At 43.7% G+C, this 72,089-nt stretch overlaps 1 long non-coding RNA gene across 1 annotated transcript; it reads right to left on the bottom strand.

The window, feature by feature from the left end:
• Window positions 1–53,334: 53,334 nt before the first annotated feature.
• LOC148481903 (uncharacterized) lies at window positions 53,335–67,316 on the bottom strand. Its single transcript, XR_015871816.1, has 4 exons — window positions 67,003–67,316; window positions 63,520–63,648; window positions 63,342–63,427; window positions 53,335–53,413 (listed from the first exon to the last, which is right to left on the bottom strand). It is a non-coding gene; the product is annotated as an uncharacterized LOC148481903 (long non-coding RNA).
• Between the last annotated feature and the right edge of the window lie 4,773 nt (window positions 67,317–72,089).

Genomic DNA, 72,089 nt, shown 5'->3' with positions numbered 1-72,089 from the left:
ATTTGACTGACTCACATATCCAGGCTCATGGATTGGGCACTCATATAAAGTCAATTTTCACATTAAAAATAATAGCAGAAAACCGATACATATACCTACAAGCCAGAAACAAGAATATCATTCAAACCCTCGCAGGCCGCTTGGCAGGAGAATCACAATCTATTATCTGCCCATTATCATTTCCTTCATGCCATACTGCCTATGATTCCTATAATCCTGTACCAGGGTTTTCTGATAACATAACATTTTGTTGCATTGATACTTTAGGGAGAGAGGATTCTAACAATCTACAATATATTTGTATTATTAAACACCTTTCCATACTAATTTAGAAAGTACTGTGCAGTATAACCAGACAGGTGACACAAATTATCAGGGATATTCTGGAAACATTGGCAAAGCCAGCTTTATTTACCGATAAACATATTTTTAAAATTTAATCCCATATACAGAATAACACAGTTGATTAAAACGCAACGAGCGGAGCCTTACAGGCTATAGTGTGCTGCACAGCCGCTAGCAGCAAAATAATAGCCTTTATAGAACAAAGACCCTCACATCGCTGAGAGCTTAACCGTGTTTCAATGTGCTCCCTGGCATGTGATGTCTTCATCAGGCAGTGAAAGGGATGTCACGGGAAGGATCAGGTCCCTGAGTGCCTGTCACATACCGTTTCTATGGTTGCTCCAGGCATCACTGTGAGAAGTGAGGGAAGACTTAGCCTTGCAACCCGTTTTGAGCAGAGCCTCTGACATGTGGCCCCAGAGCTGCATCAAACTAAGAACTTGCAAATGGGAAAACAACTACAAACAACACCCTTCTGCTTAAAGAAACATTTGAGATGATAGCGATGCGAAGGATTTGTACATTTCTATCTTCTATTGTTTGTTTATTCTTTAAACTGTGTCTCGTGCCCACATTACAAATAGCTATGCCAATGTGTTAAATGCCAAGGTATGGGCCTATAAAAAACAAGCGTGCACAGCACAAAACAAAAAGAAATTTGTCTGATGTAAGGATCTTTAAAATGTGTTACAGTTGGTTCCTTTTGCCACCGTTTCATAACTGCCAAGATTTAAATACCCGGGGAGATTGCTGCAGGGCAGGCGCATCTGTGGCACCGCTAACACGGCATTGTAGATGTGCATTATGTCCTCCGTTCCACATGGTTGCTCAAAAACAAAAGCCATGGTCGTCAGATATCATTTACATCTCAACTACTTTTGGCGCTAAAGGGTGGCGTGAATGACATCGAACACCTCTTTCAATACATGTCTCAGCCTACCACACTGATGTAGAGTTGAGTCAGCCATAATTACACATGCATAGCATACACAGAGAAATGCATTTATCTGCCCGTTTGCTGAGTAGTACCCATCTATGTGACCGTTCCGCTCCTATCTATCCGCTTGGGTCCATACCCATCATCATTATCAGTGTTGCTTACACTAGCTCTATCCTTGATGCAAGAGGTACATCAGAAAACAGATGGATCTGTGCGTACACACAGCTTTGCATAGTCCCCATATCCGTCGACACTACTTGCTAAACCTTGCCTATGTGTGAACCCTCATTACCACCCACTTACTGTACTCTCTTTAAACCCCAAATGGACTGGCAACTGGGCTACATTTTACAGTACTTGGCTCTGGAACATGCGCAGTGCGAAATCTTTGCCTTCCATTCTGCGTCGGCCCCATAATGTGGATGGGACAAGGGTACAACTATACAGCATGTCCACTTTGATAAGATCTATTGTTCTGGGAATCAGGCAGATTTGGTAACTGTTGCTAGTAATAGTGATATTAACTAAAAAAAAGTAATTGAAAGAAGTATGCAGAAAGCAGATTTTCTTTGTTTGCAAATACGACAGTACTGACAGTCAGGATCCCGACAAACTGCGAAGGTAAGTATTAGGGTCATGGGGAGACTTAGGGTTAGGTACTAATAAGAGGGTTAGATTGCGGGAGGTGAGGATTATGGTTAGGCTGCGGGACAGGAGGGTCAGGGTTAGGGTAAGAGTTACAATACTTACACAAATCTTTCGGGATTCCGACTGTCTCACCCCGTACTCAACCCGATCTACTGTACGTTCTATAGTTTGAAGAACTCAAGCTGAAAATATTTTTATCCGGTAACTACTCTTAAGTCAGCTAGGTGGACATCAAGGGACCTTCCTGTCTTCCAAGACATTTATGTGATATACCTCCACCTATATTCTGACTCATGCATTAGTGCTGTCATTATTTCCCTAATTCAGTCCACAAAATGTCTGTCTCCACTTTGTGTAAGTGATAAGTCACTTAGGGGTCTATTCATAAAGAATATGGAGTGGCTCACGATAAACATCACTATATATCGCATCACATTGATGCGATATATAGTGATGTTTAGTAGCCATTAATGTACACTTACCTGTCCGGGGTCTATGGGTGCTGTCTGGCCCATCCGCAATCCCTGGATGCAGTGAGAATACAGACATATCGGGAGCCTGATATGCCTGTATTCTTACTGCGCATGCACCGGCGTCCCAGAGCAGCACGTCACGTCCGATCTGCTGCAATGGATGCTTGGAAAAGGGGGTGGAGCCAGCGCTGGGTGCCAGGCAGCCAGCAGGGAAGTATGCAGCTGTACGAATCTGTACCGCAGGAGAGGAACGGAAAGCTGAGCTTTCTGTTCCTTTATGAATTGCACTCACCATACAATAGTGTGGTGATGTGACTCATATACGAAGCGGGCGTGCCGCTGGAGAAGGAATACCCTTCTCCACGATAGCCCCCTCTACTTTTTTTCAGCTTTTTCAGCTAAACAGGACTTTTCACTGCTTTAGGTATAGACCCCTTAAATGGAAACAATAAACATTACAGCAATACATTGTATTTTACTTAACTTTTCTAATTATAGAATTCAAATAATATCCTTCATTTTTATTAATGTTCTTGCAGCAGATTTTTTCTTTTTCCTGTTGTAGACATTGTCTCAAGAGTCAGGTTAATTTGTAAAATAACTAATATTTTTAATGCATGCTGTATTCAAGCAAACATTAAATTGAAGCAGAAGAAAACATCTAGGCTGTTGTTCCCACCTAAATGACAAGTTTCACACATGCATATTTCATGTTGCTTATTAAATTGCCAATCTCGTATTATCTAGTGAGATGATAATTCCCTAATGGAGTACCTTTAATTTTCAGGTATTGTTCTAGCTGACCTTCATCTCCACTTGATATCCACTGGGAAATTATAATGCCTAAAATGTTTCCGTGCACAAAGTGTTGCTGTACTGTAGCTCTCTGGCGCTCACTTTTAACCCATGCTGCTGGGATCCCTGACACAGAGAGAACAATAAAATTGTTTCTGAAGGGGGCCCATAGAGTTTTGCATGGTAGAATAGCTACTGGTGTTATCCCTATTATTAAGTATATTATTGTGGGAGCATTTTCCATTTATGATGCAGTTTGCAATTTTTATTATTATTATTATTATTATTATATTATTATTAGCATTTTACAAAGAATGTTCAATCTTGCACCTCGGTCCCTGTCTAATGTTTCTACTATATAATCTCATCAGGAGATGGCTATTTTCTTCTTGGTGGAATGATGATTGCAGCTTAATTTCTTTAAAGTGCAATCCCATCAGAAGACATATAAATTACAAGTATATTTTTGCACTATGAAAGGAAACCCACACCAACATGGGGAGAAGATACAAACTCCACAAAGGTACGACTCACATTCCAAACCCCAACCATGTGAGGTAACAATTTCTTGGAATAGGCGTACGGCACTACCTGTGTGGAGTCTGCTCTTTTTCCTGCAACTGAAAGTAGCACAGTGTCTGACAGACAGAGAGGAGTGTGATATATTCTCACAGCCAGAGCTAGATTTAAAGTGTACTGGATGGAGCTACAACTCCATGTCTCTACATAAAATAGGCCCATCGTCATAATTACTAAATATATATTTCTACTTTTCTCACCAAATTCTGCACTGGTCACAGCTCCTCTCCTTTTCAGTATAGGCCCTTGAATTATCTCTGCCCCAGGCCCATGTGTACCTTAATCCGGCCCTGCTCATACTCATGCCTTACTCCACTCAACTTTTCAGTCGCTACTCGCTACACATGTGGGAAGGTAAGTAAAAGTACATACTTGGATACTTAAGTTGGCATCATGAGACAGTATATGCAATAACCAGGGGCAGAACTACTGGCGGTGCAGCAGGTGCACTGCATGGGGCTCCTGGAAACCAAGGTGCCCGCTGGTGTCACTGCTCAGACCAGAAATTTGTTTCCCCTGGCCCGAGACGCCTGCAGACTGACCATTCCCACGGGCTCAGGGTTTAACTGACGGCCAGTGGGGAACCGCCGTGGCTGGTGTGACCCTGTTATTTTAGGGGAGGAGCCATGGGTGTAGTCAAGGTAGGCAGTGGGAATCCGAATAATGACAGGAGAGAACAGTACTACAGCAGAATAATGCTGTGTGTGCTTCCGGCGTCTGTACTCTATTGCTAGCGGGAGGAGGCTGTGGGACTCCAGGAGAGATGCAAGTACCACCTGGTCATTCCATGCCTGGCGGGGCTGTCTCAGTGGGCGCAGGGGACACATACATCACTAAGGTAAGGGCTGGACAGAACACCTCTCCCCCTGTCACCCTCTTGCTTTCTCTGTAACCCTCTGCCTCCTCCAATCACCATCTACATCTTCCTGCCATTCTCTATTACCCCTGTAACCCCTGCCTGAAATTGTCACCATTTGCCTGAAAGTGTCACCTCCTGTCTCACCCTCTCACCCTCTGCCTCATGTCACCCTTTGCCTCCCCTGTAATCAACTGCCTCCTGCAGCCACCCTCTGCCTCCCCATCATCCTTTGCCTCCCCCTGTCATCCTCTGCACGATGTCACTCAATGCCTCCCCGTTACCCTATGCCTCTCCCTGTCACCCACTGCATGACATCAATGGAAGTCTCCCACTGTTACCCTATGCCTCCCTTTGCCGCCCTCTGACTCACCACTGCCTGCCACAGCAGTCTCCTATTCCTGTGGGTGGGAGCGATCACACTGATCGCGCCCTCCCTGGCTTTGTGCCGGGCTGAGGGGGCTCAGAGCGCCCCTCTCGCCTTTCGGCGCTGAAAATCTTTTTTTCCCCAAACGGGGCATGGCCACGCCTCCCGCGATTAAGCCACGCCCCCTGTTACCCGAGCCCGGCGGGCCTGCCTACCCAAGGGTGGTTTAACAGAGGAGGGGGCCCATGTACAGCCTCTGTGCAGGCCCCCTCCATCCTTGCAATGCTTTAGACTCTGGCTTTGTGCCAACGCTATATTCTATATTCATGGAGACTTCTCTACTCTGCATGCGCAATTCACCAGGAATATTACCGCTGCGCCATTTTCCCATTAATTTCAGTCTCTAGCACTGGCCAAAGTAGGACTCCTGAGAGGTAAGTATCATTATAAGGGTGCAGGGTGTGCAGTGTGGCCCCAAGAGCATGTGCGCACCATACACCCTGCGCCCATTATAGATACGCCAATATCTCTGCCTCTCCCCGTCACCTAGTGTCTCCCCTTGTCACCATCTACCTCCCCTGTCACTTTCTACCTCCCTCTATCACCTACTGTATAGCCTCTCTTTGTCGCCCACTGCCTCTCTTTGTCGCCCACTGCCTCATCCTGTCGCCCACTACCTCTCCCTGTCACCTTCTGCCTCCCTGTCACCTTCTGCCTCCCTCTGTCACCCATTGCCTCTCCCTGTCACCCAAATGCCTTGCCCAGTCGTCCACGGTCTCTCCTTGTCACCCTCTGCCTTTCCTCTCCATTGCAACAACATGGTGCACTGCAGGCATATTATGAACTCGGGGTATGGCAAAGGTGGGGGAAGGGCAAGACATATTTTTGCACCTGGACCAATGGCGTATATATAATGGGCGCAGGGTTGCGGTGCACATGGAATCCTGGGTCCTGTGGGGCCCACACCACACACCCTGCACCCATATATAGTTATACTTACCTATCCGTAGTCACCAGAGTTCCACCACTAGCATTAGCGATTCTAACCGGTCCTCTGATATCACTGGCTACTGTATCTTGAACATAGACACTTTAAATTAGAGCAACCATATCAATGACATTAAGTTTACAATATAATTACATGTAACCAGCTGCTACGCTGCAGACAATTTATGTCTGAAAAAGGCATGGTCGCAATTGTGGACCAATCGCAGACTTAAAAGCTGTTACATAAAAAACACAGTTGCGTGCTTCTGCAAAATTGCAGCTATTGCAAGATATGTAGAGGTTTCTCTGTACCAAAAGCAAACATACAAGGTTTACACCATATTTCCAACTTTGTTATAAATCATTTGTTTTGCTTGTGGACTATCCATTCGCTGTTAGGCTTCAATAAAACTTAAAGCGTCTCAAACACATCAGATAAAAAAAGAAAGTACATATCAGCATCAGTGGTTCATTTGCAAATAGCCAATCAGAAGCATCCAGAAGTGATAGTGACCGCCATCATCATTTGAGTCTGTCTGCTGGTCTGCATTTGTTTGCAATTGTGTGAACACTTGGCCTACATTAGAAAACCTCCTTTCTGCCCTCACCCTCACCCTGCCTTTCATGTTGCTAGCAGGGTTAAGTGCTTGAATCACGCAAATCTGCATATGTGCGCGGCCGTATCTTTGGGCATGCAAAAAGCAATTTTACATACAGTAAGTTACTCTGAGCAATTTGGCATAGTGTGTATTTTATACACAGTTTCAAATGGCAGATCTGGTGCACCTACCCTAACTAATGGTGTGACATGACTGCAATGTCCATTGTCTACTCTATCGTATCTGTAGCAAGATAAATGTAGTCAATAATGAGAATAAAATGAATGTAAAATGATGCAGGCTTCTAAAAAGGTCTTTCCCTGGCTGATATGGTAAAAACAATGACATATACGAAGAATTACAGATTCATAGCCGCTTGAGGATATTGCTCTCATATTACTGCAGCAATTATAATGCCATAAATCTCATTAAATCAATTATTGCCACCAGCTCCTCACCCTTTCTCTACCTTTTACACCAGTGCCAACTCTATACATTGCAGATCTTTAGTATTAATGTATGTTGCCTGGAGCCACAGACTAACAAAGATTCTAAGTGTATCGCAGTTGTGTTACTCCCAGGTGTGACTTTATTAATTTGAGTGGTTTCTGTTAAAGCGCTCGTATGTATAATTTATACATTCAGTAGGGCTGACTACGATGCATGTTAAGGGTTTTTCTTTTATTGATTATAGTATTTTATTTATACTTGCAATCCTGAGTTGGAATTTGGAGGGTGAGATTCTCAGCCCTGGTCATTTTCATCCTGATGCAGAGTTGTCCATAAATGCCCCCCAAATCTTTTACAGTAACACGTTCTAACTTTACTTGCTTTACATTAGAACACCCACATTCTGCCTATCCAGGCTCTAGCAGGTATCAGTGTCAGAATCTTGCAAATCTGCATTGGAGCATATGCCTGCACCCACGGTTCTGCACAGGTGTCTTTGTGTAAATTCCCTGTTGACACCCAGAGACGCCCATGAAGCCACAACTGGAGATGAAACTGAGGGCTTAATTCAGAGGCGGCTGTACGGTCTATGTTTGGCCAGTGCGCATGCGCACGAGGGAGCCGGCTCCCTCGTGCGCATGCGTGAGACCCGCTACGACCGATAGCGCCGGTCGTAGCGGGTCTCTTTCCAAAGGGGGCGAGCTGTCGATGTTGATTGACAGCTCGCCCCGTTTGGAAGGCGGGCAGGGGGGGGTGGCAGGCCAAATGGAGGCGTTCCCATGGGAGCGCCTACCGTTTGGGGGAGGCCCCATTGACATCACTAGTGATGTCAGTGGAGAGCTTCCGGCTCTGACAGAGCCAGAAGCTCTCCGGGGCTTACGACAAGTGAGACCCTACCCTAGGGTCTCGTCGTAAGCCCCGATGGTCGCGATGGTCTCTGACCATCGCGACCATCACCCGAGCGGTCGTTAGAGCTGTGGGTGTAAACCCACAGCCTAACGACCGAAACAGAGGCGGGCGGTCAGGATGCAAACGGCCGCCCAGTTTCTGAGCAACCGCTTGCATCCTCCGACTGCCTCTGAATGAGGCCCTGAGATTCGTACAACTCGGAATATTGTGTGTGCTCAGCTAAAAAATGCAAGATCCTTCCACAAAACGAACTTGTGATCAACTCTGCTTCACCCCCCCCCCCCCCATGAGTGTGACACAATCCTGACAACAGTGTAGGCATAACATTATACACTAATGCTATGGCCTTTAAAAATGAAGGTGAGTAATGCTGGGTATACACTGGCAGATATATTGGCCGATCGGTAGTGTGCGTCGGCCAGTGTGTACCAGCAATATGTCTGTGAATGACGTGGTTCACAGACATATTGCGTCGGCTGTGCTGCACAGCCAATGGACAGATATATCTGCACATATATTGGGACATCTTGCTGTTTGTACACTTGCAGCGGAGGCCAAGGGGAGGGGGGCGATACATGCCCTCCCCGGCCAGAACACCGATGATGGTTGTTCAGTGTGTATGATGAACAACCATCATCTGCAGATATATCTGTAAGGTGTGTACCCAGCTTAACTCACCTGCTTTACCCATTAATCCGCCCTCTGGAGTGTTTTGAAATCTTTTATTTTGTCATTTTATTTTTCTTATTCTATATCTTGCAATCTGTCTAGAAGGATAAGGGCTTTACTACAACTTATTATTATTATAGATGTAAAGGATCTAGGATAACACTTATGAGGGGACATTAGAGAAATACTGTAGCTTTGTATTCATGAGGCTCTGAGACAGCTTATACTGTGAAAATCATGCTGGACCTTGTACAGCACCCGCCTTAGAGACAGTTTGATAAACAGGCAAAGTTTTAATTTCCCTAGTGGTTACTAGAACAAGGTGGGCACTATTAAACTTAAGATGCATACGCACTATGGGGCATATTTACCATAATCCACATTTTAATGGTTAACATTACTGCCTCACAGCACTTAGGTTGTGGGTTTGATTCCCACAACCCTAGCTGTGTGGAGTTTGTATATTCTCCCTGTGCTTGCTTGGGTTTCCTCTGGGTACTCCGGTTTTCTCCCACAATCCAAAAATATACTACAGTATTAAGTTAATTTTGCTCCTGACAAAAAGTAAATCCAAGTGTGTGCATGTACTGTATATGTGGTAGAGAATATAGATGGTAAGCTCCACTAAGGCAGGGGCTGATGTGAATTGGCACATATTCTCTGTAAAGCACTATATAATCTGATAATAAATAAATGCAGTTGCGGTGTGATAGTTTCGCCTAAATTCCCATTGTGTGCTGTAAACTGAGATGCCGGTTTACAGCACACCTCAGAGCAGGAGCCTGACGATCAGCGGATCGGAGTCACAGAAGAGCTCACCGGATCAGTGATAATCGGTCTTTGGGTGCAGGTAAATGGTCTTTTTATTTGACTATTTTTTACTGTGATTAGCTTGTGATCTATTTAGACACACAAGACTGATCACAGGCACCGGCTCCCGACTCTGCTCCCCTCGTGTCAATGCAGAGCTGGAGTAGGTGAAACGGGGATAGCCCTAATAACGCCATCTCCAGCATTATTATCGCAAGGCTTCCCCCATTATTTTTTCATAATTATATTTTAGTAAATTTGAGCACATCACATTTCCCATTACAAGTATGGGAAATGGAATCTGAATTACTAAAAACATGGCCTTGGAGGAGAAATTAGCGATTTCTCCTCCAATTGCCCATTGATACATTTGGGTAATACTAAAATGATGTAAAAATGCAAGTTTTCAGACCCTTTTTACATTTTGTTAGTAGAAAAAAATGTTGATAACTATACCCCTATACAGGGCCGCCATCAGGGCGGGGACTGCCGGGACTGGAATTCCCTCAAACTCTGCCCTCTACCCCTATGTGCCTGCATTGTGTCCCTATCCCTCACTTTCCTGCATTTGCCACTGGGAAACCCCCCTCTAGAATTCCTGATTCTAGAGGGGGGTTTCCCAATGGCAAATGCAGGAAAGTGAGGCATAGGGACACAATGCAGGCACATAGGGGTAGAGGGCAGAGTGTAAGGGATGCATATGGGGGAAGAGGGCAGAGAGAGGAATGCATATGGGGGGGAGGGCAGAGAGTGAGTGAGGAATATGGGGAGAGGGCAGAGAGTGAGTGATGAATATGGGGAGAGGGCGGAGAGAGAGTGATGCATATGGGGGAAGAGGGCAGAGAGTGAGTGATGAATATGGGGAGAGGGCGGAGAGAGAGTGATGCATATGGGGAGAGGGCAGAGAGTGAGGGATGCATATGGGGGAAGAGGGCAGAGAGTGAGGGATGCATATGGGGGAAGAGGGCAGAGAGTGACGGATGCATAAGGAGTAGAGGGGGACTGCAGCAAACAACATGGGGGAAAGTTGCCCAAGCTCTTTGGCTGAGAGGCCACCATGCCTACCTTGTACTTGGCGTCAATTTCCCGCATAAAATAAATCTGTAAGTCAAACAGGAGAGACTTGATAGAGTCCAAGTAATCCCCCACATAGGTCACCAGTTGCTAGGGTTCAGCATCTTGTGCTACTCCAGTCTCCAGCACAGCCCCCAGCAGGCTCCTGCCAGCTCCAGGGTCTGTCCCTCCAGGGGCCTCCCACCTACAGCCAGATGGAGAGATGAATGTGGTCTTCCTGACTCCCGACTGGGCATGCAAGACAGGTAGGAGACAGGCAACTTCTACCAGCCAGCGGATGCCGTGCAGCAGAGAGAACGGCTGGGAGCGGAGAAAGTCCGGCAATGTGAGCAGCTGATTGAATGGCTGTCTTCTGGGCAACTTGGGAAGGAGGCAGACAGTGTGAGGCTGTCTCCGTCTCTGAAGAAAAAAAGTGTCAGCCCATCGAGGGGGGGTTTCTGGGTGCGCTACTGGGGGGGCCTGCCTATTTTGTCAATCTCGGGCCCCACAATTTCTGATGGCAACCCTGCCACTATGCTATGTGTGTACCCAGCGATGGTGCAATTCAAATGCCCGAAAATGCAGTTTTCGGGGGTTTAACCGCATTTCTCATATCCACCAAGCGATGCACTCCGGGGCTTGAATGTGGTGGGTAACGCCATCTTCTGATGGTGTTACCCTATAGAAGCCTATGGGCTTCTCTCCACAGAGTGCTGTGATAGGGATCCAAATGGATCCCTCCCGGCACCCCCCATGGTGCGTGTGTCATTCTACGCATGTGCAGAATGACACCAGAGGAACTTCTGGGTCACCCTTACCCTAACCCAACCCTCCTGTAGCCTAACCCTAACCCTCCCCCTAGTGCTTAACCCTAAACCTAACCCTAGTACTTACCGTTGGGATCTGACCGCTGTCAGCATTTTGTACCACATCAGTGTGGTGTTGTGCTTGCGTTTAGTTCTTTCTCCTGCCACAAAATATACCAAACATTGGTTTACTGCCTAAGAAAAACATTGTTACTGTGTTACAAACAAGCACCTCCAGTACACAAATAACTACAGGCTGCTTTGTATCTACAGTAGGAGAGGTGCCCAATCCTACCACGGAGGTCTTTGTTCTATTATAAATAAGCTCAGATCTCGGGGAACTTTTATACAACTTCTTGCATAGACATCCTTGTTCAGTAAACACTTGTGCAATTTTCTGGGCTTAAACTTTTAGTAGGGGCACTTTAACCTCACCCTAACTCCATGTCTTTTCTATCAATTTAAACATCTTGAAATCTTACTTAAAAGCTAGCCATTATATTAATGCACAATCCTAATTCTCACATAGCACCTGGATGATGGAACAGGTAAAGGTCAGTTTGGCAAATGTGACTACTGTTTGGCTGAGGAACTTAAAATTCCAACATAAAATATTCATGAATACAAAATAAGTTATCCTTGTGCATCTAATTGATTTCTTCTATTACTTTTCCCCGAGAACTTACTTATACACAATTCTTTAGCTATTTGGAGAATAAGCGCTAATATCTCTTATAGTGAGAACAAGTGCTTTTCTAAATATGTAATGTACATACCCCGCTGAGGTAAAGAAATGAAACACTGCTTAAGAAGGGAAAAAAATATCACATTGTTACAATAAATGCCTACCACTCCATTATAGTTCAAATTGGCCAAAATGGGTTTCTTCAGAATTGGAGATGCTCTTCGAAAATATCTGACATTTATCATTTTGGCTGAAAGACTTTTTTTTTCCTGCCCGTGCAATTGGGAAATATTCAATTTAACCCCTTTTCATCTGTATAAATATTTGTAAATATAAAGTCAAGTATAATATTTATTAAAAAAAACAAAAGGAAAAAAAGAAATCATGCACTGAACATATTACATATGATTAAAATGTATCTGCCAACAACCTATAAAAATTATAAATTAAATTATATTGGGGTATGTGCACATGAGGGTTGGGGGTCATTGATGATACACAGTAATATTAAAATGCAAATCTATTTGTGGCTTCAATGGTGATCACTACCTCCCTCCTAAAATGGCTAAGATGGTAATAACTGTGTGTGTGTGTGTGTGTGTGTGTGTGTGTGTGTGTGTGTGTGTGTGTGTGTGTGTGTGTGTGTAGCAGATAGTATTCTATTCTCTGCCGTTGACTGAAGTGCACATTCTCTAATTTTATACATACAGTACAATAGTGATATTGTCTAATGACTTACTTCAAAGAGCCACTATGTGACATATACAATGATGTTGTACTTTCTATAGCCATAGGTTACATGGGGAAGGATTAAAGAGATGTAAAGGATGTCGTTATGACAATACCAGCATATAGGCTTCCTTTAAACCTGTTAAATTATTATTTTTCTAGTCCACAATCTACTGTACTGTTTGTGACTGGTGTGAAGTTAAGTTTGATTCTTAAGCTGGGTACACAGCGGAGCAATATTGGCCCGAATTGGCCAAATCGGGCATTTCGTTCAGTATGTATTCCCAATTTGTGCGCCCCTGCGGTCGCATGCGATATCGTGTGGTTGGCCGTGCTGTACTTCCAATCACACGATATCACATAAGACGCCATACATATTTATGAAGGATGGAACGCGTGATTGTTCGTCGTTCATTAAATCGGGTAGCGTGTACCGGCAATCACGCGTTGTCCAGGGTGAAGGCAAATCGCCCTGAACATTGTACCGATTGCCGGTCGCTCCAGTGTGTACCCAGCTATAGCTGCGCAATATTTCTGATGGAAGATTTTAAAACTGTAGCAGGATCTCTATGAAGTCCTCACAGTATAATCTACAGTACTCATGTTCTTGAACAATGGCATAATACATATTATGTGACATGTAGTACAGCTAAAATGTATTAATAACCTTAGATAACATGAACTTGTTGTAGCTTGTTACAACCAGACTAGATATATGTATGCCATTCTGTTACAGTATGTGCAATAAATATGTTTTTTTCTTACACCTCCCCCAACGCATTCCAATATATATATCATGATTTTGTGCACCCTTTACCTTTACTTATATTAATTTAATGATTCCCCCCTTCCCTTATATAAATATAATGATTCTTTGATGATTTAGGTATCAGGGTATTTAATAAGATACTAACACAAGGAAATATCAGAGATAGTTCTTGCATTTCTATGGGGACTGCGGTCTGGCCCCCAGTGGCAGTGGATGGCTTTAAATTGGAAGCACTCTGTTGATCGTAGTTGCGACAGTTAGTCCAAGGGAGAGGTGTTTTCTACCCTTGGGACTGCCAGTTCGGACTGCGATTAGCAGAAAGCGCTTCCAATGTGAAGCCATTTACCTTCTTACCTGGCTTCTAGAGGCTGGAGCCTTTGTAGTCTCTAGTCATATCTGGATTAAGGCTTGTGGGGGCCCCTACTTATAAAATTGCCAATATGATATGCTGCCGATGTTATTAAAAAGTATAATGTGTAAATACACCCAGCACCACATATGTGTTATACACACTGTAGTGCCTCCAGTTCACTATATGTCATGTCACACAAAAGCCATTTTTCACATATACCACAATGCCTCCATGTGCCCTGTGTGTAGTGGCCCCTGTGTGACCACCTCATCTGCTCTATTGTTAATCCAGCAAAGGCTCTGGTAGCCAGTTGTTTTTTGTGTGCATGTGCAATTCACACATTCCCACACTTGCAGACCCACTCTCCCCAAATGAAAAAGTAGGAAGCACTGTTGCTGGCCTTATATTATCAAGCTCCAATAAGCTTATTGTTCCCTTTGGCTAATGCCATCTTCAGATGGTATTAGCCGCTTCGTGACTATGGAGGCTTTCAGATCCCTCTCCGGCAGCCTCCTTCCTCGTCGTGGCCATTTTTAAAATCTTATTCTGCCTGGCAACTCTATTTATCGCTGTCCATCCCCCAAAAATTTACATTTCTTATAACCATATTTCATGGGAGTAAGGAATCTTGCTTTGGGGTATTTATGAAAGATCTCATGGCAGGACAGCAGCTCCGATAACAGGTAGTTCCAGCGAATAGGTGTTTTATTCCACAATTATTCCCACTGTTGTGTAGATGGACATGTTTCATTTTCATAGCCATGCACTAATTAGCTCTAATATATTTTAAATGTCACTTTTTTAGTTGTCTGTTGTTTGGAACTATAGCTTGTGAATTGCTAAAGAGAACCTGTCAAAGTCTCTCTAAGCCCCCTATACCCATGGGAGAGCATAGCGAAACATGCCCAGTATGCTAATAGCTGTGAACTGCTTTCAAGTCAAACAGTCTACACTCTCTACTCTTCCTTCATGTGTGTGCATGTTCGTATCCATAGATCTGTACACCCTATAGCTCTGAAAAAACCCAATACCATATGAAATACCAAGAAGTAACACTATTCACAAACAGAACACTCAGACAATGACTAATCTAACATCCCTTCCTCTGTACAGGAAAGCGCTCTGTGCTAAGACTGACTTAGTGTTACAGCATATTAGGATATTAACTCCATGTTTATGCTGCTTGAATGCAAGACTATTGTTTTGTAAGGTTACATTCCCCATAAATGATGGCAGACATAAGATCTCCATTGGCTTATTGCTAATTAAATACCTTAAACATCCTTACCTAACCTAGCACTTAACTTATCTATTAAATAAAGAAACGGACACCATAACAGCTTGGATAAAAGGTCACAGCTTTTATTTCCGAATTAATTAATTCACCTAACCAAGGTAGCCAGGAGACGCTGCGTACTCAGTTCTAGCTTTCAAGCTGACACACATGGGGAAGACTGAAACGCTCCCCCTAAGACGCACTTACGCTGCAAAGGTCTCGCCTCCCTCCTGGGCCAGTCTACTCCGAGCACTTCCATACAAAAGCGCTCGGGTCCCCTCGTACGAGAAGGACAAACTCGCCATGTTACATCGAGGTCCAGCGCCCTCACAATGATCTCTTGCGCCACAATAAAGCCACTGAGATGCAGCATTCTCCCGCCATGCTGCGTCTTCCCTGAATAAGGAGAAAATAAACACAACAAAATACAAACAGCAAAGCTTTGGGCGGAATGATGAGCTCCAGAATCAGCAGAGGCAGATCACATGCACATCACCTCTTTTATACCCCTAATCACAGGCACACCCACAATTCACAGCACTGGTCAGCTAACAACCACCTGACCCCTTAACCCACTTAATCTGCCTTGTAAGAAGGCTGTCAAGACAGCCAATCAGCAAAACCCCAGGATTCTTATTTCATCTCACGTCTATGCAACCTTTGCTTTCTATTAAAACCAAACATGAGTTACGTTTATTAAAGAGTAAAAATATTCCCCAATATGTATTATTGCAGTAACAAGGAAAAGCAGTTTCTGTTGTACAGTATGGGTCCGATTCTGAGTTGGGAGCAAAGCAAAGAAAACAAGTAACTTTGCACCAGGACATACCATGTTGCAATGCAAGGGGTGCAAATACAAACCGGTCAGAAATTGTCGTGTTTTTTTTAACGTAATATAGTCTAAAAAGTATTTTTTAAAATCTATTTAAATATTTTATTTAAAACAAATATGCCTAAGGGATGTCTCGCACCACCCACGTGGTCATAGGCACCCGATATAAAATCACTTTCCACCCCCCTCCTCCCCCATCACTAGTGTATTTTTTACATTATTATTTAAGCCCCCTCCCCTCCAGATTTTACCCCTCCTTACTACCCCCCTCCCATCCCCTAATTCCTTAGAACAATATACCACCCCCATTCCCCGCACCCATGTGCAGAGTGCAGCAGAGACTTTGTCACAGGGATGGCTATCGGTGGGTTAACCATCAATGTTTACCATAAATGGTGTGAAACAACCATCATGAAACCATTGATGGTTAAGCCCATCGATGGCCATACCTACTTTGTCAGAAGAGACTGCTGAGTGAGGCAGGCTTCCCCGGTGGCTGCTGCTGCTTTCTGCAGCTGCCAGGTATATGCAGGGGGAGGGCAGCGCTGGCTTCCACCGGTGGCTCGGCTTTCTGCAGCCCCCGGATAAATGCAGGGGAGTGCAGGGCTGGCTTCCCTGGAGGCTCAGCTCTCTGGAGCCACCAGGGAGGTGGCCACACAGGAAGGTGGCCACGCTAACTTCACCGGCGCCTGCTGCTCTCTGCAGCCGCAGGGTAAATGCAGGGGGAAGGCAGCTCTGGCATGCCTTATTGCTCTGCGCCATGGAGCCACCAGGGTAAACATATGGGGAGGTTGCAGCTGCTGCTCTCTGGGGCCACCAGGGTATATACAGGGAGATGGGGCAACGGTGGCTTCCATGGCGGCTGCTCTTCACTGCAGCCCCGGAAGTGGGATGCCACCAGACTGGCCGGTCACTGCTGCCACAGTGATCAGGACACACTAGGGGTTGAGCAGCAGGTGCAGATGGGCCAGGAGGTCCAACTGAGATTGATGGCTGCTGGAAAATTATCTTCCCACAGCCGCCCAGTATGCATTTGTGTTTGGTCGCATCAAATGCGACCATGTCAGGGAAACCCCAGCCTGTTGTGGTCGCATCTGATGGAAAGTTAGGGTCAGAGTTTGTTTTTTCAGAAAGGAAGTAATCACTGCATGCTTTAATAGTGATGGAAAGATACCAGTAGAGATAGAGAGATTACAAATTTTTGTTCAGGTTGCGATGAGCACAGGAGACAGAACTTTACTGATTTGTGAGGGTATAGGATCAAGAGAGGTAGTAGAGTAGGAGGATGAGAAGAGCGTAGATATATCCTCTTCATTTGTGGGGTCAGATGAAGAGAATGTGCCAGGGGGTTCAGGTAAGGGAGTTGAGCAGGTCACTGGCTGAGGAAGAGCATACCATTACATTTAGGATCTTATCAACCTTGTCCTTGAAATAGGAAGCAAAATCTTTTGCACAGATAGTAGCTGGTGTGTTGAATGAGGGAGGGGTAAGAATTGATTTAAATAAATGGAAAAGTCGCTTGGGGTTAGAGGCTTGGGCAGAGATGAGAGATTGGAAGTATGTTTGTTTGGCAGTGTCCAGTGCATTCCGATAAGAGTGGGAGATTGTCTTATATGTGAGAGCTTTTTCCAGAGTCTGGTTTAGGTGTGATACAGCAGAAGTGAATGTGGAAATCAGTGAGATTAGTGAGATGCGGATAGTTGTTCAAAATAAATAGCATTAATATATCTGCAGGTTTGAACAGACACTTGGTTAAACAAAAAAAGCTCATGACTGTTCATGAAGGATGTACTTATTATTCTGGCTGTCGGGATGCAGGCGCCAAAATCCCGACACCAGTCAGAATCCTGGCACCAGCATCCCGGCCGCTGGCATCCCAATGGTAAGTATTGGGGTTGGGGGGGGTTATGATGGGTTAGGCACAAGAGGTAGGGTTAGGCTGCGGGGGGAGGGTTAAGGCTAGGTTGCAGGGGGGAAATGTTAGGTTGAGGCTGTAGGGAAGGAGGGGTAGGGGAAGGGTAGTATACTTACCTCCTTCTTTTAGGATTCTGACTTCCAGGATCCTAAGCAGCAGTATCCCGTTCATAAGAGGGGAGTGGATTATTGAGGTGGCAACGTGTACAGAGGGGTGAGATGCAGGAAGAGTGAAGGATCTTAAGGTGCCCATACATCTGCGATGGATCGCCGTGATGCAGGGCTGCGATCGGAAATTTCCGATTGCCCACCATCAATGTTCTGCGATCTGTTGCCGAATCGCAGACATTTGACATGTTAAATGTCCACGATTTGCCGATTGCGATCATTTTTTTATCGCGATCATCAAATCGCCGAAATCCAACATGTTGGATTTCTGCAATCCTGCGATGCCGGGTTGCAGTATCGCGGGATCGCGGTAATCCATCTCTGATGTATGGGGCCCATTAGAGAAGATACTATGGAGTTATATTAGAAAAAGCAATTTGTGGTACAGGGTGATTTTGGATTAAAAGTATAGATTTTTAGTATAGTACATAAAGAAATGACAAATTCTATATTGAAATTACCTGGTCTCAGATGGTGTTCAATTGTTGCTCAACTGTTTTTTAACTGTTTAGAAAACACACTTAGTTATTTTCACACTTTGTGTATTTCCACAGCCAGCTGCCCCGATCAGTCAGCTGCCCCCAAGACTGAATAGCACTCCTAATCTATTAGAGTCTACTCCTAATCTATTAGAGTGTACTCCGAATCTAGAAGGAGGGCCGGATTAACAATGGGGTGGGTGGAGCTTCAGCTCCAGGCCCTCCCATTAAAATAGCCCCACAGCATCTCACAGCATATGCTGTGCTGCTGTAGACAGGAAAAAAATTCCTGCTACAACCTGTCAGGCCGGGCATTGGCCAATCGATACCCCTCCCACCCAGCCCTGGCGGGCCATCAAACTTCCCCTCTTCCTGGTAGCTGGCACTGCAGCCCATAGTTGAAACAGTGACCGGAGTGGTAGCCTTTAACCCTGCGCCGCAACTGCCTCTGTGTCACATGATGTCATCACTGCCGGTCCGTGCCAAAAATCATTGAGCAGCCAACCTCAAGCTCTGCTCCGTGAATGCATCATGGTATGATGTATCAGTGAGTGCTGCAATGCTAGCTACTTACTGTATATATTTGTGTAGTCTCACCCATTGGACAATGGAGGGAACCATTGAAGTTCTGCTACAAATGAGTGCCGCTGGGATCTGTATGCATTTGGGTGTGTATGTGTAAGCATATATATGTGTATATATATATATATAGGTAGGCAATAGCTATGCCCTCCATGACCACACCCATGTTACAGACCTCACAGTAGTGTATAGATCCCCTTCAGTGTTTGCACCTGGAAGTGACGTGAGTGAGGGCAGAAGTGCGGTCCCATGCCCATAAAGGCCACCAAAAGAAGAAACTTGTTCTCTCGCATTTATATTGCCCCTCTATGTCCACGTGGATAGTAAGGAATGACGTTGGACAGTAACTGATGAAGTCAGGGTACATCTATCCACTACCCAGACCTCACCCCCTGCTCAGACCACAGCACCCCACTTTAGTAGTTACACCCTAGCTGTGTTAGCCAAACCTCCTAAAGCAGCACACTTAATCTGGCAGTGTCTAGTAGAATGTACTCCTAATCTATTATAGTTTACTCCTAATTTAGTAGATTCTACTCCTAATCTATTATAGTTTACTCCTAGTCTAGTTGAGTCTACTCCTAATCAATTAGAGTCTACTCCTAATCTGTTATGGTGCATACACACGGTCAGATTTTTCTTCAGATCTGAACGATAATGATGTAAAAAAATCATTCAATCGTTCATATCTGAAGGAAAATCTGATATATCTGACAGATCTGTCAGATCTGTCAGATGAAGGATTTGAACGATGCGCATTCCCGATGGTCAGATAACGATATCTGACATCTGATGTGTTTGCAGTCAGACTTGGACGATTCCATTCATTTTAATGCAGTCAAAAATCGTTCAAATCGTTCAAATCTTTGGTAAAATCGTTCAAATCGTTCAATTGTTCATCTGACAGATCTGACAAATCTGACCGTGTGTATGCTCCATTAGAGCACAGACAGAGATCAATGGCAACAGTAAATTTATCTAGCCCTTTAGCTATCCTACAAATATTGTACTGTATGTAGACAACAACAATTGAAACACAAAACATTGATAATTGCTACACAGTAACTTGCATAAAATTTTAAATGTCACAGAGGTGTCCTCTGCCAAAAATTAGTACAATTCAGATAATCCCTCCTGGTAAGCAAGGCGACTCAAATTTGGAATTTAAAGTTGTACCAACAATGTTCCAGTATATCCAATGCAACATTAAGGAAGGGAGCTATCTGCATATACGCTTTTCACAGGAAAATTTCCCAAAGACTATTGGTACCAGTGAGGTTAAACAGCTACAGTAGCTAACGGAAGAAGATCAATATAGAGAAATAGAATGTTTTTAACACTTCTAAGTGATTTGCATTTCCTATATCCACTTGCCACCTAAACTCAGCCTAATAAACCACAGCTGCTACATCCTAATGCTGTGACCCCTGTTGCGCACACAGCAAAAAAAGAAAAAAAAAAAAAAAAGAAATTAAAAAGAGACACTTCCTGAACTTCCTCTCAAATATTTCATTAATTCTTGTGAAAGCCAAACTTTCCGTCCAGATTTTTTAATAATTTAAGGATGAGCTGACCTGTTCAGGTGACCTTTCTCCCAAAAAGTAAAAATTCAGCTTTTTAAAAGAACTTTCCTTCGCTACATAATTCCTTTTTAACCTCTCCAGCCTGATAGAATTATCAGAGCATAATAATAAAAAAAATTATTATAAACCCACTTACCGGGGTGAATGTACTGAGCGGCGATTTTCTCCAAACTTGAGATTTATTAAAGTCATGTGTATTTTCTAAAACCTCCTAACCCACAACTTCTCAAACTCGGTCCCCAGGACTCTAAACAGTGCATGTTTTCCAGGTCTCCTCACAGAACCACTAGTGAAATAATTAGCTCCACCAGTGGAACTTTTAAAATGTGTCAGTGAGTAAGGAATACACCTGTGCACCTGCTGGGTGACCTAGAAAACGTGACCTGTGTGGGGTCCTGAGAACAGAGTTTGAGAACGACTGTCCTAACCTGACACCACCATCCTGTTTTATCTGATGGCATGTATTTACTTCATAATGGGAGCTCTATCATTTATTTTAGAACAACAGGGGCACTATAGATCATTTAGAATAAGGAGGGGGAGCACTATAAATCATTTTAGAATAAGGGGGTCACTATAATTCACTATTAGAATAACAAGGGCTCTAGTTTTACATTTATTAGGCACCCAACAGTTGTATGCACTGGCACTTGTGTCCATGATGACACTTGTAGTGGATTAAGTAGGTGTAGACTATATTTTAAAATATTTACCCTGGTAGCAATCAACCAGGTTTACGAGGAGGGTACCAGTGCAGACAGCATTGGGTCTTCTCCCTAGATGCCACACCTGATGCAGGCTTACCTACCCTCCTGATTTTCGGGAGCCGGTCCCGGCCCCCCGGAAAGGCAGGCAAGCCTCCCTACCCCACGCAGAGTGAATATCAAAACCCCCGCAGCGGGGGCCCCGGTGACAGTCTATATGGACAAAATACCGTTATTTGAATGAGGAAAGACCAATCTTTATAACTTGGAGGTAAGACTGATCTTCAAAACGTGAGTGCACCACGTACAGGTACTGTATTTGTAACAGTAAAATACTTCTGATCAGTTTCACTCTCTGGTCTGTATATATCCTGGAGGAGTCCATATATTGGAACTTATCACACCAATATTGCTAATATTGTTATTTGACACTCTACACGATTACTCAGCCTGCCACATAAAGAGATCGTGAAATGCTGGCGTGTTAAAGCCAAAAAACATCTTTGGTCCTGGACAATTTTTGGACACAGACTTTTAAACTGGATATATCTATATCCTTTAATGTGGCAATACATGTTCCTTTATTGTTTCAATATTGTTTCAATAATAATCATTATATGGTGAACGGCACCGTTGGAATGTTCCATATTGATATATTTGTATCTTAGGGCTATCTTAGCACAGTTACGATTGCCAGATACCAATATTTAATTATCTGCTAAATTATATCTGCTATAGTAGTATACTTAGGTTTTAGATTAGTCTTTTAGATATTGTGTAATATATGTCACCAGGTTTTCCTGGTATTCAACCCCTTTTTTACTCTTTATTTCATATCTTTTATATAGTTGTTTGTGTCCCTATATGCAATACCCACACTAGTATTGCCCCTTATACAATGCCCACTGTAGTAGTGTTTCTAATGCAATGCCCACAGTAGTAGTGTCCCTTGCACATAATGACACAGACACACAACACAACATTGTACTTTTCTGAAGCCCCGCTCCTGCACCTGCTGCCGTCTGACATCTCCTCGCGCTCGGCACTATGGGTGAGACGTCATGACGTCTTTCCCTTCACACACTGCAGGAGCTGGAAGGCGGAGCTCAGAAGTGAGCTCCAGCCTTCGGCTGCAGGGAAGGAGCCACCTGGCCGCCCGATGGTAACAGAATCTCAGCAGGCGTCCGGTAAATGGAGAAGGCGACGGTCCCTCTCCAGCTCAGTGCCTCCTGCTGCAAAGGACTGGCTGACTGTATCACACCGGCTCAGCCCATGGGTTTTATGAAATGCCGACGACCTGGAAGCCGTCACTAAATCCCGATGCTGCAAGCCCGAATGCTGAAGATCCCGACTGGTGCTGGTAAGTACCCTAACCCTCCCCTCTCCGACCTAATCCTCCCTTAGTGGTGCCTAACCCTAACCTCCCCCCCGGTGGTGCCTAACCCTAACCTCCCCCCGGCGGTGCTTAAACCTAACTCTCCCTCCCCGCACCCTAAACCTAACCCTCCTGGGGTGGTGCCAGTGACAAACGCAGGATTTCTAGAGGGGGGTTTCCAAATGCCTGATTTTAGAATGAGTGTGGCCAGTCCACGAAGAGGGTAGAATTAGCATTTAACCAGCTTTAATATGCGTCATACAAAGTATATTGTGTGTCATAATTCGAACATATACAGGACCAGCGATCACAGTAAGCCATTAAATGCGGCAGTAAGGCCATCCTGCCTGAGCTGAATGTATTTATTTTAGATGTGAGCTCCATTCCAGAGCATTAGAGCAAGTTCAGGAGTCTGGGGGAGCAGCAGAAGTACGTAGCACTGCCCTGGACATATATGTACATATTGGGCTCTATAGCAGCACATCCCTAAAGCTGGCCATACACGCTACAATTATCCGCCCGATATCCGCGGATTGGCCCGATAATTGTAGCGAGTGGGGGGCGACCGAGGGTTAAATATTGCTTGGTTGGGTATGTCGGATTGTCCAGCATGCCCGTCCGATGCGATATTTACCGGTAAACTGTCGGCCACATCGGGCAGCCACAGCCGACAGACAGATATTTCCGGTGTTCTTTCCCATGGAAGAAACAGGGAAATGTCTCCTCCCCCGGGGGCGGAGCGCAGATGTCGGGGCTAATACACTGTTAGAGAAATCTCACAGTGTATGCCGGGGACATCTGCGGCTGGCAGGCTGCCAGATAAAATTTCTGTCGATCTGACAGACATTTTATCTTGCCGTGTATGCCCATCTTAACAGTGAATGTTTTCCAGATCTCCTAGTTGGTGCACAGGTTATTTATTACTGACTGACATATGTTAAAAGATCCACAGGTGGTGCTAATTATTTCATTAGTGATACTGTGAAGAACATGCAGCACTAGTAAAATTACCTTACTATTTCTATTGTGGTCATGGTGTGGGCTGGGGAGGGGGGTTTCCAGGCAGACGGAAACCCCCCCTGCGTTTGCCTATGGGTGATGCCTAACCCCCCTGGGGTTGCTAAACCTAACCGCAACCCCCCCCCCTCTCCCACTCATGGCTAAGCGCTACCACTGCCCGGCTTGCCTTTGCTCGGGAAGCCGACTGTCTAGATTCCGGCGTTGGGATATAGTTGAGCGTTGGGATTTCTACGCCTGTCTTTAGTCCCGCGTTGGTATTTAGAAGCCGGGATTTAGTCAGACTGCTTCCCGGCTGTTGGCATTTTCATCCCCAGCCCATACATCAACTCTGCTATCATTTTACACACACACCCTATTTCCCTGCTACAAAAATATTTATTTTACAAATTTTGAACTCAGTAGCTGCATTTATTCCTAACCCTAAATCACCAGAACCAGACATACATATGTGCCTCCTTAGAGTTTGAAGTAAATTTGGCAACAGGGTGTAATTTAGCAGATTGTCAAAAAAAATTTAGCGTTATGGGGCAGGGAGTAAATTTAAAATGTGCAAAAGAGATTTACATTTGGGGATGGGAGCGTACTCTAAATCACAGTGTGAAAATAAAGCTGTCTGATTTTCATGTGCAAAAATATACAGTATTCCCCTGCATGCCAAAAATGACACGTGCACACTTTGCATCACAACATATGGTATGTCCAGGTACAAGTTTGAACCTTGAGGGTGATTCAGAGATGGACGCAGAACATATCACTGCTGTGTCTTTGGACGTAGCAGCAATGTGTAAATGTGATAATGCCTGCAGGAGGCGTCTGTAGGAAAAAGACGCCTCCTGCCAGCATCTGCGAACTGAGTGCTGCATCTGAAGATGCAGCATTGGATCACCATTGGGACCGTTGCCACAGTAATTGCCCACCTGAGTAAGCTGAAGTTTACTCAGAATGGGCAATGGAAATGCTTAGTCGGCATCAGGAAATTTGTGTCGGAAGACGCAGTCCCTGGACCCGCCCCCCCCCCCCAGGAAACAGGGGCGCTACGTCCTAATTCACCCGCGCACGCAGGGGGGGTTTCCGAGTCCCTGGAAACCCCCCCTGTTCGTCCCGGCGAGCAGCGCTGCTTAAAACATTTTTTTTTTTTTTTTCTGGAAGACTGTGACACTGCCTGGGCTGGCTGTAGGGGGAGCTGCAGCGCGCAAGCCCCTCCCAGCCAGTTCCCAGGCAGGCACCGTGACTCCACTCAGCGCCGCTGTGGACTGTCTGCCGCGACTCCGTACCTGCAGAGTTCGGCGCCGGGCGGCGGCTGTAAGATGTAAGTGGCCCGGCCGCCGAATTGTTGATCCTGCGGCCAGTATGTGTCGGGGGAGCGCCGGGGATCTTGCGGGCGGGCCGGCGGCGGGGGTTGGGAGTCCGAGTATTAATCGGACTCCCAGCCCCCGCCGCCTGCCCGCTCCCCCTTCCCCCTGGCACTGCCATATAATTACACTGCCAGACTGTCTGCTATACTGCTGCTGTGGGGGGTGGGGGGCGGGCTGGGAGTCCCAGTATTTTATTTTTTTGTGACCGCAGCCGCTGCCAGGTGCCAGCTATTGCTGGGTGGGGGGGGGGGTAGGGTAGGCACTGCCATATTCCACTGACGGTCTGCTATACTGCTGCTGTGGGGGGGTGGGGGGCGGGCTGGGAGTCCCAGTTTTTATTTTTTGTGACTGCAGCCAGGTGCCATCTAATGCTGGGGGGGGGGGGTAGGGTAGGCAATGCCATATTCCACTGCCAGTCTGCTATACTGCTGCTGTGGGGTGGGCTGGGAGTCCCAGTTTTTTTTTTTTTTTGTGACTGCAGCCAGGTGCCATATTATTCTACTGCTGGGGGGGGGGTAGGTAGGGTGACGGGGGCTGGGAGTCCCAGTATTTTTTTTTTTTTAATGCAGCCAGGTGCCATATTATTCTACTGCTGGGGGGGGGGGGGCGGGCGGTCGATTATTTGGAAGCCCCCCTTTCAAAATCCTGCGTTTGCCACTGTAATTTCTGGGTATACCTAAACGGCTGCAGCCTGTCTATCAGGCTGTGGCATTGTGGAACTGCGAGAGATCCCACAGTAGAAGTCCATGGCGTGAAGAAGTAGAAGTAGAGGATCCGGTGCATGCGCCGATCTTCTAACATTGGAGATGTACGCAAGCTATAGGGTTTGCATACATCTCTGAATGAGGCCACTTAACTCTAACTGGAGCCCTATGCAAAATGTCCAGTGCTCAGATTATTTCTTAGAAATTCACATTCACCCCAGTTGATGCTCTGTACAGTGTTTTTTCCTAGGGCGTCACGGTTTGTCTGACAGATCTATCTGAAATCACACAGATTGCTGCTTCTAATATTTCCCCCCTCACACGTCATCCTGCTGTAATTTTTAAGTGATAGCATTAAAAGCGTAGTAACTCAGCTTTGCACATTAAAACTTATTAATAAGGGCTATAAAATTCAAACTATAATCAATTTCAGCAGCACTCACAGAGCAAAACAATATAGTACAACACTGTATATAGGGCCCGATTCAGACCCGTTCGCTATCTGCGTACGCTCGCTAGATGAGTATGCAAATTTGTCAAAGTGATGCCACGGGAAGCGATCGCTCGCCAAGGCATAAGCACGCCCACCATGTCTTAGCGAGCGGCCACTTTGTGTATGCGTGCGCCCAATCGCACAGCAACACATCATCTCCAGGAAGTGTATTAAAACATTGGTACATAGAGCACCATCGCATGTGAACGCAGTGCTTGAGGTAGCTTTACCCTACCGCAAGCATTGCAAGGAAATCAGTGTAAAAAAAGGCAAGTCACTTGTACTATGACGCTGCCTGTTAATTATGCTCGCCTCTAAAACGGCGTTGAAACACTCAGGCACGCCTGTGTTTGCATCTCCAACCCCCCGTTTTTAGTGTCCTGCCCCTGTTACCACCCACAAACGGCCTCTCCTGTCACTGATTACCCTGGGCTGCCTTTGCTGGGCGAGCGAGAGGGTTGCGTTCGCAGTGTGTAGTTCGCGCACGCGCAAAAGGAAGTGTGCGCATGCGCATACACAGAACATCGGGACGCTTGCGATCGCACAGCACGAGCAAGCGGCTCTAAATCAGGTCCATAGTATACATTATAGAGTGAAAACCAAAGTATACTGTCATGAAAAGACCGACCTGGACATGCATGACATGTGCGTGTGTAAGGGTTATTTAGCACAAAACCACCAAGTCTGTGTAAATATGTTTAAATCTAGCAAACATTTTTAAAAAAACAATATCACACTTAGGAGCTCATTCAGACCTGCTCGCTAAGATGCATACTCTCGCTGCTGCCGATGGTATGCATCGTGCACATGTGTATACATTTCAGTGCGCATACGCATACCTTAGCGAAAGTTCCCAATGCATTCGCTCACTGCACATAGACAGCCCAGCAGAGTGAGTGACAGGGGAAGCCGTTTGTAGGTGGTAACAGGGGCTGGCCATTAAAAACTGGGGAGTGGAGGTGCAAACGCAGGTGTGCCTGAGCATCTCAATGACAGCATCGTAGTACACATCACCTGGCTTGTTTTTACACTGAAGTGCTCGCAGTGCTTTCGGCAGGGTATGGTCAACCTCAACGCTGCGATAGCATCCGATGTACCGATGATTGCATACAGCGACCGACCAGGGCGTCTTGACCATCGCAACCATCGGGGCTTGTGACGAGACCCTAAGGTTGGGTCTCGGCAACCGCAAGCCCCAGGGTGCTTCCTGCTCTGATCGAGCAGGAAGCTCCCCACTGACATCACTGCTGATGTCAGAGCGGCCGCCCACAAAACGGCAAGCGTTCCATCAGGAACGCCTCCGTTTGTGTAGCCACCCCCCCGCCCTGCCTACAAAACGGGCCGAGCTGTCGATCAACATCTCTCTCGCTCCGGGCTTGCACACGCGCTGTGCGGCCACTGCGCATGCGCAGGACCAAAACATCGACCCGGTTGCGAGTGCGCAGCGCTTGCGACCAGGTCTGAATGAGGTCCTTAATTCCTTAGGACGTCTTCAGTTACTCCCTCACTTGCTCCCAAAATGCACTAATCCAAGATTCCAAACAATATCCTGCATATACTGAACAGTATGTAACATAATAAAAACCAAGCCTATTCTTTAAAAATACCAGGACAGAATGTTATTAAATGTGATTTCATATGATAAAAAGTCACTGTGCTTATTGAACAAAAATAATATAACAGACATACATAATACAGATGCCAAACAGTTTCTTAAATTAAATCAGACAGTAAAACATGTTGGAGAGGAGTGTGCTCCTGCCTATCTCCCTCTCTTCTGTGCTGTCACCCTGACAGCATGACGTCAGAGTACATGCGTGACCTTGCACGCGTTACTGTGTTGAGTGTCACGGTGCTGCATGTCTGTACAGTGCTTAGCTCCTCAGAGATGAAACCAATTACTGCTGTATCTACCTGCATTACCGCTGATTTAGCCACCACTGTTATCCCCGATGTGTACCGCTGTTACCAATAAACCTGTAAGCCTGGTTAAGGACCCACTGTGTGGACTAATCTCCATTTTACATTTACTGGTTCTGTATCTATTGTAATCCCCAAGGTTCTACACCAATAGGTCATATCAATAGGTTATGGGCCAAGTACCCTACATGTGAAAATACAGTTGTCACGCCTAAGGTCAGGAGTTGGTCGGAACAGGTGTGGGAGACTGAAGAGGAGACTTGTGAGGCGTGGATAAAACTGGGTGGCTTCAGCCAGGACTTCTCATGTAAGATGTGAGGAGTAATATGAACTGTAGAGGATGATGGGCTCGAAGGCGAGGACAGTAAAGTAAAATGTCTTTATTGGCCAGCAGGTTAGAATGGGAACTGGGTATAAAAAAATAAAGACTTGGGCAGAATCGGATTGGTACCAATGATGCTGGATTGAGAACTGGAATGACTTGAGACCGATATTGATGAATTGAAGAACTTGATCGGTTTGAGACCAATGTTAATGAACTGAAGAACTTCATCGGTTTGAGACTGATGCTGATGAATTGAAGAACTTGATCGGTTTGAGACCGATGCTGATGAATTGAAGAACTTGATCGGTTTGTGACCAATGATGATGAATTGCAGTACTGGATCGGTTTTGGACAAATGATAATGAATCGCAGTACTGGATCGGTTTGGGACAAATGATAATGAATCGCAGTACTGCATCGGATTGGGACTGATGATGATGAATTGCAGTACTGGGTCAGTTTGGAAACGATGATTCGATATAGGACCGACGTCTGGAGGTATCGGCTGGAACCAATACAGCTTAATGTTAACAAGTCTCAGTAAAAACTAGATTGGAAAGTTAGATGAAATAGAAGACTCAATAACCAGACATGGAACTGGAATATAATGAATATAACAGACTGGGACCATTCAGATACAGAGTACCTGGGAGCTCAGCACAGAGTTATAACTTCAGCAGAAGTGACTTTGTACTGGCAACAGAGGCCAATCAGGAAATGGGATTTATAGGGGAGGATCCCCAGGGATTGGATGCTGCAATCAGCTGGGAGCGACACTCTGAGTGGAGAAAGAGCATCAGGTGACAGAGTCCAACATAGCTGTGCCCATACTGTGTTTTAGGAGGGAATTTTGGCATGCAGCTTGTGTGGGAAAACAGCTGTAAGCAAGGGGTTGCGGAGAGCCATCTCCATGTTCAGTGACAGAACACTGAGCGGACATGGCAGGAGCAGCACAGACCTCAGCACCAGCCGGGAGCGATGTGCAGCATGAGCGGACCTCTGTGCTATCTGGGAGTGATGCACACAGAGGTAAGAAAGTGTTTTTTAAGGGTCAAATCGTCACAACAGCGAAGTCCTGTTTGAATCAAACCAAAAAATGCACAGTGCAGTAGCCAGCATAACCTTCATAAAATTGAGAGTTTCAGAGAATTACACCAAGTGGAAGTTATCTATGGAGATGCAGCTGAAGCAGGAGATTCTATGAAAAATCATAAATGATCCAGGTGACAATCCAAATCCTGATTAAGTAAATAGGGCCATGGGGATCATAGGCCTAGCTGAGGAACAGCACATGTATGGGAAAGTGTCAGGACTTGACATTTGGAAAGCCCTGCAGGCAGCTTATGAAGATAAAAGTCTGATATGGTGGAGGATAAATCTGAGGCATACACTGTACAGTACCAGACTGAGTGCATGCAGAGACATTAATGATTATATAGACAATATGTTGTCCATCTCTCAGCAATTGATGTCTCTACGAGTCGAGGCATGACAAGGAGGTTGCAATAGTGATGCTACGGAATCTAACACTGAATTTGATTTCTTGGTGCTGGCTAAGAATCCTGTACCACTGAGCTATCAACAGAGCTTGTGAGTGCTAAACTACTGCAGTTCCATACCAGTTGAGAAAAAATGCTGAGAGCAGAGCTGGCCCCAGGTCTACTTGCATGCTGTGCAATAATTTTTGGAGTGCCCCCAATCCAACTATGTAAATAATGAATACTTTGAAATGAATAAGATATGCCACCAACAGAAAAACAATACACAGAAATGAGGCAAATTCAATTAGCCACCGGACTTAACGCATGGCTGCAACTCTGGGTATAACACCCGAAGCTATTCAATTAGTTGACAATTTCCACACACGGTAAGCCTGTGGCTAATTTTTGTTAACCCATAGCTGCTGGTTTATGTGTCAGGAGCTATGGAATTATCCTGCATGGGGAGCCCCAGGGGGTGCACTTAACATGGTTATTTCTTCGCAGCTCTAGAGGTTGTGAGGAAATATTTATATAGAGGGCTTCACAAATCTATATTATGAAAAGTATTCCTTTGTTCCATTATAGGCCTGAGTCAGAGTTGTATGCTATTCCGATGTTTATTGAGTTGAGCGATTATCGGTAAACAGCGCATGCATCTAAGTTGTAATGCATCATGCATAGACACTCGCTGCAACTTTTTAGTCATAGTATGATAGACCATAAGGGAGAGTTTGGGGGAAGTAACAGGGAGTTGCAGCAAAGAACACAGGTGCATCATGGCCATTTCAGGGGCATGTTACACTGGAATCAGTATGAATGAGGGGCGTCAGTTCAAATCCCGACGCCGGCAGACCGACAGCAGTGAAAATCCCGACATTGGATTTAGGTAAGTATAACTAACCCTACCCCCCTAACCCTCCCTTAGGGGTGCCTAACCCTAACCACCCCCCCTAGTGCCTTACCCTAACCCCCCCTAAGTGCCTAAACCTAACCTCCCTGTCCCTGCAGCCTAACCCTCCCGAGGGGTGCCTAAACCGAAGTCCCCCCCGAGAGCCCCAAAACTAACCCTGCCCCTCAGGCTGTCCGCGCCCGCCGCCCAGCTTACCTTCGTTTGGTATGCCAGGCGTCGGGCTCCCGGCGTAGGTATAATGACAGGGATTTCGAACCCTGTCATTAGTGCCCTGCTGGGATTTGACAGTCGGGAAGCTGGCGGTCGGCATTTCGACCTTCGGCTTCCTGACTGTATCCCATTACACTCTGTGTCTGAATTCCTATAGGCAAGAAATATGGCTCTGGTGTCTCAATTTCCACAGCCTTTCTGTGGGACCATAGACCCACTCAGGACTGCAATAACTGGATGATCTGCGACCAATGCTGCATCTTTGTACGCAGATGCTGCAAATTTTTATGCAGATGCTTTGATTTGCAAAACTAAAGGCATGTGTCTCTCAATACATCTCCTGACGGCTGCAACATTTGCATATTTTCAAGTGTTCTAGCTCTATAGGCTGAGGTCTACATGTCTGGAGTGTCCAGAGGATGCCCCGGGCGGCACCGCAGAAGCGATTCTGGCTGCTGGGTGCCGTCCTAGGCACTCTGCTCACCAGATGCAGGGGAAGTGGGGCAGCGACTCTCACACCGCTCACACATTGCTAGTTACGACCCTGTTTACACCATACGGTTAGCAATTATATTTATTAACTGATCTAGAAAGTAATTATTGCAAGATACAGGTAACATACAGTATAATATTTGCAACAAGATATAAGAATCAGACCTCATTGTAAATCAACTAAAATTGAATATTCAAATTGAATTGAATTAATAAATAAGTATAATTAAGTAAGACATCACGTTCTCAAAACGGAACATCAAGTTGTTACAATATCATTATTTACTGTATGTGCTTAAAATAAAGGTTTAAGGTATCAATTTCAAGTGTTCTAGTGTACTTTTACACAGGCAATATCACAAATGATGTGGGATGTACACATTATTAATGTATAAAGAGGTACCAATGACTGATAAATGTATATAAATCATTTGCTGAGTGTGTATTGCAAGGCAGCGCATTGGGGAATCAGGGCTCATGTTCCTCCTATGCAGAACAAGAATGCCTCTCACAAATCTGCCTACAGATCTGGAAGTCATCTTTATGACCTATGGTTCAGTTTTGAAATTATTATGTTGTGGCAGTTATGTGCTAATTAAGCATATCATTGTTACTGCACTAAACATTTACTACTTAGATAAAAGTGGTAATAAAAGAACTGCTTGCAACTGAAATAGGCAACATACTGAGCATCATGGTGACCACATATTTGGGTGATAAGGATAACCATTTGGTAAGAACCTACTGTATACTCAATATCTGGCTTAGGAACTGGTGGAGCTTCAGCTTAGGTGGAAATACAAGTTCCAGCATGCCTTGGCAGTCTTAGGTTACCATGACAGCAACAGAGCCACATGCTTTCCTCTAACATAACAGTTTTATCATCTCTTCTATCCTTTCTTAAACCTGCTTTTTTTATCTGCATAAAAACATTGAGCACATAAATAACAGATGATAGGTGCCCATAGATTCTGCAGCATCTGTGTTCTGAAAATGACCGCACTCCCTGAAAATGACCCTCTCACTAACAGGCAGGAAAACCAGGAGTGACTCACATACTGTAATTGGCCAAGGGATGAGTGAACAAATATAGTCCAGTTTGGTTACACACTTGTGTGCCCAAAATTCAAGTTCTCTATGAAAATAGAGTACTAAAGCGGACTAGAAGCATCTTAGCTGATCTCAGTCATCCCAACTACATGGTTTTTGAAAGGTTACCATCAGGGGCAGAACTATGGGAGACAATGGAGGCGCCTGCTGCCGGGCTACAGCTCTGAAGGTGCACCTCCTCCATTGTCCACAAGATATTCACCCCCACTTAGGGCTGTAACTATGTACCTGGAGTGTACCGTCATGGCCTCCCAATACATGGCACCTCTTCCCGGCACCTGAGAAACCACCATACACTAGTGGAGAGCTGCATTTCAGACCATCAGCTGCTGCCTTAATCTATCTATAACCTGTCAGCATGTGAATTGCTAGAATACAGTGTCAGCAGCTGTGACGGGGGAGGGGGGCACCAAATTATAACTTGCCTCCGGGCGTCTGGAATGAACTTACGCCACTGGTTACCATCAAATGTTCGCTTTAGGAGTGTGCATGTACGCGTACGAAGCGGTTATGTAACAGTTTTTTTCCAGTAGCTGTCCGTCTGTTAAACTGTGAAAATGCACTGACCTGAGTATTAAGGGATTGTCTCGCTGATTTTTTTAATATGCTGTAATGTTTGTAATTAACATTTCGTTGACAAGTCAACATGTCTGTTTTGTTGTTGATGACAATAAAGTGTGTATTGTACTGTATTGTATTTGAACAACAATTCTGTTGCCTGATCTGTGTCTCCATATAATACAGTCATCATTGGCCTGGTTGTGACCTCAATACAGCCACAATTCCAGATAATGATAATTTAAATGGATCAATATCCAGCATAATGGAGATTGCAATTCTGAAGGCCATCTTTACAGAAGGTGTAACAATGACAGAAGTGTTTCAGCCACTTGGCCTAAAGCCAGTACACACTAGGTCGACGGCACACACTTACCAATCGTCTGCAGATGTGCCGGGCTTGACATCACAATTGGGCGGGCGATTTGCATTTTCCCGCACAGCTGAGATGTCAATCACTGCCGGGTTGCCCATACACACCAGCAGATGACCAATATATCTTTCAGATATATTGCCCATCTGCTGTGCTGCAGGGCCGATCGGATATGGCTGTGAACGTCGTTCACAGACATGTTGGGTGTACACACCCGGCAATGTACTATAGATATATCGGCCATTCCATTGAACCAGTGTGTATCCAGCATAAGACTTGATCTCAGGTTTGTGGCCAATCGGTCACTGACTCTGCCACATGGCTCTCTCCTGGATGCCATTATTGCTCAGTGTTTGGGCACTCATACAATAGCAAAGTTACCTAAAATTAGGTGACACAATCTGCATTAAGTAAATTGCTTCATAGCTGGATAAATAAAAGCAGTAGATATTAATCAATGTAAGCAGAAAGTGGGACTTCTGTACTGTGGCTTTTCTTATATTACTTGAAATTGCCTCTGGACTGACTGGGAATTTATTTTAGAGTTAAATAATACTTGTTGTGACAGATTGTTCTTGAACTCTAAGTAAAAAATTAATAAATACTATTCTAAGTTAGAGCCCCCCCCCCTCATTATTACTTTTTCACTGTAAATAGTTTGGCTGAAATTCAAAATATGCATTAAAAACACTCTTCTGAAAAAGTACAATAAATAAAGGATTTGATATATGGCTTCTTGTGAGAGAAGTATGTTAAATCATTTTGATAAAGCTTCTAAATTAGTCCCAGAGGAAGGAAAGCATGTCTCAAATGTATTATTTATAGATATATCAAATTCTAAATTTACAGGAAGCTGATTTCTTTTCTTCTCCTTAAACATTTTTTTTCAACTTCGCTATTTAGTGAGGTCATTACATGTAGGCAGAGTTAAATATTATTGATCATGATTGCTATGTTGAAGCAATGGTGCTAGATGTTACAGGTATATTATTATATTTTATTATATAATTGTAGGGGAAAAAAAACCATACAAAGTGATGAAATAACTTTCTGTTGGGTAGACGTACTAAGCTTTAGAGCGTGATAAAGTGGAGAGAGATAAAGTACTAACCAATCAGCTCCTAACTTTAATTTTTCAGCCTGTGTTTGAAAAAATGGCAGGAGCTGATTGGTTAGTACTTTATCTCTCTCCACTTTATCACTCTCTAAGGCTTGGTACATCTCATAAAACAGTAAGAAGTCATCTCTAATAAGGACACTGAAAATTATGAACCTGATGCTGATTTGGACATACGTTAGTTTGCGTCAGGCAAAATACTGTCCGCAAATTGAATCTGCACATGCTAAGGGAAAAAAGTACACATACTGTACTGAGGGTCCGATTCAGACCTGATCGCAAGTGTCCGTTCGCACAAAGCCGCCGATGTCTTTGTTCTGCGCATGTGCATAAGACGCAGTTCGCGAACCAGTCACAGCGATCGGGAAGCGATCGCAGTAAGAACATAGATGGTCCGCAAGCATGAGTGACAGAAAGTGCCATTTGTAGGTGGCAACGGGGGGTGGCCGGGTGAATGCAGACGTGTCAGTGCGTTTGGACTAGGGATGTGCAGGCTCGGTTCTACTCGGTTCCGTTCGTTTTTTTTCACCAATCTTATTGGGTTTCAGCTGTCACGAGTTTTGGATAGCCAATAAGATTCGGTAAAAAAAAACGAACGGAACTGAGTAGAACCGAGCCTGCACATCCCTAGTTTGGATGCCGTTGTGTGGGCGTGCATAATTAAGACGCATCGTCAGCCTACGTAGCCGAAGGTGCCATTACACACAGCGGCACTCACAGTGCTTGCGGTAGGGTCAGGTCAACCACAAGTGGTGCGTATGGGTCCGATGTAAGCCGATGTTACCAATTATTCAAGTGACCAAGAGAAAGTGGGCGTCTTCTTTCTTGCCACGATCGCATGGCAAAACATAGTGGGCGTACTAATGTTTTGCTAGCGATTGCAGCATTTGCAGACTTTCACTACAAATGGCTGCCTGCGTCCTTTGCCTTGCGAACGGACCTGAATCAGGCCCTGAGTGTATTTACTGTTCAGTTTAGTCTCTCTAATATAGAAACAGCAAAATTAGAAAAATTTAAAAAAATGGAGATTTCTGTACTATGTAGGACAGGGGTGGCCAGACTTTTGGACTCGGTGATCTACTTTTAAAATGAAAAAACCTTCATGATCTACCAAGCTGAAAAAGGGGGTGTGGTATGCAAAAAGGGGGCGTGACCTCACAGCAAGATCACACATAGTATCCCCAATTCAAATTACTACACACAGCAGCACAATCTTATTCACATTACACCACATAGTAGTCCCTTCATTCACGTTACAACACAGTAGTACCCTTATACACAATGCCCACAGTAGTGCCCCTTATACAATGACCACTGTATTAGTGCCCCTTATTCAATGCCCCCAGTAGTAGTGCTCATTATGCAATACCCCCTGTAGTTGTGCACATTATGCAATGCCCCTCTGTTGTTGTGCCCATTATGCAATGCCCCCCTGTATTAGAGCTCATTATGCAATGCCCCCTGTATTAGAGCCCATTATGCAATGTCCTCTGTATTAAAGCCACTTATGCAGTGCCCCTGTAGTTGTGCCCATTATGCAATGTCCCCTGTATTAGAGCCCATTATGCAATGCTCCCTGTATTAGAGCCCCTTATGCTGTGCCTCCAGTAATGCCCCTTATGCTGTGCCTCCAGTAATGCTCCCTATGCTGTGTCCCCAGTAATGCCCCTTATGCTGTGTCCCCAGTAATGCCCCTTATGCTGTGTCCCCAGTAATGCCCCTTATGCTGTGCCTCCAGTAATGTCCCTTATGCTGTGTCCCCAGCAATGCCCCTTATGCTGTGCCTCCAGTAATGCCCCTTATGCTGTGCCCCCAATAATGCCTCTTATGCTGTCTCCAGTAATGCCCATTATGCTGTGACCCCAGTAATGCCCTTTATGCTGTGCCCCCAGTAATGCCCCTTATGCTGTACCTCCAGTAATGCCCCTTATGCTGTGCCCTTTCCCCTTTAGTACTTACCTCTCTTCACGCTCCCACGTAGTCACTGTCTGCCTGCCGCTGACTACATATAACCAGATCCAGCAGGCGTGCAGGCTCCTCACATGGCGTGTGACATCATGACGTCAACTGCGCACTGCATCACTGGGAACGCTAGCCACTGAAGGGAACAGAGGCTACTGTAGTCTCTGTTCACTTCAAAGACCAGCGTAGCCCAGTTGCTGCAGCAGGCAAGTCGCGATCTACCGGCAGGAGCTCCACGAGCTACCAGTAGATCGCGATCGACCTATTGGCCAGCCCTGATGTAGGATAATCAGTCACACTTCCCCCTTTCCCTAATATTGTGAAGTGGCATTCTTCATCTTGCTTGTGAAAAAGGATTAAATAATAATGAAAAAAAAAGAAAGAAAGAAAAACATTTCTTCTGACTAGAGATGAGCGGGTCCGGTTCTCCGAGAACCAGACCTACCCGAACATAGGATATGTGGGGGGTGCGTGCTGCTGTGTCACTGTTGTCCTGTCAATCAACTGGCTTGGCCTGCAGTTCATAAAGGGGTGCTCTGTCAATCCAGGGGTGCTCTACCCCACTGTAAAAAAAAATAAAAGTCAAAATTAATAATTATCATTCCACAAAAAATAAAAAAATCTTTTTTTTTCAGTTGTTTTTTGTGTGTGTTTGCTAGCTACCCTATTATTGTTTTATTGTTTGGTGACACTGCCGGCCAGACCGCAGTTTATCATCCACGTATTTGTGACTCTGAAGGTGGTCCGTCCGCACTCTGCAGGGGTGCTATGTTGTCCATAAAGGGGTGTTGTGTTGTTCATCAAGGGACTGCTGCCTAGTCCAGAGGTGCTCTTCCCCAGTGTAAAAAAAATTATTGTTCGGTGACACTGCCGGCTAGACCGCAGTTTATCATTCACGTATTGTGAAACTATAAGTCATAACGCAGTGTGTTATTCTTATTAAAAGAAAAAATTGTGACACTGTAAGTGGTAGCGCAGTGTGTTATTCTTTTGTTAATCAGAAAAAATCTTGTGACACTAAGTGTAGCGCAGGGTTTTACTCATAAAAAAAATTGTGACACTAAGTGGTAGCGCAGTGTATTATTATTTTCTTATTCAGAAAAAATCTTGTCAGACTGTACTGTAAGTGTTAGCGCAGTGTTTTACTAATTAAAAATCTTGTGACACTGTAAGTGGTATTGCAGTGTGTTATTCTTTTCTTATTCATAAAAAATATTGTGAAACTAAGTGGTAGCACAGTGTTATTCTTTTCTTATTTATAAAAAATCTTGTAACACTGTAAGTGTTAGTGCAGTGTGTTTTTCTTTTCTTATTCAGAAAAAATCTTGTGATACTAAGTGGTAGCGCAGTGTTTTACTCATAAAAAATCTTGTGACACTGTAAGTGGTAGCACAGTGTGTTATTCTTTTCTTATTCATAAAAATATTGTGACACTAAGTGGTAGCACAGTGTGTTATTCTTTTCTTATTTATAAAAAATCTTGTGAAACTAAGTGGTAGCGCAGTGTTTTACTACTAAGTGGTAGAGCAGTGTGTTATTCTTCTCTTATTCATAAAAAATGTGTTAGCACAGTACATTATTCTTTTCTTATTCAGAAAAAATCTTGTGACACTGTAAATGCTAGCACAGTGTTTTACTCATAAAAAAATCTTGTGACACTGTAAGTGGTAGCGCGGTATGTTATTCTTTTCTTATTCATAAAAAAATCTTGTGACACTGTAAGTGGTAGTGCAGTGTTTTATACTTTATACAGTTGAGAGGAATGCAGGAACCACATACTAGTGCTGGAGCTGCTAGTCCATCTACATCATCTACTAAAGCCGATGCCCAAGGGCAAAAGGGGGTTAAGCCAGGCCATCTAAAATCTAATGAAATCAAATAAATCTTTTACAGTGGTAAAGAAAAAAACATCAAAGGGAAAGTTAGCTGCAAAAAGACATAAAACTGGCAATATGCCTTTCACCACACGAAGTGGCAAGGAAAGGCTAATATTTATGACTGGTGGTTCGGCCTCTTATGATGATCTAAGCACAAGTGAAAATGTTGACATAGAAATCGAGGATGCTTCTGTGGAAGGGCACCAGGAATAGAAGGAAATTTGTGTAGCTGATGCTGATAAGGATGTTGATGATGTTGATTATGATGATGTTGTTGATGAGGATGTTGTTTGTGTAAATCAGGCACCAGTGAAAGAAACAATTGTTGCCCATGATAAGGAAAAGCCCATTGTCATGTCTGGGCATAAGACAAAAAAATCCACTTCTTCTTATTTGTGGAATTATTTCTACCCAAATCCGGACAACAATTGTCAAGCCATCTGTAATTTTTGTAAAGCCAGAATAAATAGAGGTAGGAACCTTAACCATCTAGTAACCTCCTCCCTGTTACGTCATTTCTCTGCTAGATCCAAGCACCTGCCATTTTCACCACCACCTCCATCAACAATATCCTCAATTATGAAAAGATTGGTTTGTTTGGGACCCCAGAAGACAAGCTACCAATTGGCAGTTGACATTGCTGACAATGATCTCTATGTGCACAAACTGGCTTCACAGAGGCAAGATGTTGTCACCATCATCATCCGATTCCTCACCCTCATCAGTATCTACATCATCTTTCTTCACACAATACTAATTCGCCCCCAATAGAATCCACCATTACAGGTGCCTCTGTAATTTTTGGATGTAATTGGCGGGAAAAGGCTTCCTCATGTAATTTGTAGTTAATTTTGATGAACATAATATTTTCCACATTTTGAGCCTCCTACGCCGAGTGCTGACAAGGTTCCCGGCTCTGCTGAAAACTCTTTTGGAGTACACACTGGAGGGTGGGCAGCTCTACTAAAGCAGTTTGTGCAAGGGCCTCCAAATTGCCTTTTTCCTGTTATTAGTCAAATGAACTGTGTGACATACCTATTTAGATGCTATCATTAAAATAGTCCTCAACCATTCTTGGAACGGTGACCGTATCAGATGGAGTCATGGTGGATCTCATTAATTAATTGTAGGCAATTCTTATAGACCCTACCAGATGTCTAAACTTGGTTGTCTTGACTCACCTGCATCACCAGGTCTTTTGGGAAAGTTTTGTTTTTCCTTGCCAGCCACACTTGCTGGAGAAACTGAAGGAGGACCCATCACTGCATCAAGTACCACTTGAGCTCACTATTTGCTTACCAACAGGTCTTTGCACCTCTTCAGATCTGTGTCTATTGGCAAGAAAGACATGACATTTGACTTAAAACTAGGATCGCACATGGTCGCCAAAATGTATTTATCCGATTGGAAGGTCCTGACAACCCTTGGTTCCTGGTGAAGCGAATAAAGGACTTGATCTACAAGTCCAATATACTTTGCAGAATCGCTTTGTTTCAGCTCCTCCTTCAGTTTCTCAAGTTGCTTTTCCAACGGTCTAATTAGGGGAATTACCTGACTCAAGCTGGCAGTGTCTGAACACACTTCACAGGTGAGTACTTTGAAGGGTTTCAGCACTTTGCACAACACGGAAAGTATTTTCCACTGAGCTTGAGTAAGGTGCATTCCCCCTCTTCTTCCTATGTCATAGTTCATTGTGTAGCTTTGGATGGCTTTTTGCTGTTCCTCCATCCGCTGAAGCATATAAAGGGTGGAGTTCCACCTTGTAACTGCCTCTTGCTTCAGCTGGTGGTAGGGCAAATTCAACATTTCTTGCAGGTGCTACAATCTTCTAATTGCTGAATGGCAAAAATGTCCAGAAATTTTTCAGGCCAGAGAGCATCTCCTGCATGGCCCTGTCATTTTTTTTTTTTTAAATTGCACCAGCAAGTTGATTGTGTGAGAAAAACATAAGACATGTTGGAATTCACCCAGCTGTAATGATCTCACAATATTGGTGGCGTTATCAGAAATTACAAATCCTGAGGAGAGTTTTGCAATGACTTCCCTGAGTTTTTCTAAAAGGTTGTCAGTGTTATGCCTCTTAGTGAAACCGGTGATACACAGAGTAGCCTGTGAATGAGCTGCTGTTTCTTAGATGCTACTGCTGTTGGTGCCGCTGAAGGCAATACACCCACCCAGTGGGCTATTAGTCATGTAATCTTACGCTTGCTCTGTTCCGCTTGCTCACATATCTGTGGTTAATTAGACAGTGGGTACAACAGCATTTTAGAGGACACTAATTAATTTTTTTTAACATCCCTGTACAGGCTGGGAAGTGAAATCTAGATGGGATTTGGTAACGGGGACACAGGACCTCAATTAACTGTCTAAAACTAAAACCCACTGCATTATTGGCGGATATTGGATGCACATCTAATACCAGCATAGATGTTATATCATCAGTGATCCGCTGTGAAACTGGGTGACTGCTGTCATACTTGCTCCTCCTTGCAAAGGATTGTTTAACAGTCAATTGTTTTTTTCAAACTACTACTTGGATGAAGATCCACTCCCAGGAGCAGCAGAAGGCGTAGCGCTCAAGGATTCTTCTGGGGCAAGGATTGAATTATTTAATATATTTTGTAAATGTCTCCTCCCCTCCCTCATAAATTTGCTTTGGAATAAAAATATCACATTTTCTACTAATCAACCCTTCCTTTCCCTGCCTTCAACAACATACAGACTCCAACTCCCTCAGGCCTCTTGAATAATAAAACATATGTTTCCTGATGTGCCATGTTGGAAGTTGAACTGCCACAGCCACTGAAATCATCTACATATGGTTGCTGAATGCCAAATATGTATAGAAATTACATACAGTGTGAAAAGCGCGTGCAGAGTAACGTCATCTACAAAAAGTTGTTGTTTTTGGTTTTTTTTGGGGGGGGGTGCAAGTGTGGACTTTCGCCATGAGCTCCACAATGTCTAGAACCAGCCCTGCATCCATGCAACTGACAATAAGCAGGGTCAGAGAATACAGGCAGTGGTCAAATGTAAGAGAAACACATCAATAAAAACAGGCATGGGATGATTTACATGTAACGCTATAACTAGTGTACCAATTCAGAAGCAGTTTCACTGGGAGACACAGCACAGGCATCACAGGATCGTATCATGAGCAAATGTTACTTGGCATGCAGGAGTAACACCCGACTGCAAAACCTAATAGACAGGAAGAAAGATAGCACAGTATAGAGATGGCCATTGCAAGACCTTTATGGATGTGTAATATGCTCCTAACAGTTGTGTATAGGTGCAGGTGTGCTTGTCATACCTGTCTCCCTAGCAACTGTAGTCATTCCCAGCCTCCTTGATGACTCTCGAAAACTCCTGCTTCTGGATCCCCTATTTGTTTTGGCAGAGAAATGAGGACCCCAGAGACCCCCCAAAACAAGTCTCCACACGTGTGGACAGTGCCTATAAAGTTTATTTATCTGCAGCGTTACCGTCACGTCACTTGGAGGTAAAAGGTTAGGTTCGTAGTAACATATACAATGAAATTTACTTGCAGCCAAACTTTACCTTCATAACATTACTTTTCAATAGACATCAATACAATATTTAATACCATTCAAAGTCACAAAAGAAAACACAATTTCTCACAGAAATTATCGTAGTTTCAGTGTTCACATAGATATAAATAACAACCTAGCTACAGCGTACTCTCTGCCTATGTTAACTGAGCGTAGCTAATATTGAACTCAGGGCCTGATTCAGAGAAGGACGCTATTTGCGCTCGCTCGTTCAGAAAAAGGAGCCGGCTATTTAAATTGAGTGCTCCCTCTTTGCGGTCTGTTGACGCCTCTATGTCTGAGCGAGCGAGCGAACGAAACATGCGCTCGCTATTTTGCAAAGACGCCCCCTGGCCACTCGCATCCTACGTCATCTCCGCTATTTATTTGATTAATCGAGTACATCGAAAGGCATCTGAACTGCTCGCAGTGCTTGTGGTAGGATTTTCCTACCGCAATCATGCGAACAGTTCAGGCTAAGAAACAACCAAGTGACCTGGTCGATGACGCTGCTTTGTTAATTATGCACACCCTTAAAACGCCCGTTTTGACTGTTTGGCCTGCGTTCGGATCTCCACTCCCCGTTTTCAAGCACCTTCCACTGTTACCACCCACAAACGCCTCATCCTGTCACTCAAATTAGCAGGCACTCGCTATTTTGCGAGCGCTCAATTTCCGACCGCAATGACTGGTTGGCGCATGCGCATTACAACCCATACGCATGCGCAGATGTGCGAACATCGCTTGGAGCGAACGAGCGGCCGCTTACGAGCGGCTCTGAATCAGGCCCTCAGGCCTGAGGACTGGATCGGTTTTGGTTCCCTTTGGTGAAAATCCCTTAGCACAGTATCCCCTCAAGCTCAATATACTCCTGAGAAACTAAGGTGTATTCCAGCAATATTACGAATGGCTACTACATCACAGGGATGGGCTGAAGGTAAGCTGGTAGCACAGTTGTTAACGCAGTTCCTCTCTCAGCTACAAGCTGGCTATGTACTAAATAATACAGTTCCCTTTGCTGATTGCAATATGAAGTAATAGTACAGTTTCCTCTAGTTGATTGCAGTATGAAGTGGATAATACAGTGGTGCTGATATGTCTCTCACTGACTTTATTGCTGTACAGTACAGTGGCACTGATATAAGGTTCTCCTGACTTAACTGAAATACTTATACCAGTGGTTCCCAAACTATGCATCGTAGCACCCTGGGGTGCCTCGGGACACTTGCAGTGATGCCTTAGGTTGATGGTCCAACACCAAATCAAATTATTTAATGGCAATGTAATGTAAATATGTGGACAAACAGAAGCACAAACCTGTCCACCACCACATAACTGAACCTAAGGATGACAGGTAAGCACAATTACTTCACTTTACTAAAAAAAAATTCTGAATTTCTCAATAACAAACTTTTGGTTTAGGAGTGCCATGAAAACAATGCTGGTACTCTAGGGTGCTGTGATTCAAAAAGTTTTGGGAACCACTGACTTATACAGAAAGCAGGGGATAACTGGAAGCTGTGGGTCTCTAAATGAAATTGGAAGGCACTGTATAGGTGTACAGGCTGCTCAATGTCTCCACAGGGGTGCTCCCACACTGGTTGGCTGCCCCAAATCTCCCAGGTAACTGGCTATTTTAGCAGATGATACACAACAAAGTACAATATATAGACAGGCTCTTTTGGGTAAAGCTGTGGTACAATGCCTGCTGTCACTGCTCTGCTCCCTTTCCTTACACTGGGTTGACTTTCCTTGCAGGATAACGTGTGGGGAAGGGAGAGTGGTGATCTCTAACTGGCTCACTGGCTGGTGATGGCAGGCTGTGGTAATAAGTGTCTCTGGCTGCCTGTTGGTGTGGCTCAGGGCCAGCTCTTGGGGTGTTCGACCAGTGTGCACCACTCCCAAAATCCCGCTGTTCCACCCGTGGGCCAAAGTGTCCCACAGGTGGTCTGGTCGGGAGATTGGGCACCCCCCCCGCCGTGTGCCGGACCCCGGGGTAGCTGAATGGATGCTGCACGCATCATGCATTCAGTGCCGGGAGAGGGCTGAGGGAAGAAAAGCTAGTGATGGAGTGCTAGGCTCGCCGCCAGCCTGACATTACACGGGAGGTGTGCCATGCGGGCACGCCCCCAAATAATATCACTTAGGGGGTGTGGTCTATGGTAATTTGGCCACACACCCATTTTCAGCCACGCGCAACTAGAGGGCGCACTGTGCCCATCCGACACAGGGCGCGGCTACCCCTGCTGTGGCTGCTGGATCTGTGTCACTGCCCCGGCTGTTCTCCCCTGCTGCTACAGTGACCTGTGATCTACCCCCCAGTTTTGCTGATCACTTAGAGTGTTCTCCCTCAGGGCTTCCTCCGCCGTCGCCTCAGCGATCGCTCTCTGGGTCCCCGGTGCAGCGTCTCCCGCAGCTTCCTCTCCTGTCCCGCTGGCTGCATTCTCCTCAGCGTGGCTCACCCACTGTCTGCATGGCTGTACTTTGGATTGGGCAGCTCACCAGGTGGCTCCCTTGGCAGCACCTCAACCCTCAGCGCTGTCAGAAATTTTTTTGTTAGGGCTCCCCAACACCACAGAGCTCCGGACCGAATTTCCTCAGAGACCTCTCTCTGTCTCCTCTCTTCCCGCTCTGTTGGCTCCGCCCCTCAGCCCACCGTGTAGCAGCCAATTACAGAACTCCTCTCTTCACGCTCCTCTGGGTCCTGCTGCCTGCTATGTTTTACCCGCTGATGTCATTAAGAAATGGGGGAATTGTTAACTCCTGTAGCTCCATGTATACACAGGGTCACCTCAGCCCATTAACAAAGGGGAAGTCCAGGGACAGCCAGATTTTCACAGGGATCTAGTGGGGTGCCACAGATGCACAAAGTAGCTCTGCTGTAAACACTTTTACAGATGTAGCCACGCAAATAGTGTGCACTTGTCTATGGCGTGCACGTGCGTATACACGCGCACACCCTAGACTTCAATGAGGTAAACGCCAGCTGCGAATGCTCGCAGTCTGGCGATTGCTGCACTATGCAGCAATGCGTGCACACAAGCAGACGCGTCATGACTACAACTGTACCTGGTATCCGCTGCAGAATGGATGCCATCAGACATTGGTAAGAAGCATGTGACTGTATCAACCATCACAATCCCAGCGTCGAATGGAAAAAGCATTTCCTTTAGAATGTAAGCTCTCACAAGCAGGGCCCTCTTCCTTTCTGCTTTTCCCTCCCTCACTTATACCGTCATATTCCCTCACCCCCATAAGTGCCCACAGTGGCATCAAACCTTTGGGTTCAACAGCAGGTGCTAGTAATATGGGTATTGTGACTGCATATGACACAATGTTTATATAGATTGTATCCCATGTTCTGCAATGTTTTATTTTGTAAATCTTTTGCATTCTTTGTTCCCCTTTTTTGCTTGCACTGTTTTGTCTATGTACTTTGTAAGGCGCTGCAAAACCCCTGTGGTTCCAAGTAAAGGTTAGTAATAATAATAATAATTTCTATTGAATCGACAACATTGATTGTTTCCAATCATCTGCTTCCAATGGCCATCCATAGCTTGGCTACGGACTCCTTGGTGAACTTGAGGTGTTTGTATGCGGTAAACCTCATATAGGGTTCTGTGTACTAAGCCTTGGAGTGGAGAGAGATAAAATGGACGGAGATAAAGTACCAACCAATCAGCTCCTAAATGACTTTATCTCTCTCCAAGGCTTAGTACATAGACCCCATAATGGCCAATGTTACATGGAAATTGGCACCACTGTATTCCCTCTGATCCTGTTCACTCCTTGCATCCTGTCGCATGTTGTGCCACTCTGATATCATTGAAGTCCAATTGCACTTTGATGAAGACATACAAGTAGGCAGAAATTGCACATATGTGTATATAGATTGACAGAAAGAATTGTATTTATTTCCCACAGATCTATTTAAAATAGAAAGAATCATATATTACATGCATTTCTTCCTGGTCACTGCTGCGAAGCTCATTCTGCCCATGCTGTAACTCTTATTCTGAGTAGAAATACAGTTTATTTTATATTGCTGAGTTCCATAAGCTCAGCCTCATTAACACATTTAAGCCAAATGTTTAAACGGGTGCACCCTGACTTTCTGAGGTCATCCTACCACACAGCTAATAAGGGAGTATAATGCAGTCAGCACACATCCAGTCATCACCCTTCCCTAATATAGAGGAGGATTAGAATGAAAGAAAACATCATTTCTTAACAGTGATAGTTACTGTGTTGGGATCAGCACCTTTTCATTAAAGTCAAGTTGCCGTGTCCACTAATCTCCGCACATTCTACGAGCTCCTCAAAACTTTTCTTTTATGAAAAAATATTTTGTTGAAGCTGGTTATTGTTTCATGAACATTCTGATCACCCTAAGGCTAAGTTCACATTCCTTTGTCACCAGCTGCTATAATTCATACTTAACCCTTGTGCTTGCCAGCTCAAACTTTCAGGCATGTAAATATTAAACCATACTTGCCAACTCTCCCTGATTGTCAGGGAGACTCCCTGAAATAGTAGCAATCTGCCTGACTCCCTGAAGAGTCTAATAATCTCTCTGATTGCACCTTACCCCATTATGAAGCTGTTATATAAAAAACACACACATTTAAATGGGATCATTAGAATCATTTATCTGCATTGGTTATAATGCACAATGATCCCTATAACTATGATCCCCATGAATAGGTTGGGAATGAAATCCCAGCTGTCGGGATGCTGCTGGTCAGAATACTGATAGCCAGAATCCTGACACCCATAAGAATGAACGGTAAGTGTTTTCCTAAACTCTACCCTAACCCTCCCTCCCTGGTGCCTAACCCTAACCTCCCCCCCCAGTGCCTAAGCTTAACCTCCCGCTCCCCGCACCCTAACACCCCCTCCCCGGTGCCCACACCTAACCTCCCCCCAGTGCCTAAACCTAACCACCCCCTCCCCACACCCTAATCCTAACACTCCCTCCCTGGTGCCTAACCCTCCCCCTAGTGCCTAACCCTAACCTCCCCCTAACACCCCGATACTTAGCTTCAGGATGCTGACGGTTGGGATACTGGTGCCGGGATCTCTAACTGTTGGGATTTCGGCGCTGATATTTAGACTGTGGGCATCCCGCACGCTGGGATGCCGACTGCATCCCCTATGAATTTTCAGAAATTTATCAGTGTGTTTTCATCAACAAGTAGATCTTACTAATTGCTTTAGGGCTCGTTTACAATTGAATGTAAATCAATGTTATGACACGCCTCTCAGATGTAGCAGTACACGCCCACTTTCATGAGCACCCTTAGGTGTTGCTTTCCCAATCTCCCTGTAATGCTTTTTCAAAAGTAGGCAAGTATTAAACAAAGGTGATTGTATTCATGGATCTCTCCTCCAGACACTAGGGACAGGATGTACTATTATTTTTATCATAATTTATTTATATGGCGCCACAAGTGTTCTGCAGTGCCTTACAAAGTACAAAAACAAATAAGTAACTAGCGACTTACAATACAATACAATACAAAGCAGGACACGGACATGGAAAATGCGATGCTTGATGCATCCCACCCTAGAAATAATATTAAAAGACGCTTTGTTTTGTTTTTTTATGGTGACAGAGAGAGGCAGTAGGTGTTTTGCACCTGTGCTTGTACAGATGGAAGTGGCTTTGTGTCTCTACAGGTTGAGTAGACACCAGTGCAAATATCGCTGGATGCCACAACTGCGTCCATTCACTACCATGGAAAATGTATAATACTGGAGTATATAATTGGTGGGCCAAATGTTGTGGTTGAGTCTGCACCCTATGTACTGTATGCCTGTTCATGAGGAACATGGATGATGTACAGTAACTTGAAATACCATTTCCAAGCTGCCCATCTCAGGTTTGAAACTATTCTGCAATGGGATCCATATCATTTTCCCTAATCATCCCTCTGCGTACTAAAGGTCAGTCTTCTGTCAAGTAACCTTGAAACTAAAGTAGAAAGCTTGTGTGGACTTGCAGGTCTTCTTGGTAAGAGGCTGAGAATTATCTCTATTCAGCCATATACATATTCAGGGCAGGATCTGGTTTTGGCATGTTTCTGTGTTGTGAGCAGTGATAAAAGGTAACAAGAGATAGGAGGTTTATGTAATAACAGTGGTCATAAATATATAAAGATCAAAAATCTTTATTCTCATAAACAAAATCATCAAAAGAATATTACATTGCAAATTCGTCCAAATAATTGTCTTCTGCGCGATATGTTATTTAATCCTCTTGTGTTTTATTTTTATTACAATACAATCTTATTACAATAGTGGTAATTACTCAGCTGGCAGGAGTTATTATTATGTGATAATTGCAGTACTGTATATATTATTAAAGAAATTGTTGTATTGCATAAGATCACATACATTTATATACGTATTTAATATTTATTGATCTGACTTCCTATAGATGATTGTAGTGAAATCAGATGTACAGAATATGCAGAAATGTTAAGTCATAGTTTGTTTACATAATTTAAAAATATGTACACTTACAGTTACCACTTTTTTATAATTTGTTTGGGGCAGTGTTATAATTTCTTTTCTTTTATTAATTATTAATGTAATAAAATTTGCTGCCCCTCTCTTAATGTATTTCAAAGTATCTTGCACCAATTTGAAACCTGATAGTGACTGTCATTATCCGTGTGCATTTTTTTTTTTACCAAAAATGTAGTTTAAAAAAATGTGTAGCCAAAATGATATTTGTATTAGTCATAACAGCAGAACAACTGCATATTCAGTTAGATAATTTTTTAACACTATACACCAAATCCATAAAGGTAGAATTATGTCTCTTTTTTGAGTAACACCATATTTACAAGTTTTTAAAGACATTTTAAAACAGCTAGCCAAAGTCACAAAAGTGACTCTAAAACTGGGATTAACTCACACTTCTGTCAGATCTAACTCCAAAATGTATGAATGTGATATTAAAATTTGTTAGTGTTTAAGATATTACTTACATATCATAAAATATAAATCTGGTGTTACTATTCTCAAATTAGCAAAAGTAGATGGATTTTTAAAATTACATTTAAAAACACATTTAACAACTGTTTTGTGATTTTTTCATATGAATTGACAGATTTCGCTACTTTTTATTAGAGATAAGTGGTTCGGTTCTACTCGGTTATGTTCGGTTCTGAAATAAAGCATTTTATTGGCTATCTGGCTCTCATGTGTTTTGGATTGCCAATAAGATAAATACAAACTTGCGCTAATTTGGCGAAAAGAACTGAACTGCTTATTAGGGATGTGCGCCGGACCATTTTTGCCGGATTTGGATTTGGATTTGGTTCTAATTCGTCGTCCGGCTTTGGATTTGGATTTGGATTTGCCAAACTGCGGTGACTGGCTTTGGATTTGGATTTGGATTTGGATTTTTTACAAAAATTGACAAAAAAAGCTAAAATCACATAAATTGGTCTTTTTTTTCTTCCTAGAGTATTATTAACCTCAATAACATTAATTTCCAGTCAATTTAGACCATATCACAGCTTATAATATTGTTTTCAACATTATTGGCCAAAGGTTGCAGTGAGCTGACTGGTTACTAAGCGACAAAGCAGCGGCACAACGACACAGACACCACAGTATAAAGCACATCTATGACACATTGCCACACAGCAGTGGCAGAAATGAAAAGTAGTGCACCCACCCAGTGGGGTACGGCCAGCAGAGTCACAGTACTTGTTTACAAAGTGGGCTACGGCCCTAGGAGTCACAGTGCACAATCTTATTAGCATTACACCGCACATAGGGCCTGATTCACATTACACCATAAAGTAGTGTCTCTTATTTATGTTACGACACACAGTAGTGCCCCTTTTACACAATGCCCACAGTAGTGACCCTTTTACACAATGCCCACAGTAGCGGTGTCCCTTACACAATGTCCCCCAGCAGTGGTGCCCCCTATGCAGTCCCCTTAGTAGTACGGTCCACTATGCAGTGCCCCCAGTTGAATGCTCCCCAGTAGTATGCCCCCCATTAGCAGGCCCCCCCAGTAGTATGCCCCCCATTAGCATGCCACCCAGTAGTATGCCCCCCCAGTAGTATGGCTCCCCCAGTAGTAGGCTGCCCCAGTAGCAGGCCCCCCCAGTAGTAGGCTGCTCCAGTAGTAGCCCCCCCTGTAGTATGGGCCCCCCCTGTAGTATGGCCCCCCCTGTAGTAGGCCCCCCCAGTAGTATGGCCCCCCCAGTAGCAGACCCCCCCCCAGTAGTATAGCCCCCCCCAGTAGCAGGCCCCTCTGTAGTATGGCCCCCCCAGTAGTATTGCCTCCCCCAGTAGCAGACCCCCCCCAGTAGTGCAGACCCCCCCCCCAGTAGTATAGCCCCCCCAGTAGCAGGCCCCTCTGTAGTATGGCCCCCCCAGTAGTATAGCCCCCCCCCAGTAGCAGACCCCCCCAGTAGTGCAGACCCCCCCCCCCAGTAGCGCCCCCGGACCTTTGACAAGTAAAAAAATAAAAAAAATAAAACTTACCTGTATCCCCGCTCCCGCGCCGTCCGCTCTGTCACACGCTGAGGAGGGAGCCGGAAGACGGAGCTCATGTGTGAGCTCCAGCCGGCTCCCTCCGTGCAGCAGCCAATGAGAGTCTGTGTGACTCTCATTGGCTGCTGTAACAAACACACAGCTGCCGCTGGCGGCTGTGTGTCTGTGTCTGTGTAGGGCAGAGCGCTATCACTGCGCTCTGCCCTACACGCGAGGAGACCTGATGTCGGATTCTCTAGTGAGAATCCGACATCAGGCGGCCGCCGTTCGGCCCCGAACGGGGATCCGAGTCAGGCGGTGAACACCCGAACAGGGTTCGGGTGGACTCGGATCCCCAATGTTCGGAGCGGTTCGGATTCCACAGAATCCGAACCGCTCATCTCTACTGCTTATACAGTGCAGGGTTCTATAAATGTCACACTATATATAGATGCACAGAGTATATGATTAACATCAATTATGTTTTATTATTTTTACTAATATATGCTACAGTGAATTAGGGGTGTAATTTAGGGAAAATGTTTGTATTGTCTAAGATGCCCCAAAATTGCAGCACAGGCTGTACCGCTCTTTTTCCTGTCTGGTACACACAAACACTCACTTCCTTATTGAACCCATTAACCCTAATATAGAACACATGACTCATTTTGTACAAGAAAGTGCTGTCTATTGTTGTGGTTATTGTTATATAAGTTGCATTCTTTGCAGCTACCAAGTAATCTAAGATGTCCTCACTTCACCAAAGTAATACAGAAAAATATACTGTCTGAATCAACATGCTGGCATTAGAGGTCAAGTCTATTGACCTTTACTAAAATACGTCATTGCCTAATGCTTTTTATTCCATTTGCTAAAATTTATTTGCCTGCCTTCAGACCCAGGAAGGGTAAATGGAGACTATATCTTCACCAATCATGCACATTTCCTAAAAACTTCCCACTATAATTTCTTTGCCTATCAAGTAATTAACTGTTGGTGGTTTTACAACTGTTTTAAGGCAAATGTCTTAGAGATGATGTTTCATTTAGAGCAGATTTAGAAGTAATTATACGTTAAGTATAAGTCGATTAGTCAGGTTGCCTGTTCAGCGATAAGGGGCAAGGATGAAGAAAGCCAAGTCTGTCCTCTGGTGTGTCTGTTCTGAAGTAGCAAAACTGTTCTGTCAGCTACGTCCGTACCACTTGGTTTTCTTAATTGTTTAGAAGAAAACTTGTCAAACGCGTTAACTGAGTTTTTATTGGAGAGGCTGTCACTTGACAACGCACCCTGACGTCGTGGTCAAAGCGGAATGAGGTTACTAATTGATGTCATTCTATGACTGGATTCTTAACCCAGTAGCTTCCAGATATTTTTCATCACTTTTTTCTAACTAACCTCAACAAGAACAGTGAAAACTCAGTGGATGCTGGATAAAGTACAGTTAAGGCTCAAGGTCAAAGGAACAGAACTAATGAGAACTGGAAATGTTTCACTGAAAAAAAAAAAAATCTTGTTTTGAACATTGTGACTGATGTAAGTGGGGGTGTATTACATCCCAGGGGATGCTGGGAAAGAGGATTACTGGTATATGGTGAGCGAAACTCAATCCAAGGGAAGATGGGACAGGGCAAGTGACTGAATAATGGTATGTACGTACGTACACACACACACATTTGTAGAAATGTATATTATTTATAGGATAACACAGGATGTAGCACCATACTAAGCACTACCCTCATAGATCCGGAATACAATAGATCTGGAATATTTAGATTTAGTACTGTATAGTCTTTGAGCTCCAGTTTAAGTTAAAATTGTCATGTGTTTGACCTTCATATGTTTTTTTCTTAGTTACAAGAGCTGTCCTCTCATTTATTTGTTTTATGTTATATCCGACTATTTTTTTACTGGATATGCAAACAAAAGAGGTAATAAAAATGTATTACTAAGCACCTTAATATAATTTAAATGTAATATATGTCTTTAAATAGTATGGCGTACCCTTTTAATTTATTGTCATCTGTGTAACATGGTCATCTGATGAACAATTGTAAATTATTGGAGCTACAGTATAATATCATCTTGTACTATTCAGGATCACAACTCTTACTTTTATGTTTGGTTCAGAGTGACACTTTGGGATATATTTGCTAAAGTGCGGATTTTAGCAGTGGAGATGTTGCCTGTAACAACCAATCAGATTCTACTTAACATTTACCAAGCACCTTCCAGAAGATTTTAGCTAGACATTGATTGATTGCTATGGGCAACATCTCCACTTCTAAAAACCTGCACTTTAGTAAGTATACCCCTTTGTAAGGGAATAATACCAGGTTACATTGATAGGTAGATGTCTCACAAAATGTTGTCATGTGATCCATCCCATACTGTACTTCAAAAGAAAGCTAGCACATGCTAGAAATCACCTCTAGTAAAAATTGTGGCCTTTCCTAAGAAACTAACTTAATTAACTTTGCTCCATATAATATTTGACATTAATATTTTCTTGTAATGTAACAATAATAATAATGTAGCGTGATATTGTAAACTTCTGTACTCAAACCTCCAGTCTTCTATTAACAACACATATATATAATTAGTATTTTATTGGTGCATGAAGTTCAGCAACCGATGCAAGTTCCAAGAATAGACACTAGATGGGGCTCAGGTACTGTCAACATGAAGCTATCGCCAAGTTTTGTGGGCTCATTCCGTCTCTCTAAAAAAAAGAATCAAATTGAATTGCTATTTGTTTTTCCTGTCTTTATTTCTTATACTTGAGGACATCATAGACTTTACATTTATTTTCAATTAATATTGATTGTTGCTACTGCTATACAACATGTAGAGTAATATTGCCCCATAAGCAAGCTGACCACTATGCATCAAGCTCCAAGGACACAGTTTCTCAAAGTAAGTATCCTAAGCACTTAATAAATATATGACATATATAAGTATTTATTTTGTTGTAGAATTCTGACTAATAGTTTAACAGTTCTTCCACTAATATAGTTTTTGCAAAGCATCTTGTTAGATAACATTGTATTAAACAGTGGTAGGCAATTTTGTTATCTCAAGTTTAAATTTACACTTACGGGTATATTTACTAAAGTGCAGGTTATTAGAATTAGAGATGTTGCCCATAGCAACCAATCAGAAGGTGCTAGATAAATGTTAAGTAGAATCTGATTGGTTGCTATGGGCAACATCTCTACTACTAAAAACCCGCACTTTAGTAAATATACCTCTTACAGTCTAGTTTCTCTTGTACTCAGTTTTTCATGATGATAAATGTTCAAAATAAGAAAATATCAATTCTGCTATGAAAAAATTATCGTGTCATGTAGAATAACGTTTACACAGAAAATAGGGAGAATGTGGAGGGCCCTTTAGAATTTATAATCTACAGTAATGTACATTATACTTTCTGTTATAGAAATTTGCTGAAACACTTGTGTTCTATCTTTATATGAATTGACTTATTATGTCCTATTGTCTTACAATGGTTACATTAATCGTATTCATATATCTAAAATCACTTAATCACTGTAAAAAGAGATCTGCACATAATTAACTAATCAACAAAAATAAAATAATTTACATGACAATTATGTTATTAATATGCAAATATGACACAACCCTTGGTTTTTAGTTGTATAGGTAAAAAAGGGTCATTTTATATACAGGTAAATATACACCCAGATAGAGCCAATATCAGTTATTATAAAATTAATTATTATATCTAAAAAGTAATTTGTTCATCCATTTTGCCCTTAGAATAATATCACAGGTCAGATGCCTGTGCATGATTTTATATAACATTGGTTTCCTACGATGTCACCTCAGACATGAGGCAAATACAGAAAGAATACACCAGATACGTTTCTGAAAGAGCTGCCCATTACTTCACTGCTACTAATTACAGTTAAACAATATAATGAGCTACAACTGATGCAAATTAGGTCAAAATGTCTAATTACCTTGAATACCAATAACGACATTAATAATAGAAGTTCCTGATGTGCTTTTATAAACGCAGAATATATATTTTTTTCTTTGTCTCCTCTGCTTTGGAATCTACAAATATATCATGAGAAGCATATATATATATATATATATATATATATATATATATATTTTTTTTTTTTAATATGTGTGTGCGTGTGTGAAAAACTGGAGTGATATAGAGAAACGTTACATGGATAACCTAAAAAATATATATACATCACTATCTAAAATGTGAACGTATAGCAGCATAGACTTTGCCATAGAACAGTATAGAAAAAAATGTCACATGGGTAATGTAAAAATATGGTTTCTGTCCCACAATGCACTGGGTAAGAGCACTGTATCCATAACCATTAGTCCATTGTATTATGTATTGTAAAAATAATGGCGTGGCAAGGAAGGTTAGAGATGTGGGCAGAAAAAAGGAAAGACGAAGAATAGAAGAAAGGAACATGCAAGAGAAGATGGGGTGGGGGGAGGAGAGAAAAAAAAGATAAGTTCAAGAGTGTTATTGAGTGGAAGACAAAGGAGAGAAGGAATGATGGTCATGAAAAAAGAAAAAAAAAGCAAATTTTGACGCAGAAACAAGAACATATAGGAAGATCAAGAGAATACGAGGCTTCTTTTTATTGAGACCTATTCTCCTGCTCGGCTACTATTAACCATTTCCCACCACTCAAAAATATTCACCTGTTGTGGCTACATTAAAATTCCAGTTCTTTTATGAAAAATTTAAAACTAAAAGTATAAAAGGAAAAAAAATGCTCGGAGATGCCATCATGCAAGGAGAAAACAGCAGGAGACACACAAAAATAAGGGGAGGCTTCTCATTAGCTATATCTTCCAATAACACAAAAAAGGCACCAGGAAAGGAATTAAGTCTTATTAAAAGGCAACATGAATTTGAAAAAAAATGTCAAGTATCACAGATTGCTCTTTAAAGCTGATGGCATAACTTTTGTTTGCTGCTATTTGGCTTTATTAGCGCAAATCCCATAAATCTGGTACAGGTGTCCTGTATAAACAAGCACACAGCACAAATAATGCACACCGCATCATTCCAGCATCTGCTATTGTCCTTGCACGTAGACAGGAATAGAAGCCGTATAACAGGCTGCATGTACGGCCAGCACCACACAGCATTCGCCTCTCATAGAGATTTGGGATGGGATTAAACAGGGCTCTTTACCTAATACCCTATTTGAAGATATATAAACCAGTAATGTAATGAAAACATTGTTTAAAACATGTGTAACGCAGCTAAAAAACAAACCAAACCTGTAGGCAGTTGAAACTCGTCTAAAGACATTTATGATAAGGTTCAAGTGTACAGTAGCTCACTGTGCTGTTTCCAGCATACACAGTTGCTTCTAATTGGTGACTGGGACGGTGAATTGTTATATTAGTTTCTCACAGTTTAGTTCCATTGTGCTCATAAGCCTGTCAAAGGGGCAATATCATTTTTTTTATGTTTTATTATTTTAAATACAGGATAATTTAAGTTAATGTTACATATTCTAGCTCTTTTCCCTTTGGAATTACTGTGTTCCTGAAAAAGCATATTGTTTTCACTTAATGACATGTAAAATAGAGTACTACAGTCAACATGATAAGTTACCGGTGCTGCCGCACAGATCATAAGGCTCTGTGGGTGGCACCATCTCCACCCCACGGCCTCTGCTTCTGACTAGCAGGGTGTCGCAGCCAGGATGATGCTGCGGCGATGCTGCAGGGTCCTTTAGACTCTGAAGGCAGGCACCCTGTGCTGCTGATTAGAGCGCCCACAGTGTGCTCCAATCAGCGCTGCCGTTACCTGTGCTGCCAGCCCCACTCCCTCCATGCGACTTAATGAAGCCATGCATCCGACGCCATGACGGCAGCCACAAAAGGGGCAGGCCAGCACAGGGCGCTATTTAGCCCTGTTACGGTGCCTATGTGACAGAGAGACTGAGGGAGATTAGCAATAGAAATAAGTGGCACATATGAACTTTGTTTCATACAGAAGTATACGTAATATCACACTCTTTGTACATCAGACAGGAGCTTGACATCCTTACTCTGTGTTAGGCATGACTACTCCTTTTGCTGTCCTAATAACTCTTCCATTGCCACTATAACTCTTCCACTATCCCTGTACTTTTCTACTATACCTGTAACTATTCCACTGTCCCTGTAACTCTTCCACTATCCATATAATTCTTCCATAGCCTCTGTGACTCTTCCCCTGACCCTGTAACTCTTCCACTATCTCTGTAACTCTTCCATTGCCCCGTAATTCTTCTACCATTCTTTTAACTCTTTCACTATACCTGTAGCTCTTCCATTGCATCTGTAACTCTACCATTGCCCCGGTAACTCTTCCACGATACTGACCAATCCATCGGTGCCACAGAAATTATTGGGAAAATGGCACAAGTCCCATTTTCCCAGAGTTCGGTGCCAGATTCTACTGTGGACATATATCGGCAAGAAAGGAAGGGGCCCCTGCCTGGTGGGACCTCAGACAGCACTCACAATTGTCACATGCAACTCTCCTGATTAAAGTAATAACCCAGCCACTTTGGTCTTTTTCATAGTAGTTATGATGTCACAGAGTGATCACATATCTGTGTAGAAGTTTGACAAAACCAATATAAACCTATTTGGTCTGGATGATCTTTTAATATACAATGGGTTCTCTAATCTCATAATGCTATTGTATGTACCTCTGTAAAGGTAAAGTATGGACCTCTGTGCGGAGTCGGATTGGCTCACTGGGGATGCACTGCCAGCCCATGTATGCCAGAACATTATTTAGAGGCCTCCAGTTCTCTTCACTCATACCTTCAAATCGGCATCAATGACCAATAGTGATGTCATCGATGCCGATTGTATGTGCAGGAACGGCCAAAGAGAGCCAAATGGCATACTTGGACTGGCAGCAGAACCCTGGTGACCTAGTCTGACTCTGTGGTACCAAAGGCCACTTAAGGCACATGAAAATAATCATGATGTCACTCGTGCTATATATTATGCTAGTCATTTGTTCCAAATGCTTCCTTTGTTTTCTTTATCTATCTTGAAAAGAGGAATACAAAAGTTTGATCATTTAGCTATCTCATTTCATGGATGCCACACAGACAATATGGGATCATGTGCTGCATAACTGATTAAAAATTGCTCAACTAATATTATTAAACATATTCATTTTTTTTTTTTTTAATTTATAAAGACAAACCAGAATATTTAATGAGCAGATTTTTTTGGAAATCTTTTTGTCCATTTTGACAAAATAAATTTGTTAAAATATAATGTAATATCACTATGAGGTATTTTAATAGATTGTTCTTGTGTAGCAGATAGAATTCTATTCTCTGCCTTTGACTAAAGTGCACATTCTGACATTTTATGCATATAATACAATAGTGATATTGTCTAATGACTTACTTCAAAGACTCCACTATGTGACATATACAATGATGCTGTATTTTCTATAGCCATAGGTTACATGGGGAAGGATGAAAGAGATGTAAAGGATGTCATTGTGAGAACACCAGCATATAGGCTTCCTTTAAAACTGTTAAATTATGTTTCCAGTCTACATTCTACATATTGTCACTGGTGTGAAGTTAAGTTTCATTCTTAGCTGCAACATATTTTTGATTAAAGATTTTGAAACCGTAGCAGGATCTTCTATGAAGTCCTCCCAATGAAATCTACTCATGTTCTTGAACAATGGCATAAATACATTTTGTAGTATGTAGTACAGCTAAAACGTATCATTATCCTGGTGTAGATAACACAAATGTGTTGCAGCTTGTTACAACCAGACTAGGTTGATCAAGGACAATATCTTTTGACAGGCACTATATATATATATATATATATATATATATATATATATATATATATATATATATATATATATATATATATATATTTATATATATAATATGCTGTATTATAAATAGTTAAATATATGTATAGAAAATGCTAAAGGATGGGTATATACAGTCAGGTGCATAAATATTTTTACATTGACAGAATTTTCATAGTTTGGCCTCTATTCACCACCACAATGGCTTTGACATGAAACAAACAAGATGTGCTTTAACTGCAGACTTTCAGGTTTAATTTGAGGGTAATTACATCCAAATCAGGTGAACGGTGTAGGAATTACAACAGTTTCTATATGTGCCTCCCACTTTTTAAGGGGTCAAAAGTAATGGGACAAACTAAACCATCCTAAATCTAACTTTCACTTTTTAATACTTTGCTGCAAATCCTTTGCAGGCAATTACAGCCTGAAGTCTGGAACGCATACACATCACCAGACACTGGGTTTCATCCTGGTGATGCTCTGCCAGGCCTCTACTGCAAATGTCTTCAGCTCCTGCTTGTTCTTGGGGCATTTTCCCTTCAGTTTTGTCTTCATCAAGTGAAATGCATGCTCGGTCGGATTCAGGTCAGGGGATTGACTTGGCCATTGCATAACATTCCAATTTTTAGCCTTAAATAACTCTTTGGTTGCTTTTGCAGTATGCTTCGGGTCATTGTCCATCTGCACTGTGAAGCGCCGTCCAATGAGTTCCGAAGCATTTGACTGAATATGAGCATATAATATTGCCCGAAACACTTCAGAATTCATTCTGCTGCTTTTGTCAGCAGTCACATCATCAATAAATACAAGGAAACCAGTTCCATTGGCAGCCATACATGCCCACGCCATGACACTACCACCACCATGCTTCACTGATGAGGTGGTATGTTTTGAAGCATGAGCAGTTGCTTTCCTTCTCCATACTCTTCTCTTCCCATCACTCTGGTACAAGTTGATCTTTGTCTCATCTGTCCATAGGATGTTGTTCCAGAACTGTAATGGCTTTTTTAGATGTTGTTTGGCAAACTCTAATCTGGTCTTCCTGTTTTTGAGGCTCACCAATGGTTTACATTTTGTGATGAACCCTCTATATTCACTCTTGTGAAGTCTTCTCTTGATTGTTGACTTTGACACATATACACCTAGCTCCTGGAGAGTGTTCTTGATTTGGCCAACTGTTGTGAAGGGGTTTTTCTTCACCAGGGAAATAATTCTTCTGTCATCCACCACAGTTGTTTTCCGTGGTCTTCCGGGTCTTTTGGTGTTGCTGAGCTCTCCGCTGCGTTCTTTCTTTTTAAGAATGTTCCAAACAGTTGATTTGGCCACACCTAATGTTTTTGCTATCTCTCTGATGGGTTTGTTTTGATTATTCAGTCTAATGATGGCTTGCTTCACTGATAGTGACAGCTCTTTGGATCTCATATTGAGAGTCGACAGCAACTGATTCCAAATGCAAATGTCACACCTAGAATCAACTCCAGACCTTTTACCTGCTTAATTGATAATGAAATAATGAGGGAATAGCCCACACCTGTCCATGAAATAGCTTTTGAGTTGATAGTCCCATTACTTTTGTCCCCTTAAAAAGTGGGAGGCACATATAGAAACCGTTGTAATTCCTACACCGTTCACCCTCAAATTAAATCTGAAAGTCTGCAGTTAAAGCACATCTTGTTTGTTTAATTTCAAAGCCATTGTGGTGGTGAATAGAGGCCAAAATATGAAAATTCTGTTAATGTCCCAATATTTATGCACCTGACTGTATATATTTATATTATATATATAAAAGGCTGATTGCTCCTCACCTCTATGGGGTGAATTCAGGTGAGTTGCGCACTGACGGCCAATAGATGGCACCTGACGGAGCAATTCAATTGTTGCTCCGTTTGGACACGCAGCCCCCCGAGCTGACAAGCAAAAATGACCACTCAAATGGGATTTTCATGGGCGCAACAATGTCCCGTAATTTTGACGGGCTGCTAACTAGTATGGCTTCACTCAAATGGCTTCTCTTAAATTTCTTTACAACAGAGGGCTCAGCAGCTGCTTTTTGTTTTCTATTATGAATCATTGCTGTGGTAGTGATTACTGTTGTGCACTGGGGCATTATTATTTGGTGTGACACATATGTATATAAATACATGTGTGAGGAAAAGATTGTAATGTGAATTGTTTTTCCAAAAAAGTTAAAGTGTGCTTTAGTCTCTGTTATTAGATCATATTGTACACTATGTGAACAAGAAATACCTTGTTATTTATTGTAAAGCTATTTGACTACAAAAATTGCCTGTTACATGTATAATTCTTTTTTTTCCCCAAATCATGTGTATGTCTGTGCTGCCAGGAGAATCTGTAGGTCATAGCACCTGGCACCCTGTCCCTATCCCATTCAGCGTCCAGAGTTATTTCTAACATTTTTTTAAATTAGTTATATATTACATAAACATTCAAAGAGGACCAATATATTAAGTCATTGGCTCCCAAACTGGGTGCCACAAGTTGGTGGTCTAGCACCAAATCAAATTATTTATGATCAGTGTGGTAGATAATAAAACTAGTCCTGGTGGCTGCCAATCACAAAACATGTGGACAAACAAAGCACAAGCCTGTTCACCACCACATAACTGAACCTAAGGATGACATTTAAGCACAAATTTACTTAATTTTATCATTTTTGTTGAATTTCTCAAAGAGAAATTGTTGGCCTAGGGTTGTCATGAAAAAAATTCTCAGTGATTCAAAAAGTTTGTGAACCACTGTCTTATTCATTTTAATAGAATATGAATTAGCATCACAAAAGTTTATGTTTCCCTTTTGTAACAAAGCCTTAATCCAGCTGCATTTTTAAAACAATGATCCTGAGTGCTGCTGCTCAGTAGAATGAAAACATGGTTTGCTTGGCGAACATGAGTAAAATTGTGTAGACCCTATCTCACCCAGGATGCTACTAAAACCCTCATATAATCACTGGTCATCTCCAGATTGGACTACTGTAACCTCCTCCTATTGGGCCTCCCCAAATCCCATCTCTCTCCTCTTCAAGTTTGTCCTCAATGCTGCTGCTTGGCTCATCTTCCTCTCCAAACGCTCTACATCTGTCTCCCCTCTCCTAAAAGCCCTCCAATGGCTCCCCTTCCATTTCAGAACCCAATTCAAGGTTCTCACACTCGCTTACAAAGCCCTCATCCAATCTTCTCACATTTACATCTCTGATCTCATCTCCCTTCACTCTCCGTCCACCCTCTTCATTTAACAAATGCACGCCGCCTCTCATGCCAATTGATTACTTCCTCCCACTCCCGCATCCAAGACTTTACCCGTGCTGCTCCCCACCTTTGGAACTCTCTCCCTCTCCCCATCAGACTCTCCACCTCTCTACAATCATTCAAACGGGCTCTCAAGACCCACTACTTCATTAAAACCTTCCAGCTCTCATCCAAACTTGCTGCTACATGCTCCTTCCTCTCCATCTGCCCCATCTGTGTCACACCCATTTGTCTGCCCCTCCCTTTTAGCATGTAAGCTCTTACGAGCAGGGCCCTCTACCCTCTTGTGCTACTCCCAACTTTACTTTCATCTACTTCTTACTCCCCACTATGGCACCTAACACTTGGTTGCTTATGCTCTGCTGCTTATGTGGGTGTTATGGTCGCTAATGTAGCAATGTCTATTATCCATGTCCTTGCCTTGTATTGTATTGTACTGTAGGTCACTGGTCACCTATTTGTTTATGCTTTGTGAGGCGCTACGGAACACATGTGGCGCTATATAAATAAATGATAATAATAATACTAGTGAGCAATGCTTGCATTTGATTGATTCACTGCATGCAAACCATTCCTCATCACCCATAGAGAAGGCTGGGGGAGAATAAGACTATGGGGTATATTTACTAAAGTGCGGGTTTTTATAAGTGGAGATATTGCCCAGAGCAACCACCCAGATTCTAATTAACATTTATCTAGCATCTTAAAGAAGATAATAGCTAGAATGTGATTGGTTGCTATGGGCAACATCTCCACTTCTAAAAACCCACACTTTAGTAAATATACCCCTTACTGGCTTGTGACATAGAAGATGGGGCTTTGGGGGGCATCACAATTATTACAAATTTTGATTCCTCTGGACGTTCCGGGAAAGTAGGCAAGTATGATTTCATCCTCCCCAGCAAACCAAACAAATGTAACATTACAGCCATTCATAGCATTCATTAAGGGCGTGCACTCATCCAATCTCGGATGGCCAAAGCTATATGGATGTCCCAGATGGCACCGTCTCCCCATAGAAGTAATACCCCCACACCACCCTCACTGCTTATTAGCATACGGGAGGTGGACAGCATCTCCTGTCCATCAGACTAGCGGTCATATTTACTAAAGTGCAGGTTTTTAGAAGTGGAGTTGTTGTCCATAGTAACCAAAGAGATTCTAGTTATTATCTTCTAAAAGGTGCTAGATAAATGTTAAGTAGAAGCTGGTTGGTTGCTATGGGCAACAACTCCATTTCTAAAAACCCGCACTTTAGTAAATATACCCCCTAGGAGTGTGTTGCTGGGCTGTGACATCATATCCAGCACCACATTCCCAGTGTTATGACAGGGATGGAGGAGCAGCTACTGGCAGCTCATTACATGGGTATTTAGAATTTATCAACATACTAAGCTTCAGTAGTTGTGTTTACTATGCAATTGATGAAATACTTATACATTACATACAAGTGTAAACATTGTTTAATATTGTATGTTCTACATTACTGTAAATGGAATAGCTGTAAAACAAACCTGCCAATCCATTGAAGGCTATTCATTGATATTAATTGCAATTTGATTGAAATAGGAATACAGTCCGTTGCCTTCACATCCTCAGCCTGGTAATAAAACATAAGTAAAACCAATTATTACTGTTCGCAAATCGTTCATTCTAGACTGGTATTAACTGAGAGGAAGGTGCTTTACTTACTGTGAATTAAACCTGTTCCTGGGGGAGTTCAGCAAGAGACAATGCAGCCAAGTATTTAATTTCTTCTTGTGTTAGTTCAGATTGGATGGGGTATTGATAAAGCACTGTCAATAGCCTTGTTGAGGAGCTCTATTTGCACATAAATAGATTGACTGTTGCTTAATAGACATATAATTGTTGGCAGATACCATCCAGACTAGCATGCAGAGATCCACATTATACATAAGAAGATAATACAGTAGTCACACAGGTTTTTGTTGATAAAAGCATCTATCCCGGTTGACAGGATGAAAATATAAAGCTAAAGATTACAGTACAAGGTAGGATCAACAACTAGATACTAAAACTGTGCTTTCAGACCACTTTCTTTTCTCAGTCCAACATGCAGACCTATAAATGTATGTATAATGCACAAGTATATATTGCTGTTCAAAATTTGTAAACGTGCATACCTCCTAACTTTGGGAATCCCAGAATTGGGACACAGCACAGGGGCCTGGCCGAGTCATAGTGGGCATGAATATGATGCCAATGAGTGTGTGCGACCATGACCTGGAGAGTGAGCTTACTGCTTAGCACTTATAAAGTGCTTATGCTAGGGTAAAAACCTCCCAAGCCCCTGCAAATATACTCTGACCAATCATATACAACATACATTAACTAAATCCCAAGCCAACCAAAACTTCCGAGTTTATGACTGTGATCTGTGGGAGACACTCGGAGGGATCCTACTGGATCCCTAGGGAACTATGCAGTAAGGAGCCAATAGGCTTCTAATAGACAATCACATCTATAGATGACATTGCCTGTCGAGTCCAGGCTCTGGAAAGTTAAGCTTTCAGAGCTTGGTGCATATGGGGGTTTGCAGTCAAAAATCTGAAAACAGAACGTTTTTGGTTTTGATGCATCCCGCCCCCTGCATGCTTTGTGGGGGAGCGATCTCACTAACTGCCCCCTCTTCCCCGGATCTGCTGCTGGCTGAGCAGCCTCTAGTGCCCCCTGTGCAACACGCAGCAGCGCAAGTTTTTCCAAATATTTTTAAGTAGTGGCTACATCTCCTGTACATGCATACCTCCCAACACTTGATTTGTCCACGTCCCCAGTATCTCAATGAAGCTAGTCATGTGACATAACAAACAGATGCAGAGTTTCATAAAAAAAACAATGGTGTTCTGCATTTTAATGTATCTTTATTCTTTCTCGAGTTTTAACATAAAATTTATAGGCTATGTTCGAAGTACTGTCCACCATGTTAAAGTGTTAAGGCTATTCTCTTTTCCCTTTCCTGATGAACCTTGACCAACATGTCTGCTGAATCTGAGCACAAGCATTAACAATTCATTGTTGCAGATGATAACGATCTTGTATCTTCACAGCATATTTTATTATTTATCTATTTATTACCAGTTATATATACAGCGCACACATTCCGCAGCGCTTTACAGAGAATATTTAGCCATTCACATCAGTCCCTGCCCCAGTGGAGCTTACAATCTATATTCCCTACCACATGCTCACATACACATAGACACTAGGGGTAATTTTGTTGGGAGCCAATTAACCTACCTGTATATTTTTTGGGAGTGTGGGAGGAAAACGGAGCACCCATAAACATGTTTCTTCAGGTAACCCCACAGAAAAATATCCAACGGAGTTAAATCTGGGGATCTTGGGGCCACTGGACTGTACCTCTAACTGGGACAACATTTTCTCAGGTCTGGGCACTATATGTAATGAGGGAGGACCATAAAGTTTAATAAAAAGGGGAGGCAGATTTTGGGTAAGAGTTTACATGAGAGGGGATCGGTGGCATTATCGTTTATTATAGAGCTGTTTGCTTATGTGAAAGGGGCAAATCTAGTGCATTATTTTTAATGAGGGAATTGTATTTGGGAAGGGGGCAAATCTGAGGTTTGATTTTTCATAAGGGAGAAGGGGTGGTCAAATTTGAGGCATAGATTTTAAACAGGTGTGTGGGGGGTCATATATGGGGTATGCATTTTGATATGGGAGGTTTGAGTCTGTGAAATCTGGAGTCTGATTATAAACAAAGTGGGGTTAGATCTTGCATAAAAATTTTAATAAGCGAGGAGAGGCGATCAGTTTTTGGAGTTTATTTACTAAGCGTCGGGTCCTAAAACCCAGCGTTTTTTATTGTGTTAATGCCCAAAATGTAAAAGCATTGCCTTTTTAGTTTTGGGGCATAAATACGACCAGAAGCACTGGGTTTTAGAACTCGACGATTAGTAAATAAACCCCTTGGAGTCTGAATTTTTTTAACGCAGTTTGCTAGTAGAGAAGTCAGGGCCACATGCTTGTGTTTGTCCCTCAGACTGAAAGTAGCCAACAGCCCCTGGGCGGGCAGCAGCTGTGTTGCACCGGCAGTAGGCAGTGTGTAACACCCTACTAAAGTGTTCTATTTGAGGGAGTTCTTTGAAAAGTCACCCGAGACTGGGATATGTTATTTATCCCGTGATTCTAGGAACATCAGACCAATTGGTACTCAATGCTGTATTTTATTAGCAATAACAGGAAAAATATAAGATAGAGCAAACAGTTGAATCAACACTTTGTTTCATACAGATACATTAAAAGGTACTTTACAATTTCAGAGTTCACACAGAAAACACACATGTCCCGATTAAGTTTTATTATACAGGAACCTTCGCCTTTCCCTGTCTGTATGCCTACGAAATTGGATGAGTTTAAGACACACAGCAAGTAAACAGAATTTTGTACAACTTTACAACCTTGCTCAATATATATATATTCTGCAAACCTAAATAGATAGCTTTAACTGTGTAAGTCTATACATTATAACAGTTGCTGGCCAGATATGTCTTTAACGGTGGTGCACTACTGTAACTTTGTAATCCTATGCCCTGTTAGGGTGTGCTGACTCTCTCTCCAGGTTAGGTATATTTATTAAGCACAACTGACTCTTTCCTTTCCTGTCATTGCAAATTGGAAATATTGTATTCCATTTACTTGTAATGGTGTAGGGATATCCCAAAGCAGCAACAATGTCTCCAGTCACAAATGTCTACACTATGCTGCACAATATAGGAGTGGTAAACTGAGAAGTATGCAGGACCAGATTGGAGTAATTAACCCTGAGGTGGGATAACAAAGTTTATGCTGCAACACCACTATAGTAGCTTTTATTTAACTGCTCCAGGCCATTTGTTCCACGCATTATAAACGGACTATATGTCAGCTAGCAGTATCAATTGCTTCACTGTCCTATGGGCATCAGACACGTTGAGCAGTAGGCTGCTAACCGAGAAAGGCTGCAATGAGTCCCTTATTATGGGTTGATTAGGGAAGTCTATATTTCTCTCTTTCTGTCTAGCATATGATAGTGTCTTGAGGACCGGGCTCTCTAGTGCCGGGAATTAAGCTTTGACTTTGGCTGAGCAATGGGTTAGGAATGAACTGTACACTGAAGGGTAGTGTTAGGTGGTGCTTACTCAATGTACCCACCTCTCCTGCAGATTGTCGGATTTAATGGAGACTCCCCTGCAGCCAGTCTCCACCTCCATTGTCAGTTGTAGCTGCCGGACTTCTCCTCCTACAGCCCGCCTCTCAGTGAGTCAGACCAGCCACTCCCAGTCTGGATACAGCCCCCTCTGATGTGTAGCGGAAGTCCCAGGAGCTCCGCTCCCGCTGTCAATCGCCGTTGTCAAACAGATAAGCAGGAGCTCCACTACCACCTCAGGACTCTCTCAGCGGCACCTGCAGCTCCCGCCGACGGTCTCCTCCGGGCTCCAAAGTAAGTGCGCAGACCATGCGCTCAACTCCGCTGCCTCAGGACTGCCCAACAGTCAGCTGGGCAGCTCCTGTTAAGTCCTTTGTCTGTGTCCAGTTGCACGCGCCGGTCATGTGCTTTACACTGCAACTGGGCTCGCAAACACGCTGGGCTCTCCCTCCCAAGTCCGGCAGGGAAGTCCTTTCCTCGCACCCCACCATTATTAATAGTTCAAGGCAGGGGAAAAGTCCACAATCCGGGGGGATCAGGGCACAGTCTCTGGCACACAGTGAGGCATACAATTGCCAATTAAGTGCACAAATATTTATATATATATATTGTATCTATATAGTTCTCATGTACAGGGGCACTTCAACCTTAATAGGGCTCAGAGGTGGTACTCCCAGAATTAGTGGTACCACAGGTGCAATAAAGGTTTTCTTTACTTTCTGCAGCGCAAATGACATTGTGACATTGCGCGTGCCATCCACGGAAAGACACCCATGCAAAGGAGCCGCAGCAGGCAGAAATAGAATAAGGTAAGTGTGGGGGCATGTAGGGACACTGGGGGCATGGAGGGACACTGAGGGCATGGAGGGACGCTGTGGGTCTATGGAGGGACACTGGGGGCATGGAGTGATACTGGGGGCATGGAGGGACATTGTGGGGGCTCAGAGGTTCCCCAGAGAAACCACATATCGGTAAGGTAGACTCTCAAGCAACTAGCCTGTACTTTCCAGGGACTCTGTGATGGAGTGCCCCTAAAAAAATGAGTGTATGGGGCTCCATGAATTCTGTTGCCGGCCCTGTACACAAGACAGAGAGTTGTTTCTGCAGAATTAGAGATTGTTTACATTTTATTGATGCCAAATAGGAAATGCGTGTGTCGCAAGCAAATAAATGGTTAAAAACATGGATGTATGTATATGTGATATATGCTTGGGGTTAACTAAGCACACATCTGTGTACAGCTCAGCATGTCTGCAGAAATATGCAAATTTTGTGTGTACTGTATGTTGTGTTTATTGGCAGATGCCTACAAGTTGGTAGGTGCACAACAGATGTAAGCAAGGAGGTTATTCCACACCAGTGGCGTAACTAGGGGGGGTCGGGCAGGGTGCGTGCCCTGGGCGCCGTGGGCCCGGTGGTGCGGTGGGGCGCCGCCGGCCACGGTCCGGCCCGCCCTAGTTAGCCACCAGTGTAGCGCCGACCGCAATGAGTGCGGTCAGCGCTACACATTTACACAGGAGCGGCGCTAGGCTTCCAGCGCCGGTCCTGTGCTGCACGCCTGAGCCCGTTCCCTCCCCCTGAGCGCTTGCCCAATAGCGCCAGGAGGCGGGCTCAGGCTGTGAATAACACACGCATCGCCGCCAGTGCTGGCAGCGATCCGTGTGTTAAACAGCAGCCAATGAGAGTCAGATAGACTCTCATTGACTGCTGCAGCACCCACTTCCGTCCGGCTCCTGCAGTGGGTAATGGGACAGATGTCATGACATCTGTCCCATTATGCTGAGCGCGCCAGCCTGGGAGGACTGGCAGGCGGCGGCGGCGGGAGCGGCGTTGCGGACTGGAGGAGCAGCAGCAGCGTGGATTCAGGTAAGTATGTTTTTATATATATATTTTTAAAAACCTGTCAGCAATACTGGGGGCACAACGGGGGTGGCTACCCCTGGGGGGACCTCTACTGGGGTGGGGGCACAACGGGGGGGCTATTACTGGGGGCACCATTATTAGGAGGACCTCTACTGGGGGGGGCTATTACTGGGGGCACCATTATTGGGAGGACCTCTACTGGGGGGGGGGCTATTACAGGGGGCATTTAATCGGGAGGGGGAACCTCAACTGGGGACCACTACTTGGGGGGGGAACTATTACTGGGGGCATTATAAAAGGGGCCTACTACTAGGGGCACTGCACTGGGGGGACCACAACTGGGGGCAATAACAGGAAGGACCACTACAGGGACCACTGGATAGGGGGGTCAGTACTGGGAGCCTGCATCAGGGGGACCACTACTGGGGGCACTGCATGGGAGGGGGGGACTACTTCTGGGGGCACTATATAAGGGGCTTACTGCTAGGGGCACTGCGGGGACCACTACAGGGGGCACTAGATAGGGGGGATCACTACTGGGTGCCTGCATAAGGGGGACCACTACTGGGAAACCTGCATGGGGGGGACTACTGCTGGGGGCACTATATAAAGGGCACTGCATAGGGGGGGGACTACTACTGGAGGCACCATATAAAGGGCACTGCATAAAGGGATACCACTACTGGGTGCACTGCATTGTGGGGACTGCTACTGGGGGCACTGCATAAGGGGGAACACTACATAGGGCACTGCATTTGGGGGGACCACTACTGGGGGCACTGAGTAAGGGGGAACTAATTGGGGGCTGTATAAGGGGGACCACTACTGGGGATACTGTATAAGGGGCACTACTATGGGCCTGCATAAGAGGGACCACAACTGCATACTGGGGGTACTGTATAAGGGGTACTACTGGGTTAAGGTGCATATGGATAGGAGTGTTCAGCGTGAAAATAAAGGGGAGTGTCATGTTGACACGCCTCATTTTTAAGTGACCACGCCCATTTTTTTACGGCACGCGCACATATCGAGGTGGTGGTGGTGGGGGGCTCCCTTTTCAAATTTGCCCTGGGCTCCAAATACCCTAGTTACGCCACTGGTCCACACATTGATTTAAAACCAGAGAAGGTTTTATTGAATATAACAGGATACACATGGTTAAAGACAAACAGCAGTCAGTACGACAAGGTATCAATCCCTCCAGGGCAAAGTACAGCCGTACAACACTATGACACTCCAATAACACAGTGACAGTCTTGTGCACATGCAGATACTTTATATACCTGGAGTCTAATCAGTCTGACTTTTAAGTTTGGTGAATAGTTATGCAGACATGTGATTTTATTCAGACTGATGAGTCATGCACAATAGTACACAGTTAAGAGACAGCACATAACCATTTTAGGGATGTGAGCAAGACCATTTTTGCTGGATTTGAATTGTCGTTCAGCTTTGGATTTTGATTTGCCAAAACGTCGTGACTGGCTTTGGATTTGGATTTTTTACAAAAATTTACAAAGAAAAGCTAAAATCACATAATTGGGCGTTTTTTTTTCCCCTAGAGTATTATTAACCTCAATAACATTAATTTCCAGTTATTTACAGTCAATTTCAGACCTCCTAACAGCTCACAATATTGTTTTCACCATTATTGGCCAAAGGCTGCAGTGAGCTGGCTGGTTACTAAGCGACAGAGCAGCGGCACAGACACCGCAGTTTAAAGCACATCTATAAAACATTGCCACACAGCATTGGCAGAAATGAAAGGTAGTACAAGATGGATTTGCCTTTGTGCCCTCCCACCCACCCAGTGGGCTATGGCCAACAGAGTCACAGTACTTGTATACACAGCCGGCTAAGGCCCAAGGAGTCACGGTGCTTGTATACACAGAGGGCTAAGGCCCAGGGAGTCACAGTGCTTGTATACAGATACACTGAGGACTATGGCCCAAGGAGTCACGGTGCTTGTATACACAGAGGGCTAAGGACCAAGGAGTCACAGTGCTTGTATACATTTACACAGATAGATACGGCCCAAGGAGTCATGGTGCTTGTGTACACAGAGGGTTAAGGCCCAAAGAGTTATGGTGCTTGTATACACAGAGGGCTAAGGCCCAAGGAGTTACATGGCTTGTATAAATAGCGGGGTAAGGCCCAAGCAGTTACAGTGCTTGTATCAACACTGGGGTACAGCCCAAGGAGTCACGGTGCTTGTATACACAGAGGGCTACGGCCCAAGGAATCACAGTGCTTGTATATACAGTGGGCTGTGGCTTGCAGTCACCGTACTCATATACAGTACACAGTGGGGTACAGCACAAAAATGTTTTATTTTTTAACTTTTATTAATTTTTTCTTTACTTTTCTTGTGTTAACTTGTCACAGTACTTATGTGCTATGAACACACAGTGGGCTTCAGCCCAAGGAGACACAGTGCTTGTACGCACAGTGGACTACGGCCAACAGAGTCATAGTACTTGTATACGCAGTGGGCTACGGCCCAATATCACAGTACTTGTATACACAGTGGGCTACGGCCCAAGGAGTCAAGGTGCTTGTATACACAGTGGGGTACAGCACCAAAAAAAAACATTTTTTTTTTTTTTACTTTTTAAACTTTTAACTTTGAAAGTTTTTTTACAACTTTTTTTTTGTACACACAGCCACTTGTGAGTCTAGACACAGCCACTTTAATCAGCAGATTATAGCGCAGCATACATCAGTGTACAGTGTGCCCCCTACACACAGTCACTTTGCTAACACAATGCCACTTGTAAGTCTGGACACAGTCACTTTAATCAGCAGAGTATAGCGCAGCATACATCAGCGTGCAGTGTGCCCCCTATACAGTCACTTTACCAGCACAGCCACTAAAGTCTGCACACAGGCTACTACAGCCACTTTAATAGCAGAGTAGCGCAGCATCAGCGTGCAGTGTGCCCCCTAGTGTCACTAACAGCGTCAGCCACTAGTCTGGATACAGCCAACTTACTACAGAGCTGTGCTAAGCGTGCGTGCCGACTAACAAATGGTGCGAGACCCGGTAGCGGCACCTTATATTAGAACCAAGTCTCGCGAGAATCCGATGTTGGGAAGATGACTTTCGGCCTCGCAGTGGAATCCGAGTCAGACGGGAACACCCGAGCGGCGGCTCGGGTGGACTCGGATTCCACACATTCAGAGCGGTTCGGATTCCACAGAATCTGAACCGCTCATGCCTAAACCATTT

This window comes from Taudactylus pleione, unplaced genomic scaffold (genome assembly GCF_031769625.1).
Source record: "Taudactylus pleione unplaced genomic scaffold, aTauple2 ptg000556l, whole genome shotgun sequence".
Lineage (NCBI taxonomy): Eukaryota > Metazoa > Chordata > Amphibia > Anura > Myobatrachidae > Taudactylus > Taudactylus pleione.
Note: the sequence above shows the minus strand (reverse complement) of the source record. Positions and strands in the feature narration are given on the sequence as shown.